General features: G+C 36.9%; 1 long non-coding RNA gene across 1 annotated transcript; it reads right to left on the reverse strand.

Moving 5' to 3' along the window:
- Positions 1 to 14,915: 14,915 nt before the first annotated feature.
- LOC129402234 (uncharacterized) lies at positions 14,916 to 35,542 on the reverse strand. Its single transcript, XR_008628599.1, has 4 exons — positions 35,466 to 35,542; positions 32,917 to 33,069; positions 29,642 to 29,690; positions 14,916 to 16,455 (listed from the first exon to the last, which is right to left on the reverse strand). It is a non-coding gene; the product is annotated as an uncharacterized LOC129402234 (long non-coding RNA).
- Positions 35,543 to 72,089: the final 36,547 nt, after the last annotated feature.

Genomic DNA, 72,089 nt, shown 5'->3' on the forward strand with positions numbered 1-72,089 from the left:
TGCTACTTAAACTGCAATTTGTAATTTAATATTTTCATTTTATTTTTTTCCCTATATTCACTAACAGAATCCCATGAAAATTGAAAGGGACTGAGCAGTTTCATTGTCTCTCTAACCCTCCTGCTATTATAGTTTTCAATTAGAAGTGCCTTTTAATTTAGATCAGGAAAGCTCTCCTAAAGTGACAGCTCGCCCTTCACACTGCATATCTATTTATTTCGGAAGTCAACACACCATTCAATAACCTGAGAACAGCCCTGATTGCTATGCTAATAGTATTCAGAAATATGTCTACACCGATCGAAACAAGTAAACTAAGGCTAATTCATAAAGTGAATAATAAAAGGCAGAGGGAAGCCTTTCATACCTTCTACTGCTTCAGCTGGAATCTTAAACTTACAAATTTAATTTTTCCCATCCCTTAGGGAAATGAACACTATATGATAACCACACTGAAATTAGATTTTACCTAATATTACAGCCTTGCCTATTTGACGCTGCTTGTTTTATTATATAAAGCTGCAATGGGAAGCAGCAGCAGAGACAATGACCGTGTATGTTAATGCTGTGTGATCTAGATGATTTGCTTCAGTCTCCGCTTTCCTCAGCTCAGAGCTAAATGCGTTTTGCTTTTTGAAATGGGGGGTGGGAGGAAGGCACAAGGAAAAGCCATAACAATTTGTAATGTATGCCCACATTAAAAATCAAGAGCACGTGTTAGGTAACCATTTCCTTCATGTTACAAGCCCAAACCACCAATGTCCATAGCAGCTCCCCAACAATTAAGAATAAATCAAATTTTATAAGCAACAAAATATATGGACGTTTGCATGTTGAAGTTCAGCTCAAAAAACAATAGATCAGAGCCTTTTGTTTTCAACTCTTACATTATCGCTAGCTTGTTTTAAAAGTAAATTTAGCATGACACAAAAATATAAAGTGGATTTGGAGTAGTAAATTAAGTAGGATAGTTTAGAAACTCCATTCAGCAGAGTATGCATATATTATAGCATATATGCACATAGTCTAAAATTGATTACATTTTATTCACACTGAAATTAGAACCTCCCTTTACCAGATAGGCATTGGTTACCCAGAATAATTGAACTATATTTGCATATTTACTTACCCATATAAACTAAACTAATATTTAATAATAAATATATAATTTTTCATCCTGCTTATTATTTCATTCCCATGATTACCAATTAGTTATCAAGTTGATACACCAGCCCCCTCCAAACATCTATAAATAATTTTTTTCATTTTACATATTATTTCTATCAAGGCAGTGTTCATTTTAAGAATTGTATGCCTATTAGGTACAATTCCACACCTTGTCAAAATATGTATTACCACACTACAACAAAAATTAAAGTACCATTATTCCTCCAATCCAAGCCTTTATTAAATTTACACTTAAGCACTTATCAAAGAGGTAAATAGATGGTAGATGAATAGACAAAAAACCTAGCAAAATATATATATGCCAAAATATATTAATATTCCAAGACTAGTTAGCTATATGAAAATAATATTTGTACTAAGGCCAAGGTATTGTTCACAAGATTAATAATACTTAGGGGTAACAATAAAAGCTTCTAAAAGCAAACAAATTAAGATATGTGCTTTTTAAGAATAATTAAAGGTAACTGTTACGTTAGAAAATCTTGAGGGGGGAGGGAATGAGATGAGGGTCATATAAAGAGGCGATAAGGTGATAAGGAAAAGAAAACAGAAAGTAAGTCATTTGAGCAGGAAGCTTACTGCCACCTGGAATGTCATTTATTTCCTAGATAGAGTTGCGTTAGATCCCTGCTTGGCAAAGACATGAATTAATTATATTCTGCCCCTCTCCTCCATGAGTACTCAAATTTTCATTTTTTGGGTGATTGGGGGAAAGATGACTTATTCATAGTTGGATGTTAAAACCCCAGAGGACAGAGCCATTAATAGCAGTTCCCCATGAAAAAAAAATCCAGAAACGATAGTACCATCACTATTGATCAAAGTGAAATATTTTAAAATTTAAATTTATTTATACCACTTTCACTGAGGAAAATGTCTATTCACCTAGAGGATGTATAAATTCTTATCTGTTTACAGGTGAGAGAAAGATAAAAGTCATTAATGAGTTGTGCTTTCTGTGGCAAAAATAAGCTCATTTGGGAAAGGTCAGTAGATGAGAGACATTCCCATAGACAGTGGTCCACAGTACCCATCCCAACCCTATCAGTCATTTATCCAGATCAGCATAAGGCAAGTCCTTGACAGAGAAACAGATCTGTTGGAAGAGGCAACAGTGATTGCAGATTGGTTGTTTTTCTTTCTTTTTTGGGGGATGGGATGGGGTGGAGGTCTTGGACAGTGATTATTTTTCAAGTTTAATTATGGGAAAGCATAAATGGAATAAATGGTATTCCCAGAATTTAGAAATTACAAGCATATGGCAAGGTGAGTCTTACAGAAAGAACATGGATTGAGATCCAACTGATGAGAGATAATCTAGGAAGAAAAGTATAGGAAGAAAAGTCTCACAGACAGGGAGAAACTCAGCAAAGCAGAGGTCATCAGCAAAAGGAACTCACCTACCCTAGTCCTTCTGATAACTGTACTGCTGATGTCTTCCGTGTGCATTTAACATAGACAATGTGTGCCTTTCGGCTGTCAATGTCTTTCCTATGTCATAAATAATGTTTTGGGTTGAACTGTACCACAAAAATCAAATAGTTACCTCTATTTGAATAGTTTCTAAATAGATACAAATAAAAACTAAATTTTGAGTGCTACATAAGAATAGATGAAACTTGTTATGTGCTTATATTTCTCAGAGTATGTTATTTGATTAATGTACTAAATTGCTTATGATTACTCAGGTAAGGGGTGGGTGTGATAAATCAGAATTCCTACTATGAATTATGGGCTTTGTTGTTTTGAATTTTTGTTTTGATTGTTCAATTATGGATAATTGAACAAAAATTCAATTATTTAATTACTTCTGTGTAAGCATATAGGTTATGTGTATAGTTTCTCTATTCTGTCAGACTTTCTATTCTACTGCTCTCTGTCTTTTACTTTATCAATGCATCAGTGCTCATAATTAATTACTGTTTAAAAAAACCATAGTTAAGAAGCTAATAATTGGGGCCAGAGTGATGGTACAGTGAGTAGGGCATTTGTCTTGCACCCAGAAGACCTGGATTCAATCCACAGCATCCCTTTTATTCCCTCCAAACACCACCAGAAGTAATTCCTGAGTACAGAATGAGCAGTAACCCTTCAACATTGTTAGGTGTGGGCCAATCCCCTCCAAAATAAGGTAATAATTAACGCCTACAATTTATGTTTAGATTTTACATTGCCTGAAGATTGAAATTAAAACTACCAATATCAAATATTCATTTGAGTTGTATCTAATATATATATGAATTATAGCATTTGTAAGTACATGTGTTTCCTACTGTCAAGGGTTATATTCTGTCCCATAGACAGTGAATATACACTAATCCATTGAATATATAAGATGCTTATTGAAAACCAGTGTCAACCAGCAAGTGACTGTGACTCAGGTAAGGGTTGGGTGTGGTAAATCAGGACTCCTACTATGAATTACAAGCTTTTGTTGTTTTGAACCAGATCACAAGCCAAGGGTAGGTTGAGCTTAAGGAGATGAAGAAATATATTTGAGAAATCTGGAAATTATGATTACCTAAAGAAAATAGATAATTAAATGATGGGAAACTGGAGGTTATTGACTAATTTCCTAAAGAGTTTGAGTATTATTATATTGTAATAGGAAATAATTAACAATGCTTTGAGGAGATGGAGATACAGTACAGCTGGTTGGTTTCTTGCCTTGCAAGTGGCCAATTTAGGTTTAATCCCTAGCACTCCAAATGGCCCTCCAAGCCTTGCCAGGAGTGATGCCTGACCGCCGAGCAAAGATAAGCACTGAGAACTACAGTGTGTAGCCTACAAACCAACAAAACAGACAAAAAAGAAAAAACATTTGAGTAGAAGATATATCTGGTATTTTGAGGAAGTATATCTTGTTTCAGGAGCCTAAAATGAGAATAGAGTTTGTCTAAGAAGACAGATAGTGGCACATTACTTCAGATAGTTTTATACTAGTATTAATAGGGAAATAAAAGAAATAATTGTGGGCCCAAGTTTATGACCAATGGGCTGGAGTACATGTTTTTTACATGGGAGTTCAAGTTTCTATATGTGGGTATTCATAATCCCCTGATCACTTCTAGACGTGACCCTCAAGTACTGTGCCAGGAATTGTCCCTGAAAACCAATGGGCATTGTTGAAAAAGCAAAAGAAATGGAGTATGATAAAGAATGACTGAAGACAAACACTATTTGTGAGGAGACTAAGAGATAAAGGGCAAAATAAACAATTAAGGAACAGTGACAAGTGAAATGATGATGCATTGGTAGAGGGTAAGAGAACCAGTTTGACTGCTGACATTTTCTTGGAGGCTGTGATGAAGTCCAACAGGCAGTAAGACTAAAGATCAGAAAACTATCTTGAGAGGTCATTAATTTTCATTCTCATAGTCATGCACATGGTTATTGCTCTGTGTTTCAAATGAGCAGGTAAGTAAATGAGAATGAATGAATTAAAATAATTGAACTGTACATGTTATATGATATTTGACATCATAAGAATGAATATAATAGACAATGTGTGGAGAGAAACATATACACAAATAAAACCCCAATAAATTTCACCACTTATGAAAATTTTCACTTCTTCCTTTAGGACAAAGTAAAACAAGGGAAGAAGGGACAGTAGCTGGGAGTCCTGAAAGTAAAAGAAGAATAAATAAAATTGGATAACAAAAAGAAAAGTATAGAGCCTTAAGGTGATTACAGAGGTAAAAGCAAAAATTTTTGGTGATGCTGAATTTACAAGTATTTGCATGTGGGGAAGGAGCATAAATAAATGACCAATCATGTCTGAAGGTACATGAGAAGAAACTGATGGAAAAGATGATTAAATGTTCCACTTTGAGAAGCTTAGGTGATACTCCCATAGATAGAAACAGAGGAGGGTAGGAAGCTAACAGAACTCCAAAAGGTGTTAGTCAATAAAATGGGATGGGAACTCATGAAAAGGAATGAAGAGATCTCAGTGATGTTCTCAGTGATGTTCCAGGAAGAACATCTCAGCGCCAGGATAAGTATTTCTGAGTGTCTTGTGGGTCTCCTTAATACTAAATAAAGCTAAATATAAAAGTAATATTAAATAATCAAGGGGTAGGGACTTCATATAGCTAATATGAACAACAATGTCCAGAATTTTACCTCTAAACAAGGTTTTTACCTAAAAATTGTTTTTGCTTTTTACCACCAGAGAAAAGAACATTATTAAAATTAATTCAATTAAAAATTCATGTATTGAGCATAGATCTCATGCTAGAAACTTTATTAGTAATAGCTAATGTCAGAAAGAACATTTTAATGGAATAACAGGACTTGGAAGCTGTAAGAAATGAAAAAAAAATTGTACTCATGTCTTGAAACTCTAATTAACCAGGATGACTCAGGATGTCATAAAGCTTTCTCAGACAACACCTACCTTCTTTTCATACTAACTTATTTGGAAAACTGCATTTTCAGAAGAAAAAATTAAATTGCTAAATATATGTTGTTTCAATAATAATATTACTGTCTCATGAAAGCCAGAAATAATATAGTATCTTTAATAATCAAATTCCCACTCTCATTTATCCCAATGGGTGTAGATTTCCTTTTGATCCAAAACAAAATATACAGAGTACACCAAAATGTTATTCTGTAATAGTTAACAGCAACTATAGAAACAATGGCATTTTGGTCAACTCATTTCATCTTTACATATCTATGAAGTAGATATCACCACACTTTCCAGGTGAGGAAACCAAAGGTAAAAGATAACAAACTAAAAAAAGAAAAAGCACAGATGAACCAAATCAGTAAATAAAAAATAACAGATTCAAAATCTAATTGCTTCCTTTTTAAGTCTGTTATTTCTCCTCTATAGTAGTGAGAATAATGTGGAGAAATATTTCAAATCTATCCATGCCTGAGTCTCCTTATAGCACATTTTTTTAATTGAATCACTGTGAGATACAGTTACAAAACTTTCATGATTGAGTTTCAGTCATACAATTATAGAGCACCCATCTCTCCACCAATGCACATTTTCCACCGCCAGTGTCCCCAGTATCCCTCCCATTACCCCCAACCCATCCCACTTCCTGCCTCTAGACATCATCTTTTAAATTTAAGTAATCACTATGAAAATATTCAGCAAGAAATTTATTGTTCATTCAAACACTGTTTTAGTGGTTTGGGATATGGTGTGGAAACAGTCATATTGGCTATGACTGTTGAATTCAAACCAGGATTTAAATTCACCCTTTTAACTGTAGGTTCATACTCTTCCTGCTCTATTCACACAAAGTATGTTTGCGAATCTAAATTTACTAAATTAAGAGCTACTATAACCCAAGGAATATCCACAGATGCATGAATTATACTACATTGTATTGGTTAAATGTGACTACATATATTGGTTATATGTGACTATATGACCCAAAACTTGTTTGTAGTATCAAATATATTCTAATCCTCCTTTGAATATAGTCTTGAGTTTCCCAACATTCGTTTCCAATAGGCAGCATAAATAGAATCAGGATGCTTCCTCGAGTATTATTATCACCTGCTGGTTACAGAACACAAGATAACGGGGAGTTTAGGAAAGTCAGTTCTAATGAAAATTTCTAAAGACAGGTGGTTATTAACATCAGTTCTTTGTAATTCTGTAATTCTCATGAGCGAAGTGATAAGATGGTGACAAAATAGATGCTGCTGTGCCATCAGTCACATCAATGTCCAAGAAAAGATAAAATAAAAAATGGTATGCTTATGCCAAATGCATTTGTCCCGTTAATCAGAAGATGACAGAAAGCATACTCTAAATCTTTGATTATTTCTGCTTATATTTCATGTAAAGTGTATTATATGATAACCTTTACATGAAACCAAAAATATGTTTAAGAGTTGTTTTTTGTTTGTTTGTTTTTAGAGAGGGAGGCCTGGAAAATAGTTTCTAGCCTCTCATTTCTCAGTTTTTGGAAGCTATATTGAAAATATAATGCATTTGCGACATAAGAAACTCTAATACTTTACTCATCTTCATTCTGATCAGCTTATGAAATAAGGTGACTGTTTCCTTAGAAAGCACAAGATCTTCAAACCAAGAAATTCAGATGTTTGCAGACAAGAAGTTGAATGACAAGATAGCTCTCATATAGAACATCAAATGGAACGAAGGATTCTGGCTCCTGTGGAAAGTAGTAGGGGAGGCAATGATTCACTGCGGAGCTACAAGGAAGTGGTCTGTGGAGAGGACATGGAAATATGAGGGCATAATTTACATGAGAATTGACCCTCTTCCCATGTAATTGCTTCTAATATTATAAAAGTTATCAATTTTTTTCTTTTTCTTTTCTTTTTTTTTTTTTTGTCTTTTTGGGTCACACTCAGTGATGCTCAGGGTTTACTCCTGGCTTTGCACTCAGGAATTACTTCTGGTGGTGCTTCGGGGACCGTATCGGATGCCTAGGATTGACCCCAGTCGGCCATGTGCAAGACAAACACTCTACCCACTGTACTATCGTTCTGATGCCAAAAGTCATCAAATTTTTAACAGTTCAATTGACATATTAACTTAAGCACCATAAATTTTTTACATTTAAAATATGTATCTTAATGATTTTTAGTGATTTTACATAGAGGTGCAAGTATCAGCACAATTTTCAAACATTTCTTATAATCTCAAAGAAAAATATCTTTCTACTCACTAGCCCTTCCAGTGTCATCACTGATATACTTTGTATTCCCACAGATTTACTTTTGATCCTAAGGGAAATCAGATAATAGGTAGCCTGTGATTAGTTACTTTTCCATAGTACATTGTTTTCAAGGTTTAAACATGTAAAATACATCAGTAAATATTAATCTTTATGGATTAATATTGTTTTATAGTATAGATATACTAAATTGAGCTTATCAATTCATTGCTTTGTGATTTTTTGTGGGTTTTGTCTTTAGGCTATTGTAAACAATGGTGCCATTTATATTAATGGATGAGTTTTCTTCTATCTCTTCTCTTCTTTTTACTTTCTCCCTTTTTTTGTCAGTGCCAAGAATTTAAACCCATGGCGCTACACATTTAAAGCAAGTGGTCTGTCACTGAACTACATCATTGACCAAGTGCACCGACTTTTTTGCAGACATGGTTTTTGCATTTCTCGTGGATATTTGCATCAATATAAACTCTTTTAGTTACATGGTAATTTTATGTTAACATTTAAGAATGTTTTTGAAAGTGTCTGCAGCAATCTACTTTATCATACTTTGTGTATAAAGGTTTTGATATCCAAGTATCCTCACTAACTCATCACTTAATTTTAGTCATGTTAGTTAGTATGAAATGAAATTTAGTTTTTTATTGTTGTTTTTGGTCACACTGAGAGATGCTCATGGGTAACTTTTGGGTCTTCACTTAGGAGTTACTCCTGGTGGTGCCCTGGGAAATAAATGGGATGTAGGGAATCATATCTAGGTCAGCTGTGTGCAAGGCAGAATGCTCTGAGCCACAGTACTATTGCTTGCCCCAGTTTATTGTAGTCATATATTGCATTTCCCTAATCTACTAATACTGTCAAACATCTTTTAATATGTTTATTGGTCATTTTAAATATCTCCTTTGGGGAAATATATTTATATTCTTTATCCATTAGTAATCTGATTCTTTTATTATTGAGTCATAATATTTCTTTATAGACTCTGATTATATTTGTTATTAGACATACAAATAGAAAATATTTCTTCCATTATTTGGTGATCCCCTTATTTTGCTGATAGTACCCTTTAAAACAAAAAAGTTTCCATTTGAAAGCCGTCCAAATTGATTATACTTTTTTCTTGTTACTCGTGCCTTCAGTGTTCTATCTAAATGTTCACAGCTAACCCCAAATTGTGATAATTTTCTTGTATGTTTTATTCTAAGAGTTTTATACTATTCTGAGAGTCTCAAATTTTTAGCTGTTACAATTGACTTTTGATTTACAAGTTTTATGAATTGGCATTTGTATATGGTGTGAGGTAAGGATTCATTTGTATTTGTTTAAGTGAATATTCATTTGTTGAAAAGATTCTTCCCCACCCCCATTCCATTGCTCTCATTACTGACAATCAGCTGATTATGGCCTCATGTGTTTATTTCTAGGTTCCTATTCCTATCCTATCAATCTACATGTCTATTTGTTACAGTGCCACACTGTCTTAGTTACCATTTCTTTGAAGCAAATTTTTTAAAACAGGAAGTACAAATACTCAGATTTGTTCTATTTTGGGATTGTTTGGGTTATTTTGAGTCTCTTTCAATTTCATATAAATCTTAGCGTCAGCTTGCCAATTTATTCAAATAATCTAGCAGTAATTCTGATAGGGACTGGATGTATCTGCAGATAAATTTGGATATCATTGCCATCTTAATTATATTTTCCTTTGTTCTACAAATTGCTTCTCATATTTTAAAAGGCATTTCTTATTGTCTCTTTGTTTTCTTTTGTTCAGTCTATTTTCACTTATTGTTCATGTGTAAAAGAGGAACATAATAAGGATATAAAGATTTCAACTACAGTGATAATGGACAAGGAGCCATAACTAAGTAATAGAATGTGGTTCCTATGAATAAATCCAGGTAGAAGAGTTCCCTGCAAGATCAGTCTTTTGTGTCTGAGGGGAAATCCTAGAGGCATTCCATTTCAGTGCCTCATTTGGGGTCATCTCTTTCTTCCACATGCTGCAGCCCCTGGGCTCCCTTCCTTTTTATTGCAGAGGCTGCCATGGCAACCGTTCATATGGGCTGCAAGAGAGAAGATGAGGCCTCTCTGGAGCCATCATTACTGTTACTCTGGCCAGCAGGGGGTGCCAAGAAGAGCAGCCACGCCTACCTTCTGTTTGTAACTCTTCACACACAGACACCTTCATGAAAGCCGAGGACCTGGATAACTCAGAGGTGGTATGTGCACGACTCCAAAAGGAGAGTATAAACACTCTGGAGAGGGTTTTAAGAATCAGTGAGAATTCTGCTCGAAATTCCTATCAGAGCACATTTTACGAGTAATTAATTAAGTAGGAAATTTGAGGCTTCTGAATTCTAAAGGCAAGGCATGCACTTTCCAGAAATCAGAGATCATCTTCTAATTTTTATTTTTTATTTTTGCCACACGAATTTAACTTTGCCATTTCTGCGCAAGAGATTTACACATATTAACTTCTCTCTGTATGCAGTCTAGCGAACATCCACGGGAATTAATAAATGTTTATTAAGTTGATTTTGGATGCCTCGTCTCTAGACACAGTTTCCATTTTTTATTCAGTATTCACTGGTGGATCACCCACCAATGCTTCCCTAGCACCACAGTGTGAGTTTCGAGAGGACATAGGATTGTTATTTTACAATTTCATTTCACGTATGCATCAGAATATTTTAGCTCACACACGTGGGCAGGCTATTAAATTAAAATATGAAGCCGAATGCACTTTAACAGAGCTGTGGAGAACAAGGTAATGGCCTCCATTTCTCTCACTCTCTCAGAACAGCATTGTGTAGAGAGTCATAGACTTTTATTTCTGGATTTATATGGTGTGGAGCAATTTACAAATCTCTGGCTTGTGAGCTTGAAATCTCCAGATATTTGATGTCTATGACTGGCAGTTTTCACTTTTGCAAGTTTTTGGTATGCAACCAATGCTTCTTGATACACATAGTTGACTAAATATTTATCAAATATTCATACAGTTACTCAGCGGATTAATTATTGAACAAGCTTCCCCTGAACTATCCTTCTTATTTGCTGCAGCTAATTCTCTGTTGCTCTGCTGACATATGTTCTGGGTAAGCAGAGAAAAAGCCAACTCAGCAAATTTTATTACTTTCAAGGTTATGCATCTAAGTGTGAGAAGGCAGGGCACACATGAAAGCCCACAGTACTGAAGTGGCATTTAAAGACACAGATGAACCTCTTAAAGGGTCTGGTCTTTTTGCTTTGTGAACAAATTTAATTTTTAAAGTAAATCTCTCATAATTTATTAACTGGAAAGAAATGAATTCTTTAACATCTGAAGTTAATGAATATTTTGTAGAAACTGTTACAACATAGTTTAACTATAGTATTGGGCTTCAGAAGCAGAATAAGCAAGAATTGAGTAGCCCAGTGATCATGTGGTCCCCAAAGTCAGTGATAAAAATAGTAACTTTTGAAAGAATCCTAATTCTTTCAACCAGATATAAATAGAATTAGGTCAGAGGTAAGGGTGGAGCAAAAAGAAAAATCAACTTCTGTCACTATACAACTATAGCAGAGTAGTAAACTATGGGAATCTCTTTTGGATCTTTTAACACAGAATTTGTGTTCCTCGGGAGAATAGCAGTGCCTTTTTGGACTTGATTCCTGCTTTCGGTTAGAGCAAAATAGTATATATTTCCTTGATAAGACTAGATATCAAGCTTCCATGTTTCATGCATTTCAGCTTTCCTGTATTCGAACACAATGCAGTATTCTCTTTTCCACTTTCTAATTGGGCCACCAAATTTTTCCCACTAAAAAATTCTAAGCAAAACATAATTTACTTACAAATGCTATACCTTTTGAATTGTGTCTAACAACATCTGTATCTTCTGATTTGTGAAGCTTTCTTAAAATGTTAGGACTGGACCAATATTCCTGGTATATGGTAAACAAGTATAGTGAAAATTTTCACTTTACCATGCTTCCAAATTACTTTTAGAGAGAAAACATTTAAAAGTAAATTATTTTAATATACAAAATGATAATTATTGTAAGTAGGTCTCAAAGTGAGGTTACTAACCAATTATTAGGTTCTAATGTATTATTTCAAATAAATATTAACAGTTGCAATATTATCAGCAGATGTTTCTATGTTGTAAAACATGGATGGTATATTTAATTAGTTCTAAGTAATACAAATGCTTGACATAAACTCTTGAGACTTCAGATGTGGAGATGTTTTGTGAAAAGCTTTGAAACCCACTAGCATAAGCCATTCTTTCATTCAAGACAAATATGTGGGCAAATCAGCAGGAGTCCATTCTAGCTTCCAGAGAGTGCCCTGGAGCTGTCCACAGGAAGGTGCTGGAAAAGGCAGCCACAGATGGTCCAGGTACACAATTATTTCAGCCTGAAATGCAGCAGAATAATCAGATTCATGTTATAGTATTGCTAAAGTGTACATGACCTGGAAACTGTTTTATGAAGGTTGCAGAGCCCCTCCACCTCCCTTGATAATTAAAAAGAATGTTTTTTTAAAAAAGAAATAAAAGATTCAAATGAGAAAAAAATTATTTAGTCATAAGTTTGTATATGACTTTCCAAATAAGTACTAGGCTGAATTGCTAAACAATTGGCATTATTTCCCAAAACATTTAAGTTCTTTGAAGAAGGTTCAGACTCTGTGGATTTTTCAAAATATTTCCAACTCCATATTGGAAAATCAAATGTCATTTTAAAATTCAGCTATTTGTCCCCAGTAGAATTGCCCTCCAAGTGAACTGAAAAGAAAAGGGACAAAAGGATTTGTAGTTTTAGCAATATACAAGGACTGACTTTCAGACTTGTGCTAAAGGTCAGGTGTAATATTCAAAAACAAATTAAAAGGCAGACATTCTATTGGACTCAGAAGATTCCAGCAAGCATTGGGCACCCATGGGCATTGGTTCAAAATGTGTTTATTGTGATCACACCCCAGATGATGCTGCAAGCACTATTAAGGACCCTATTCACCACCATCCTTCTTGCATTATGTATGCAGTTATTGTTTTGCATTATGCACTATCTAAAATGATACAAAAACATTTTGCTGAAAAATAAACCACTGGTTTTATGCTTAACACCAGGATTACAAAATGTGATGTGATGAATTATTCATATCATTCGATTTAATGTAATCATTTTCTCCCCAGCGCTAAGCCTCTGTGAATGGTGTCCTATGCAGTCACTGTTTTGAAGAACTTAATACCAGGGGGAGAAACACCTGGCATTAACTGACAGTGAATTAGGCTCATTGTCACTTTGGGGAAAAATTGTGATTTAATCTTTGATCTCCTGTACATCCTAATTCCAAGGAGTATTCATCAACACTACAAAATGAACCAAACTTAGGAAATTATAGAAATATTGACCTCAACATTTAGACATTGATTATATATAGAAAAGTACACAAGCCCATTTGAAATTTGAACTATAGAATGAAATTCATCTCTCTATTTCAAAGCAATAACGGAATATATTTTTAATGATCCCAGACAAGCATCAGATATTGATACACATTTATAATTCATTTAGATCAAATCTTCCCCAAAAGTCCTGACCTTGGGACAAAGCATGTTGAGAAAGTGAAACTTAGTCTACAGATTAAAGTAATTTATCTTCAAGGTAGTCAAAAAGAAACTCAAAAGCAAGAGAAATGGTTTAAACTCTAATAAAAATGGACAATCATTGGTATAAAACTGGTAGAAGCAGTTTGTAAAGTGTATCATTTCCTTCTGGTGTCCTATCTGTGACCTTTGCATCAAATGTGCACATGGTAAAACTATACCAAAATATTTGCACTACAGTTAAGTTAGAAGACACCTCATTCTGGGGTTGATTGTACAACTGTGTTGTAGGAAATAAAAAACAGAGATCCAGAACACTCAGAGCAAGCCCTAAGCTTCTAAGGATGTTATTGTGACCCAACTTATCACTCTCAGGATATCACTGGAAATACAAGTCTTTTAAAAAGAGGGAAATATGTACAAAACTCTGAAGTAATTTGAGGACTTATTATTTAAAGTCTTAAACAATCCACATTTAAAATAGACAGGAGGATTAGAATGCATACTTATCCATAGGAATAATAAAGTAGCAAAGATTTAATAAATAAATAAATAAATAAGAAAAAGAAACAGCTAGCAATTTAGAATGTAAACAGTACCCAAATATACTTTAAAAAAAACAACTATATAATTACAAAAGGAAGGAAGTGTTACACAGTCTCCAGAATGATGACAGTTATATTTCCAGAATAAGTTTTTATCTCTCACAGCACCCAGTAAAGTGTCATCCATACAATTGGAATGCAACCACTGTTTCCTGATTGATAATGGAGACAGTTTCCATAGTCAACTTGAAAGTAATTGAATGTTCAGATACTATAAGGTCAAGGCAAAAATCTGTCAACTGTCCTTCTGTGATAACAAATGTAGGAAAAACTTGAAACTCGGTCTTAACAAATAGTGGCAAATTGACAATGTTAGCAATTTTCCAAAACAACAATGAGTTATTTGCAAGGGAAGGAGGAGGTAGCAAGGCGAACTAGAATGGTAGAGAAAACATTCCTTAAGCTAACGGCTTATTTGATTTGCTTCAAAAATGTTCTTTTCTACTTACTAGCCTAAGTAAAAACAAATTTATCTTCTCCCTGAATAAAAACTAGTAGGCATTCTACTTATTGATACTTCTAAGCATGTTTCAACTAGTTTCATTAACATTGTGATCTGGGCCAGAGAAAACTGTGTCATATCATCAGAGTCTCTTTCCTTTTATTTCAGGAGCACCTTGACCTTCTCCAGCGGTCACAGTACGGTTCTCACTGCTTCCTGGGGCTGCTGCTACATCTCCCAAGAGGCTGTCAGCTCAGGATGGTCCCCAGTGAGTGTCTGCACAGGAAAACCTCAGGGGTGGCTTTTCATTGACTCACTCACACACTCACTCACAGTTTTAAAAACTTATCAAGTATTCAGCCCCCAACCTACCCCCCCAAAAAATGTGGTCTTACAATAATGTGGAAAAGTGAGAACCAGAGCCTGTGCTTTAAGCCTCTCGGTGAAGCTACAGCCTAATTACTGCCTGCTGTGTGGCGCAGTTAAACACAATCAGTCAGAAAGCCTTAAAGATACAATATCCCTTTTCACAAACTGTCTGCTTGTCAATTCCAAGTCACCCCCCTGCTTTAAATCAACCAACCACAGAGCTGTTATGAACAGCAACTGATTTTCCATGCAGTGCTGCAAAACAAAATCACACCGTATCCTATTTTTAATGGCCACAGTTTTTCAACTGCATAACAAGAGTTAGCTGGCACTGCTGAGCTGAACGGTATCAAAAAAATGGGTTCAAGTAGAAATAGCATGGAACCCTTGAAGTGAACAAGTACAGACCCAATTACAAGTATATTGTGATGCTCAGTACCAATTACATCCAAATAACAGTGGAGCAAATCTCCCTTTAATAGTTATATTGTAGACATCAACTCCTTTTATTTTTGTTCCTCCAGGATGCAGATTGATACTTAAAAGGGAATAAAAAGGCTGAATCATAAATATTATTTTATTAAAACTCGCTCTATTTATGCACAAAGGCTTTTCTATGATGTCAGCCTAGGGACATGGTACTTCCACCACCACAGAGAGAGATATTCCACTTCTTTCCAAAGAGTTCATGTTGTCAGCAATTTCATTTGGGAAAATCAGGTTTTGTTCCTTGTGTTTTGCTGATTAGAAACTACCTTTCCTCAAACAATAAGCTTTTTTAATTATTTGAGCCTTAGGGATATAAACAGGCAATATTGGGTTTTGTTGTTTGTTTTTTTAAGGAAACCTGGCCTCATCTCCAGAGTTGTGGGTAAAATTAGGCTTTTCATGAATCAAAGAAACTGCTACTTGGGCCCCTAAGGGTTGACATATGACAAGTTCCTTAATAATGAAGTAGAAAAAAGCAAGAAATTGAAAAACAAATGAGCCTAAATGGGAGTTGAAGAGATGAAAAAATTGCAAACAATGAATTTATCCTTAAAACTAAGAACAAAAAGTGGAAGAAAAAGCAGCAAAACAGAACAAATTAAACAAACCACCACTAAGGAAATGTAGCTATTGTATGTGAGTTTCACTTGTTGACTATCAAAAATCAGAGCAATAATGATTTTTCTACGTCATCCTGTGTAACTTTGAGCTGCTTACATTCATCCCACTAGTCACTCATGCTCTGCTGGAATATTTTGCCATGACAGTTGGCATTTATTTATTCTGTAGGTATTCATTTTACTTTCACCTTCTGGCCTGTATGAACCCTAAAGGAAGAGCAGAGTACAGTTCTTTTAAAATTTATCCATTTAAGCAAGATTACAAGAGAAATTAATGATGTCTCCAACTTGATCAGCATGCTGCAGATGATTGGAGCACAATGCAAAAAATGTAGATCTTCTTCATTTGCCTCTTTGTTCTGTCCATTTTACCTTTATTTCTATCCATGAGATGGTGCATACAGTGCTACATTTCTAACCAGTTTTGCACTCTTTTCTCTTTTGCAATTCAGTATGAGCCTCACTCTGAAACAGAATAAAACAAAATACAATTGAATTGTAGTATAAAATTTCAGTTCTTTAAATATTTTTATTTAAAAGAAAAGATAATCAAGAGCGATGCTGCCAATCAGTAACTGCTACAAATGACTGACTGATGCAACCCTCTTAGTTTAGTGGAGAAGAAACAGAGACTTCACAAGAATGGGGGCTCTATAATTCTATAATAGCACTGTAGCACTGTTGTCCCATTGTTCATCGATTTGCTCAAGCGAGCACCAGTAACCAATAAGTCTCTTCATTGTGAGATTTATTGTTACTGTTTTTTTTTTGGCATATCAAATACGCCACGGGGAGCTTACCAGGCTCTGCTATGCATGCAGGATACTCTCAGTAGCTTGCCAGGCTCTCTAAGAGAGACAGAGGAATCAAACCCAGGTCGGCCACATGCAAGGCAAATGCTCTAACTGCTGTGCTATCACCCCAGTCCAATTCTATAATACATTGATCATAATCAGGCAGTGGTGTCAACAGTAATGGCACCAGGCACCAATTGCAAAGCATGTGGTAGTAGTGGGAAAGCTATTCACTGAACAAAGTGACTCGCAAATCTAGGTTATTGAAACCTAGAAAAATCCTGAGTCAGAATTCCAGAGAGTAAGGAACTAATACTTCTTGAAATATAGGCCAGGGATTATGGTCTGAGGATAACTACAGGATAATTATGCTACAAAAGAGTTTTACTGAAAGCAGCACTGTATGTAGTTGTGCATCTATTAGTACATAGGTGTTGTAAATTCATAACATTCACCAAAAAGAATTTCTATAACAATCAGCATATGCATTTCTGGGCATTTTTGGTAAGAGGGAGAATCAGAGGCATGAGTATGTGTGTGTGTGTGTGTGTGTGTGTGTGTGAGAGAGAGAGAGAGAGAGAGAGAGAGAGAGAGAGAGAGAGAGAATGTGTATGTGTGTGTCTGTGTGTGTGTGTGTTTAGGGAGAAGGATGACTCAGACAGGAAAAAGAAATGGACTATAAAAAGGGATAGAGTCTGAAGGTGACCATTAGGGGCAGTGGAAGTCAAGGACCAAGACCCACCAACAATTTAGGGGCGAGTCCTGTCAACCTCTGCCAACAGTCTCTTTTTTTCCCAAAGGAAACTATAAGGTCAGGGAGAAAGGTTATAAACCTTTGCACTGTCTGACTCTAACGTCACCCAAAAATACTAAATCACATTTACCTTTAGGAAATTTGAGTGATTTCATTCCTTTCTTACCTTTCCTCAAATTTCTCAACCTTTGTCAATAGCTGTCATTTCTTCAGAAACTGAGAACTAAAATGACCTAAAATTCAAATGCTTGGATGAGGTAATGGTCAATCATAGCAGTGAAAATAAAGAGTGAACCCATCAAATGGAAAAAACTGAAAGACTGATGTGTGATCTTGTCCTGTTTTGACCTAGGAGAGGCTGAAAAACAGAAGGAAGATACTGGATACTTATGAAGAGGGAAGAACAGATTAAGTTTTAAAAAAGAGCTGGAAAAACAGAAAACTAACAGCATCACAGCTCAGCAAAGGCGTGGAAGGAGGCTTAGCATCAAGTGTATCTTAATCTGCAGCTTGGAACATGGAGTTTTATCCTTAAATGATTTAGGGACATTTTTGTGGGGGTGTATTTGTAGCTGTGAAGGGGAGTTTTATTGTTTGCTGCTCCTGTTGTTTTTAACATTGCTTGCTCCCTATAAAGAAATTTCCCCCCCAGGGAATTCTATCCCTGTAACTATATTGACTTAATTTTGAAGCACTAGTGCAATTAAAAGATGGTTCTAATTAATAGGCAATAGAATGGCTGTATGTAAAAGATTTAAGCAGTTTATGCTTGGTGCGCTAAACGAATTTGAACAAAATCACAAAAGGCATCAGAGCTCCATTTAGAATTTATCTCCATGAGATGCTTGGAATATTTTTTCACACTGGGTAGACAAATTGCTCCCTTCAGTTGAGAATAGACTGAGAGGAAAGGGGGAAAAAAGGTTCCCACATACACACACACACACACACACACACACATATATACATATATATATGCATTTATTTATTTATAATCTGTGTTAGGAAAATGGCTTCTCATTTTGGCAGAGTCAACCACCAATGCAAAGTTCAACTTTACTATAGAAATTTTGCCTGTGACCTGCCATAGAGAAACTCAATATAATGTTTATGTTTGATTTTTTAACAGATAGTGTTATTATATGGGTCACACTGCCTCGTTTCCAATCTGTCTCTGTCCACATATGAGATACAAATCATAGGGTGGGTAGCTTTCCTTCTAGTAATGCCCCCCCCAGTGTAGATGGAATTTCAGCAATCATTCTTTAACCTAAAGATTCCCTAAGTTAATTCCTATAAATACTATGCATGTTTTCTGAACACACAGTGAATACTCAATGGATTTTTATTATGATTTCTATTTAGGTCTTTCATTGCAAATTTGTAGTGGTATAGAATAAAATTGCATCAGACTAGGCATAGCCCATAACTTATACCCTTATATTTGTCCAGTGAATCTAATGATGGGCTGGAGCGATAGCATAGCGGGTAGTACATTTGCCTTGCACGCTGCCGACCAGGGTTTGATTTTTCCACTCCTCTCGGAGAGTCGGGCTGGCTACCAAGAGTATCTTGCCCACATGGCAGAGCCTGACAAGCTACCCGTGGAGAAACCGATATGTCAAAAACAGTAAGAACAAGTCTCACAATGGAGCCTTTGGACCCTGCTGCGGAGCGAGCATGATGGAAGAGCCCAAGGAAGCGCTCTTGGACTCCAAACAGCCCACTGAACTAATTCCGGCATGGGACCAGAGAACCCACGGTGCGCTGAAACAGTGGGAGCCGGGCATCCCCCAATTCTTTTAACCTCTCTCTCTCTCCACACCTCCCCCCTGAGCACAGCGCAGGATCCGCGGTTTTCCTGAGCGCAAAATGGAGACGCCGAGCCTCTCTCTAGGCTTCTCCATCTTATGAGCACCATAAAAGGGTAAAAGTTTGTAGTGATGTTATTTCTGGTTGTACTTTCCCTGGACTCTATACAGAAACCCAAAACCGCTCGGCCGCTGTCGCGGCCGCGCGACCTAATATCATCTTAGCATCAGCAATATGTAATATGTCCCTTTTTAATGGGTCGGACTTTTGTGGGAGATCCTAACAAGAATAGTAAGTCTGTTGCTGAAATATTGAAGGCAATCAAAGTGGTAGCCATCTCTCTAGACTGAACTAAGCTATATCCCCACGCCGGCTGAGAAGAAATATCCTTCTTTCTCGGGAAGAAACGCGGCGTGGTGTCAAACATAGTGTGATGTCCATTAAGCAAACAAACCTGGTGGCGTGGGAATGGGATATAAGGGGAAAAATTATGTACATGGAACAGTGGGACGCTGGTGGAATCTCGAGCCGGAGCCGATACCAGCGCAAGCCCTTCGGTTCCAGAAACTGCTTGCAGAAACTCTACTAGTCTATCAACTAAGCCAGAGCCCCACGCCTGCTGATGACGGGAAATAACCATCCTTTTCGGTTTTTTTTCCCCTTGTCAGGCAGCGTGGCGATTACCAAACAGGCGTGAACTCGGTGGCGCGGGGCAAGGGGGAAAAAGAAAAGTTATGTAACAAACAGCGGGACTTAATATCTCTATATTCTTAGCAGTGGAGAACTATCAAATGCCTCCTTGGCAATAGGACTGCTTTCCTTTTTGGGGGGAAACCCCAACAACGGTAGTGAGTTGTGTGTTGAAACATGGAATGTAATCGAGATAAGGCATAAACGAAGTGGAACTTATCATGTACAAGGGTGGGGACTGGGGAGGTGGGAGGGGGTGGCAGGTATACTGGGGGGGTTGGTGATGGGAGATGGGCACTGGTGAAGGGAAGGGTGTTTGAGAATTGTATAACCGACATAATCCTGAGAACTATGTAACCCTCCACATGGTGATTCAATAAAATTATTTAAAAAAAAAAAGTCTCACAATGGAGACATTACTGGTGCCCACTTGAGCATATCGATGAGCAACGGGATGACAGTGAAAGTGACAGTGAATCTAATGATGTATGATCAGAGAGGAAGGGGAGTAAGTTCAGAACTCTCATCTTCCAAGTAAATGTGCTGCAATGCAGTGTTATAGAAATCATTATAATCCCACATTCTCTTCTGGTTAAGCCAATAATTTCTGTGCACTTAATTTTTTTTTTTAGCTTTTTGGGTCACTCCCGGCAATTCCCAGGGTTACTTCTGGCTCTGCACTCAGAAATTCTCCTGGCGGTGCTTGGGGGACCATATGGGATGTTGGGAATTGAACCCGGATCAGCCGTGTGCAAGGCAAACACCCACTGTGCTATCGCTCCAGTCCCAAGTGCACTTAAAATTTTTTAATGATGACATCTAAATATTCACAAGAGAGAAGACAAGAATCATCTTAAATACTATATTTTTATCACTTCTTTTAAAACAGCACCATTGATGGTCTCCCATCCAAGTACTAACCAGGCCCGACCCTGCTTAGCTTGAGAGTTTCCGCCAGGTCCCCCGTGCGGAAATCTCTCTCTCTCTCCTTCAACTTTTTCCCTGGACTTTAGACAGAAACCCAAAACGACCGTGCGACCTAATGTCATCTTAGTATCAGCAATATGTAATGGTTCCTTCTTAATGGGTCGGACTTTTGTGGGTGATCCTAACAAGAATAGTAAGTATTTTGTTGAAATATTGAAGGCAATCAAAATGGTAGCCATCTCTCTAGACTGAACTAAGCTATATCCCCACGCCGGCTGAGAAGAAATATCCTTCTTTCTCGGGAAGAAATGTGGCGTGGTGTCAAACATAGTGTGATGTCCATTAAGCTAACAGACCTGGTGGTGTGGGAATGGGAAATAAGGGGAAAAATTAGGTACATGGACCAGCGGGACGCTGGTGGTATCTCGAGCCGGAGCCGATATCAGCGCAAGACCTTTGGTTCCAGAAACTGCTTGCAGACACTCTACTAGACTATCAACTAAGCCAGAGCCCCACGCCGGCTGATGATGGGAAATAACCATCCTCTTCGGTTTTTTTTCCCTTTGTCAGACAGCGTGGCGATTACTAAACAGGCGTGAACTCGGTGGCGCGGGGCAAGGGGGAAAAAGAAAAGTTCTGTAACAAACAGCAGGACTTAATATCTCTATATTCTTAGTAATGGAGAACTATCAAATGCCTCATTGGCAATAGGACTGTCTTTTTCTTTTTGGGGGGAAACCCCAGCAACGGTAGTGAGTTATGTGTTGAAACATGGAATGTAATCGAGATAAGCGTAAATGAAGTGAAACTTATCACGTTCAAGGGTGGGGACTAGGGAGGTGGGAGGGGGCGGCAGATATACTGGGGGGGTTGGTGATGGAAGATGGGCACTGGTGAAGGGAAGGGTGTTTGAATATTGTATAACTGACATAATCCTGAGAACTTTGTAACCCTCCACTTGGTGATTCAATAAAAAATAAATAAATAAATAAAACAGCACCATTGATATTCTTACTTCTGGTATACAATCTATCTGCATGTGAAACTTTGAAAAGGAATACTGTTTAGAATCTGAAATGTTAAATTTCTTTTCTATCACAAAATATATAGAAATTTAAGATTTTAAGACATTTTGGTATTTTGTGTGAGACTAAGATTGAGGGGGTTTAAAACTGAGAGGTAACTAGGTATTGATGGCTCTGTTAGCCTGGTTGATTGTCCAGAATCTGATCTCCCTACTTCCCTAACTCATTTGTTGATGCAGTGTGTCATTGTCGACACCATTCATGGATATGTGCGTCCTCTGTTTCCAGAACTTAAATGCAAATACTTGGACAGCCTTCCTCTGTCCTCTGTGTTCCCAGTCACAGAGATAGTGATCCTAGAGGGAACTCCAGATTATAAAATCTATGGTATAGGAAGTAAAATTCTGGGGTCCAATGTCCAGTAATAAGATCCCTTGAAATGCTGAATTCATTCCTGGTTGCAGTACCTCTGAACTGAGGTTAGGTTTTTGGCCCTGGCTCTGGTAGATAGTCTGTGAGGTACCCTGTCAAATTTCAATAAATGTTTTTTTTATGCATATCAATCATAATAAGTTTCTTTTCTTTCTTTTTTTTTGTTTTTGGTTAATTTGTTTGTTTTTGAGTCACATACCACTGTATGCTCAGGGGTGACTCCTGGCTCTGAACTGAGGAATCATTCCTAGTGATGCTCCAAGAACCATATGGGATACCAAGGATTAAATTTGGGTAAGCCACATACAAGGCAAGTCTCTTACCCGTTGTACTATTTCTCCAGTCTGAGTCAAATTAAGTTTCTTTTACTGCTAAGATAAAGAAACTTAATTTAATGGCTATTAAAGCCATCAAATTGCATCTTTTTAAAAAAAAAGACAGATATTTTCATAAGCCTTGAAAAGAAATTAATTAAAATAAAGTAACTTCAGCCGTGGTCCCTAGAATGATCCTCACCAGAAAACTAATTGAAAAGTGTTGTCATACTAAAACTTTAATTACAAACCAAGAGTATTGGAAACTCTACCATCAGTACAGCACTGGCATTCTTTTTTTAGACAGCTGCTTCAATGCTAAAGTATCTATTTTTTGATAATCCAATATGATATTCATAAGTATAATCTTCCTTAGAGTGAAAGTCCTCAGAATTTCAGTTTTAAAGTAGGTTAAAGTTGATTGAACCTAAGATCTCATCTTTCTGTACCATTCTATTCCTGCTTTAGAAAACTTATGCTGCAAAAGAGTCTAATGTCAACTAGCTCTGGCTTTTAATCTTCCATATCACTATCTAATATAAAGCGTAAAAAAATAGTTGACATCACAGGTGAGCTGCCATGTGTTCATCAACTTTTCTTTCTTTGTTTTTCAAGGTTATGGATGGTCTACATTCAATACCTAGTAGGAACTCAATCAATATCGTGCTGAATTGAACTGAATTATGTCTATGGTTCCATTCAGCCAAGGAAATCTTTTCCAATTTCTCAGCTTATCACCCTCACTGGTTCCCTGACTTTTTCTTCACCTTACTCCTGACCCGAAGTTCATTGGCAACACTTTAATCACTCAGTCTTCTTGGTCTGTCTCCTGAAGACAAGCTGATTTTAGCTTCATCCTGACCTTGGATCAAGTTTTCTTTGCCAACTGTTTCTTCCATTCCAATACATAGAATCCAAAACCCAGTGGTCTCCTAAAATTGGTCAAATCCTTTCTCGGGGTAAAGACTAAAGAAATAAATAAATTAGTGATTTAGTATATCTCAATAACTACTTAAACCATCCATTATTTTAAAAAGTTTGATATTTTTGCTGTTATTTTCTGTCTTAAGAACATATAGTTGGCACTGTTCTTGATAGGAAAACAAATTATTAAATTTAAGAACTTTTGAACATCACTTGCCTTTATATATAGTTTCATCTTGGGTCAAAGTGCTAGGAAGTCAGAATTAAAAGAATTGTGGTAGCAAACAGTCTATACACTTTAAAAACAATAGCTAATTTTAGTAGTATTGTTCATAGCCTAACATATTCTTAGAATTAGGTGATAAATTATGGTAATTAGCATATCTATAGGTAAAGTTCACAAATGTCTCTTGTAACATAAAAATGTGAAGAGTGCTATGCTCCTTGCTCCCCTCGATTTTTTTCTCACAAACCAGAGTCACTTGAATCTAATAGAAAAAGGTAGTGTTATTAAGTGATTAACTATAGGCCATTCCTATTTTGAACTTGGACACTGGAAATACAAGCTAAATGGTGTTTAGATATTTTATTTTAAAGATTCCATCACAACATTTGGGAAATTAATGCTACTTTACTTTCTTCACAACTGCCCAGCTCTTTGATAAGACGTAATAAGCTGGATTCATTAAAGAGATGTCAGCAGGTAGCCTTTAAAAATTTTAGACGCTAAAAAAGCATTTCTAATAATTTTATCTTCCTTCAAATATTAATGAATAGTTCCAGTGATAATTAGTAATTTTCCCTAATTACAGAAAATTGGCATGTAACAAATAACAAACTGATATTATCTAGTATTGTGCCAGTTTTCCTATTAATATGGGAATTCAGCAATTATCACTAGAGCTATATAGGTCAACATGTGTCAGATTCTGGATAAACAACTTAAAAATACCCAGCAATATAAGGTTCAGTGTCATGGAAAGTTCAATATCAGCATTTAAGGTAAGAACAATATTAGTGACCATCCTTGCTAGTGCAGCATTGAGGAAGTCTTTCCAAGTTTGATTTATTTCAGCCCGTCTCTTGTAGCTAACATCAGTCACAGAACCTAGTGGATTGTTTTATTTTCAATTCAAATAAAATAGCAACAACAAATATTTTAATTCTCAAACTAGGAAATAGCATATTTAAAAGTGCTGTACCAGGTCTTCAGCAGATATTGATATTTCCTTCTAAATTAAGCAAAATTATAGAAAGACATAAGATTCAAGAACATTTGAAGGGTGATAAATAACTGATACATTTATGTACCTATCAATGCATTATCCAAAAATATTTCTTGATTTTATATATGTATTTTCTTGAGGCTTCCCTTCATGTTAATAAAGGGAAAAAAGCATTCTAGTGAGATGTAATAGCCTATGAAAGAGTTTGCTTTATACTGATCAATCACAAACTCATAATTCACTCGGGTTAATACTAGAATCATAAGTTTGACTTTTTTACCACATTAATGTATGTCAGAATTACTTTCAGCACAAAGTAACATTTTTTTTTCCTTTGGAACAGATTCTTATAAGTCCAACTGCTGAAAGCAAATGCTTGACTAGACCTCTAGGCTTTCAGAACCTTTCCTGAAATCAGCAGTTCTCAGTAAAAAATCAGGATGCATTTGCATGTCTCCAAAACAACTGGGTTTCTGAAATATATAAAATTCAGTCAACCGCTCAGTACACAAGAAGTTAAATAAGCTTGACAGATTGTTTAAAATAAATTGATATGTGGCATGTATATTGGTATATTGCTCAACTCTCCTTCAAAAAAGAAAAGGTCAGGTGGCAATTTTGATCCAATTTCTATCATACTAATACAGCTATAGTTTCTAATAATATTATTCAGGAACTATGACAGATCAAAAGTCAGACTATGCCAAAAACCAATGCCATTGATTTTCTAACTTCATAGAGGGAAAAGAGGAAAGAGATTTAAGTTCAACCAAATGAACTTTCCTAGTTTGGGACAGCTAAACAACGATAGAATGCAATAGAGTGAGACACAAAATGTTTTTTTCTTATATTGCTTCCTGTCTACCAGAATCTAGAAATAAGGATCATTATATTGTGTATCATTCCTCTATATCCCGTCCCACTCTCACCCACCCCTCCTCCCGAAAAAGTCACAATGTTTCCTCACTTTGCATCAGGCCAAGGTCAAACTAGTGGGATTGACACTAGCTAACACAAACAAATATCTCTCCCTTCGCCCTTGCATCTATTTCACTTCTTTCCCTCGATAAACGAAGCACAACTCTGATCCATTGAATCTTCAACCTTTATATCACTTACTTCTTTCTCTACGTATGAAAATCCTGTCACATTTTCAGACCATCTCAGAAAACTGAAATATATAAACCAATTGTTTCTATAGTGGGAGAGCCCAGATGCATATATTATCTCTAGTTATCAAATCCTTATCAATATTTATTAAATCAACCCAAATAAATTAAAATCTTTATTCAAAATACAGAACCAGCAATTTCTTCTGGCCAGGGATGTTTATGCTTACATTATCTTCCCACAGAAGCCTCAGATAAGGACAAGTTGAATCCTTACACAAAAAATCTTCATTTAGATATTCAGAAAGAATAGAGTGTGTTTTAGACCAGGGGAAATTTATTGATCACACTGGTGCCTAGCTGTCTTCAAGCCATCTTTTTGAAAACTGTGCTTTCTTGTTCTTTTTTTACCCTATAAAAAAGTTTTTTTTATGACTGTGATGGTTACTTTGAGGTCATGAGTCCAGCATCTTCCAACCTGCCAGCAGGTTGCCAATAAGATTTCTTCTCAGTTCATCACTGTGTCTCTCATTTGATTGGCACTCAAGCTGTAGTGGAACCAGACTTTCATGGTTACATCTATAGTTGTTCCCTTTCAAAGTGCACCTTGCTTGAAACATTTTCCAATAATTGCAGGCAACATGGCTTTTCCTCTCTGAAAATCTCATAATATAATGAGTTGTACCACATACTTTGGCACATCAATTTCATGTGGGGATTTTATTATCTTCCTTATGAGAACCAATTCCTCATTGGTTTAGTACATGGGCATGAGCAGACTGAAACTCTTCATCTGGGATTGATCAGACAGGTAATCAAAGAAGAAATTACACACTGTGTATATTTTATTCTTACCTTGTAATTCAATGAAAAAAATGATATAAAGACAAAAATCCATATGACTTCAATCACTGATTTATCAGTTAACAAAGAAAAAGATGTATAGATACTTGACTTATATTTTCTCATTTCATCAAATTTTTGAAAGCATGCAGGTACTGAAATAAGCCATTTGAACAAAATTTATTTTACTTCCTGGTAATTATGAGTGAACATTTTTTAAGAAGGTCTCTTAAGAAACATGTGATGATGAATTGAATATCTTGATTATCTCCTGTCTTATTTAGCCTGTTCACATTTGGCAATGGATAATAGTTCAGAATTTTAGAGGGCATGAACAAATATCTGAACTCCCTTTTAGATTCACTTAAAATGTAAATTCTTTGAAAAAACAGAGATTAAACAAATTTTGTGGGAAAAACAAATTGGTAACTCATGATCTAAGATAATATACTGTAGGAAAATAACTGAAATAAGGAAAGAACAAAAGAAAGAAAGAGAGGAAAAAAGAAAGAAAAAGGAGAGAAAGAAAGAATGAGAAAAAGAAGGAAGAAAGAAAGAAAGAAAGAAAGAAAGAAAGAAAGAAAGAAAGAAAGAAGAAAGAAAGAAAGAAAGAAAGAAAGAAAGAAAGAAAGAAAGAAAGAAAGAAAGAAAGAAAGAAAGGAAGAAAGGAAGGAAGGAAGGAAGGAAGGAAGGAAAGGAAGGAAGGAAGGAAGGAAGGAAGGATGGAAGGAAGGGAGAGAGAAAGAAAGAAAGAAAGAAAGAAAGAAAGAAAGAAAGAAAGAAAGAAAGAAAGAAAGAAAAGAAAGAAAGAAAGAAAGAAAGAAAGAAAGAAAGAAAGGGAGGGAGGGAGGGAGGGAGGGAGGGAGGGAGGGAGGGAAGGAAGGAAGGAAGGAAGGAAGGAAGGAAGGAAGGAAGGAAGGAAGGAAGGAAGGAAGGAAGGAAGGAAGGAAGGAAGGAAGGAAGGAAGGGAGAGAGAGAGAGAAGAAAGAAAGAAAGAAAGAAAGAAAGAAAGAAAGAAAGAAAGAAAGAAAGAAAGAAAGAAAGAAAGAAAGAAAGAAAGAAAGAAAGAAAGAAAGAAAGAAAGAAAGAAAGAAAGAAAGAAAGAAAGAAAGAAAGAAAGAAAGAAAGAAAGGAAGGAAGGAAGGAAGGAAGGAAGGAAGGAAGGAAGGAAAGGAAGAAGAACTTAAGATGAAGAAGGAAACAAACGTAAGTCACACTATCTGGAAGTATTAGAATAATGTTTGGTTTTCTTCAGTGTTATGGCATAATTTATAATATGAGATATCTATGCTTATACAGAAATATTTTAATAAATTAGTTGAAATTCATATTGTGAACCTTACTAGTCTCTGCCTTATAGAATTTTTATATGTACACATCATATTTACAAAGATAAAGCACCCTCAAAGGAGCTTTACTTGTCGAGCAGTCAATACTGTCTGTTACTGAAGTCCCAAGTGGGTCTTGTGACAAAGCCTCTGAGGCTTCCTTTACAATTCCATACCTTCATGTCATGAAAACCGCATTCAGAAGTTCAATTACACTTGCATGGCACAGCACTTCAAGCTTGAGTTTCTAAAATTATGGTAGATGCACTACCAGGCACAAGCAAAGTTGTGTCAAGGGAATGAGAAACAACACAATAAAGATGACATCTTTTCCTAAAAATTAATTTTATTAGAAACTTTGAGACATAAAATTAGAACTTAAACATATATTATATAATATAAATATAGTGTAGTAGAATACTAAACACATGACTTATTTGACTAAGACCAAAAACTTCAAAGAACTTCAAGTATATAAAATGTGTATTAGTCCATCAAGAGGACTTTTATGTGTTAGTTTTAAATGTAAGTTAGCTAAAACATAAAAAGAGCGTATTTACCTATAAAAATTTAAAGTTTGTAGTGGGATTGACTTTGAGCAATCTTAAAAGTCTTAAAAGATATGTAACATTATTTTATCTATTCTATAATACAATTTTCTTTTCTCAAAATGCTTGATATATCTAGTCAGTATGATTTCATTCTTAAAACCAAAAGACAAATTTCGGAGCTTCATAATTTTAATGTCTTCTGTTAAAAATCAGAGCAAAATGCAAACAGCACTTTCCTAGAAGTCTTGCAGTGGATTGTGGATTTGCCTTGTGTCTCTGTCTCCAATTTTGTCCTGAATAAATCCTGTGGCCATCTATAGAAAATACTGACTGGCAAAGTTTCATGCACACCACGGGATTTCAACTGTCTATTTACTGATAATAGGAGGATGACCTCCTCTCCTGGTAAATTGTAGTATCTTTTTTCCAGAATGAAAGTGTGAATAATGCCAGGTGGCATGTTTTACACATACAAACATTGCTGGGAGAATCTAGCAAGGTCAGCAGTCTGACAGTGAACATAGACATGGCAAGATTAAAAGCTTCAGGGATGGACAATTACATGGACAGACATGAGTGAGATTTTTATCTGTTTTTCCTAGTTCTCGATTTAATTTTGTGTCAACATATTGCTGATTGGAGATAAATGCAGTAGGAGCAACATGGTTAAAGCTGGAGAAATATTTGTGAGATCAGCTTTTTCGAACCCATCTTTTGAGATTGGTCAAGAGTTACAAACCATACAAAAAACCCTAATAAGGATACTATAGATGTTCATAAATGCAGCATGATCTATTCTGAGCTTCAAAATCATGTGATCCTGTGAGCAAACCACACAAATAGGAAATTCCTTGCAAGTGGGATAAACTTTGTTTCTGTAAAAACTTCAACAGCAGTGGAGTTTTGTTCCACACATACTCACCATATGTTACTGTAATCCTTTTCCCAAAAGAACAGAAATCCTCTTCTGTCTGAAAAGATTATGGTGAGAATACATTTCTTATATCACTTTCTAATTTCAAAATGTTAAATATAAGTCAAGTACTAGGTTTGGTTAGTAACTTATTATTATCCACTCTCTTCTTCTTTAATATGAAAATTCTTATTTTATTGTAACCAGGAAAGTGACTTTTTAATTTTTGAACTCAATCATACTTATGACCAATGATACAGCTGGAAACTTTCTGTAAATTTTTAGAAATAGTTTTGATTTCCAATAATACCACCTCTTTATTTCTTCACTTCTTTTGTCTTCCTGATACAAGATAATGAAAACTGAGTTATAACAGCTATTCTGTGAACATGTTTTAATAAATAGCATGAGGGAAAAAAAATGCAAACCAAAAATAGTAAGAGGGAAGAAGGAAACTGGAACAATAACAATGTATTTTATCTTCCTGGGTCTAGGTATAATTTTTGAATGAAAACACCAATGTACAGTATGTTGTATAGCTCTAATTGAGTTTCTTGTCATAAATGCAGACAAACACACTTCTAACAAGGAAAAAATAGTTTTCAAAATTCTAAAGAATGTAATATTTTGTCATAACAAGAGGCTACTGTTCAATACTGGAAGGTGAGCCTATAAAACTTCTCATTTATCAAGGCTAGATTAACATTTGAAAAGTTAGTCAATCTTTCTAGAAATTCACTTTCTCCTGTAAAAAGGAATTAAAATATATCTTATTTCATAAGACTGTTATAAACACAATTTTAATAATATGCAGATGGGTCCTATAAAATTACAATCACACAAGAGTATATTCATTATAGTTAATTTGTATTGAATTGTGCAATGTTGACTGCAGAGTTATGTATCAAAAAAGCACATAGTCAGTTGAGAGATATAAAGAATGGGTAGGTAATACCATGTATGTCTCAGAAGTAAGACATTTGGTGGTTTTCTCTAATTGAATTTTTAAGTTTTTACTACTGTGTATCTTACGGTTGAACTAAAGCTAAGGCTTCTATGTAATAACTATCTGAACAAAAAGTAATGTTTCATATTGACTGTAAGAAAATTCATCATTAAAACTCAGTCCTCATAATGCACCTCTCCCCCTTAGGTTCTTCAGAGCTGACACTTTGGTGTAAGTACACTAAAGAGGGCCGGAGTGATAGCACAGTGGGTAGGACGTTTGCCTTGCAAGCGGCCAACCCGGGTTCAAGTTCTCCGCCCCTCTCAGAGAGCATGGCAAGCTACCAAGAGTATCTCGCCCACATGGCAGAGTCTGGCAAGCTATCCATGGCATATTCGATATACCAAAAACAGTAACAACAAGTAACAAAATAGTAACAGAATGGAGAGACTCATACTGGTGCCCGCTCAACCAAATCAATGAGCAACGGGATGACAGTGACAGTGACCAGTAAGGCAGTTTATATTCATTAAGTTCTCTAACCCACACAACACCCCTATGACATGGACATCATTAAAGCCTCTTTTTTATAGATAGGGATATGGATGTAATCCTTGTGAAGGATTGTGAGACTAAATGCCTGATAACAGTTATGAGACTGGCTTCCAACACAGCAAGTCTTTTCTGGACTCTATATGTGCTACTGACTCACATGATCTCAGCTCTTTGATAATAAGCAGCTAAATTTGTTTTGGTAAGTTCTCTGCAACAAATGTTGATATATTTCTTTTTTCAATTAATTCTACACAAACATCCCTATGTGCTGTTAGAAATCATAAGACAGAAGTATAATTTAATTGAGTTGCTGACAAATTACAACTCTTTTGTTCTGCTCTCAGGATCCCTCAACATTTTGTTTTCTTTTTGGGTCACACCTGGCATGCACCGGGGTTACTCCTGGCTCATGCACTCAGGAATCACTCCTGGCGGTGCTCAGGGGACCATATGGGATGCTGGGAATCGTACCCGGGTCAGCCGCATGCAAGGCAAATGCTCTACCTGCTGTGCTATCACTCCAGCTTCCCCCTCAACATTTTTATTACCCTATTTTCTCTTTATTTTTGCAAAGTTGGTGGCAGTTTTTGTTACATAATTGAAAATGTTTGCTAAGCAGTTTTCCTTTCCCTATCTCTTTCCACCCTGTTGCTCTTAGAGAAATTAACAGACAGGTACAAGCATTCATAACTTACTGTAACTGAGAACCATAAGCAGAAACTGTCATGAAAACCAGCATGAGGGCAAGAAAACTTGAACTTTAAAAATCGTTGGAGGTTCAGTGTGAACAAGACTGCTAGATTGAAACATCATTGGTACCCAGGTACAAAGATTCCCCAATATTTTTGTTCTACTTCTGTCCTCATTGTAATTATTGGAAAGAAATTATTTTTGGGTGGTAAGAGTAAAGAAATCAGTTGGAAATATGCCAAAGTACGTAGTTCTTAAAGACCTGCCCTGAGAGGAAACTACTTAAGCAGGATCTAACCTGTTGAGGTATTACCAGAAAAAATAGTCACTGTAGTTAGTGTTAGACTTTCATGTAGAAAGCATCTACCCATTAGTAGTTCATTCTAGCCATATAATTCCTCCTAAGACAAAAGAAAAAAAAACCCTGAGAAACACATATAAAACTCAGATGGGGGCATAATATTATCTTACTTACATGCTGTATTTACAGGAAAGTCCATAGAATAATTAAAATTCATTCACAAAAAAATCATCACAATACTACAGGGCCATTTATAAAGATCCATATTTTGGTTTACCTCGTACACATTTCTGCCTATGAAGAAAATATTATATGGCGTACCTGGAGGCCAAAGCAAAATCTGTAAGGAAAGAACAAGCACCAGAACCAGACATGGAAGGGCTGTTGAAATTTCTAGGCTAATAATTTTAAACTATGATTACCTTCTTAAGGATTTTGGAGGATTAAATAGATAGTATACAAAATCAGATAGGCAATGTGTCAGAATAAAGTAGAAGTTCTAAAAACGAACTAAAAAGAAATGCTAGTAATAAAAAAACATTGTAACAAGAATAAAGACAGTATCTGATGGGTTTATTTATTGGTTGGGTACAAAAAAATGAATCTCTAAGTTTGGAGAGACACCAATAGAAAACTCCAAAACTGCCAAACATAAAAAGAACCTTAAAAGAAAACAGAGCAAAATATTCAAGAACCTGAAAATTCAAATGTGTTATATATAAACAAAAGTATTAGAAACATAATAATTACAAAGTAAGACACTGAACCATAAGTCTGGGAAACAAGACTTACCAAGATAGGGGCGGGAGCAATAGCACTGCAGAGAGGGTGTTTGCCTTACATGCAGCCAACCTGGGTTCGGTCCTGGCATCCCATAGGTCCCCTGAGCACAACCTGGAGTCATTCCTGAGTGCAGAGCCAGGAGTAACCTCTGAGCATAGCTGACTGTGACCCAAAAAGCCAAATAAATAAATAAATAAATAAGAGCAGAATAAGTACCAGTTACACCGACACAATCCTATCACTTCCATATTATACCAATAAAAGACAAAGAAAAGATCCTAAAATAATACAAAAGGAAAGCAGTTTTATTACTTTTAAAAATGCATTTTGTATATCCTCAGAAAACTAAAAAGCAAGAGTAAAGTAAAAAACTTAAAGCTTTGGGGATGGAAATAGATTAACAACCTCTAATGCTGTACACTAAAAACTTCTATACTTTGTACTCTTCAAAGTGAAAGAAAAAAAGAAAGATTTCCTCAAAAAAACAAAAATTAAAGAAATTTGTTCTTTTTAGACTTATTGGTTTTTATAAATGTTAGAATAAATATTTTAGAAATAAAAAATAACATATTTTAGAAACATAGATCTCTCTATATAAGAACAAATGTTGAAGAATTTGTAGAAGTAGAATAAAACTTTTTCCATAATTATCTATCAAATAATGACTTATTAAAATATTAACAGTAACCACATATTTAATTATGCATATATATGATTATACAAAAAAGAATAATATTCATTTGTTTATACATGGATGAACATGGAAAGTATCATGCTGACTGAAATGAGTCAGAAGGAGAGGGACAGACATAGAATGACTACACACATGTGTGGAAAACTAAGAAAAAAATAGTAAAGATTAATATTCAAGGACAGAGAAAACAGGAACCAGTAGGACTGGTCAATGGTTGGAAGCTTTCCACAAGTGTATGTGTGGGACAGGGTGGGGGGTGTGAAGGGCTGTTAGGATATAGAAGGGACCAGATGACAATAATATTTGGAAATGATCAATTAGACACAAGAACTGAGTCTTGAAAGTAGATAATGGGATAAACCTGATAACCTTTCAGTATCTATATTGTGAACCTTAATGTCCAAAAGGAGAGAAAAAGAGAGAGAAATGATAGAGAAAGAGAGAGAAGGAGAGAAAGAGAGAAGTGCCTGCCTTTGCCTAATATACTCTATTAATACAATGGACATATTTAAAATGGAAAAAAAAAGCAGCAACATAGTATGTAAAAAATACCAGAATAAAAAGAATATCAATGATTATACAAGGGTTTAAGATTATTTTGTTATTATAATACTCACATTAAGAGTAGTATATGGTTTTATTTAAAAGTGAACACAGATTAAGTAATAATTTGACACTGAACACCCTAGGAAAAGAGTCATAATAGGAAAAAAGTATAATTTGTTTTCTAAGAGAAAGAATGAAATTAAAAATGCTCAAAAGTCAGTGGCACAAATCTAGTGTGAGATAAAAGAGAAACAAGGAAAGAAGGTAAAAATTGAAAAAAACAGTCACAGATATGGTACATAATAATCAAAACATGTCACTCTTTACTTCATACTATAATCTTCAATATGCCAATTAAAATACATTGTCAAAATGCATTTACAAAAAAGTTCCAATGATATAAAAATATCTAATCATAATCAAAATATCTATACTTAATAAGAAATCTACTTTATATAGATGCACAAAGATTTTTTTAAATGCATGGAAATATGTATTATATAAATTGAATTAGAAAGGTAGTACAGCAAGTAAGTCACTAGCCTTGCATGTGGTCAACCCAGGTTTGATCCTAGGTACTTCAGGTGGTTCCTTGATCACAGTACCAAGAGTAAGACCTGAGCACTGCTGAGTGTAGCCTAAAAACAAATATAACAACAACAATAAAATAAGTATATGTGTATACATGTATATATACATGTATATGCACCTATATATGTGTACACATGTATATATGTCACAATATGTATGTTTATATGTGTTATACACTATTATACACACATGATGTTTGCATTGTATTATACATACATATTATATAATATATACATATGTATATATACATTACATTTACATATGTATGCATATATAAAAATATATTAAATGGTCCCATTAGTACAAAGAGGCTGAATTAGCTATATTAGTTTCTGACAACACACTACGAAGCAAGTAAAGTTATAAGGGGTAAATAAAGAACATCGCATAAAGATAAAAAGGTAAGTTCTCTAAGAAGACAAAAGTCTTTCTCAGGGGTTTGTGTGATGATAACCAAAATATGTGGGCAATATTTGATATAACTGCAAGGAAAAACAGACGATTCCACTCTAGTATCTGGGGACACAGCCTTTATCACACATCTAACAATTCAGCAGGCAAAAAAAAAATCAATAAGGATGTAGTTGAATTCAATGGTACGATCAATCAAGAGTATATAATTGACATCAATTGACTACTTCATCCAACAGTAGCAGAATATACATTCTTCTCAAGTTCACACAGAACTATCACCAAGAGGGACCACATTCTCAATCATAATACTCACCTCTACAAATTAGAAGGAGTTGAAATTACAAGGTCTACTCTCACAATGTAATAGTCCGAAATAGAGAATGGAAGATAACTGGAAAACACACAAACATGTGGAGATTTTAAAATGGACTTCTGAACAGTACACATAACTTGAAAAAGTTAAGAACTTTTTTAATATTTTGAACTAAATAAAAATGAAAGTCTATCTTTTCCAACTTTGTAGGATCTAGTGAAAGTGGTGCTTTGAGAGAAATGCAGGTATGAGAAAAAGAAGAAAGATCTAAAGTCAGTCATTCAAGTTTCAAATTTAAGAAATCAGAAAAGGATCTCGTGAAAGTGCTCGAAGGCTAGAACACTTGGCTATTATGTGGAGCTTTCCGGTTTGATTCCTAGCACAGCACCCCAGCTCCCCCAAATACAACAAAGTGGTCCTGGTAGTGCCTAGTGATGTTTAACCCAAGTAGAACCATGCCAAGTATCTCTGAGTAACCCTTGGCCCCCTTGAACACTATTTGATAGAACATAAAATATAATCCAATTTAAATTAATAAGGAAATAAATAAGACTCAGATTTATAAAATTTTTAGGGACAGATCAACAGTTGCGCTCTTAAAGTTCTGGATTCAAACCTGAGGAAGTCAAAAGAAAAAGAGAGGCAAAGGGACTAGAAGAACAAATTAAATGTAAAGTAACCAGAAAAAAAGAAAAAGCAATAATTAGAACAGTTATCCATGAAACTGACAATAGAAAATTAACTGAAAAATCTCTGAGAGCTAGCTGTTTCATTGAAAAAAAATTATATGTATACCCTTCTAACCATGTTAATTGAAAAAGAAGAAAATAGACAATTATTAATACAGAAAATAAATAATGTATCTTCATATTCATAGCTACTAAAAACGTAAGTACTATTAATTACCCCAGACCCAAAATAGTATATCTTAGATTAAATACGTCAATTCTTTAAAAGATACATTCTACAGAGACACACTTAAGAAATAAGTTATATTTCAAAGGAACTGAGACAACAGATAATAAGCATTCCTTTTTTGGGGGGCGGGTCACACCTGGCGATGCACAGGGGTTACTCCTTGCTCTACACTCAGGAATTACTCCTGGCGGTGCTCAGGGGACCATATGGGATGCTGGGAATGGAACCCAGGTTGGCCACGTGCAAGGCAAACGCCCTACCTGTTGTGCTATTGCTCCAGCCCCCAGCTTTCCTAACAGAAAACCTCAGATCAGATAGGTTCACTGATGAGTACTCCAAGTATTTTTAAAAATAAAAAATATATGTAAATTCTTTACATTTTATTTATTTACCTTAAAATGTTACTCATTTGTAATAGTTTTCAATACAAGTTATAGGAGTATAACTTTTACAGTTATATAATACATAAGCTTCACAATACCCCCCACAAAAATTCTAATGCCAATAATGAAATTGACCCTCTCTTTCCTCCCCGTTAATCTTCCCTTCTGGTAACTATTATACATTTCACAGATTTTAAGAGTTATTTTTGTTGTGATTCATTTGTCAGTTTGATTGCTGTGGTTATTTATATTCCACATCTGAGAAAGCTTCTGGTATTTGTCCTTCATTTTTAGACTTATTATACTTATCATAAATGTCCCAAGTTTCATAAGCAAGATTTCATTTTTTAAATATTTGAGCAATATTCTAAGTATGCCATCATAATTTCTTTATTCAGCTCTCCATGGATGGGCATTTAGATTATCCCATGTCCAGACTATAATGACTAATGTTATTATGAATACAAAGTTGTATATATTTTTTTGAATTTGTGTTTTTATACTCTTTATATAAATGTAATATTATAACTAGGTTTTTAATAAAACAAGTAGCTGTTACATTATTGGATTTCATCATATTTCTACTTTTAGATTTTTAAACAATTCACAAATTATTTTCTATAAAGGCTGTATCAATTTATATCCCCACCAAAAATATTCCAGACTCCTTCTCTATAGTCACAGTGGCATATGTAACTTCCTAATTTGTTTTGTATGAATTACTCTCACAGGTGTAACATGACATGACATTACATGTGATTTTGATTTGCATTTTTCAAATAATAAGTGAGCATTTTCATGTACTTTTGACCATATGTACTTTTGACCATTAGAATAATTTTTGTTGGCTGTGGTTGAGTTGTATGTGTTCTTTATATATTTTGGATAATAACCTACTAATTGATATATGATTCACAGAAGATTTTTTTCTAGTCAGTGGGTTGTCTTTTCACTTTGTGGTGTTTTCTTTTAGGCAAAATCCTTTTAGATAAGCAAGACAAGATGGTGAGTTAGCACAAACACAGAGTCGTCTTGTCCTCACAAGCATAAGCAGAAACTGAATCTACATGGGAGCAACTCTGAGTGTGTGTGTGTGTGTGTGTGTGTGTGTGTGTGTGTGTGTGTGTGTGTGTGTGCGCGCGCATGCGTTTCTGTGTCTATATCTGTGTCTGTGTTTCTCAGGACAACTATTGGCTCTGAGCATGGAAATCAATCCTAAATATGCTCATGGTACCATGTGGGGTACCAGGGATTGAGCCCAAGCCGGATATGCAAGGTATATTTTCTACCTGCTGCACTTTTTCTCCAGCCCTGTAGCAATTGCTTTTGAAAAAAAAATTAATGAAATTAGAAGAATAGTCTTCGAAAGAAAAAGGAACAAAAAATGTCAGAAAGCTGTAGGAAAGCCTAAGATACAACCCTATCAGGAGTATTAAAGCAGTAGTACTCAGTCAAGAGTAGTGGGACTGCGGTATTCATTTGGCACTAGGGATGAATTTTAGGGGTGTGCTATACACGCACACACATGAATGTGTTCAAGACTTGTCCTCTGGTCCAAGTCACCTAGAATCTGTGAAAGGGACTGAGGGATGTGCATATGATCATAACCTCATTTACCATGTGGCGTCTACAATGACAGGTACCATACTTACTGAAGCCATATCAGAGGGAACACCGTCCTACCTTGCTGGTATTCATGACTCCAGAGGTTTCCAGTGGGTGGCATATCTGCTGGGCAAAATATGCCCATAATTGCCAGTGCCTGGAATTTCCCGGAGAAGGCATAAATTGCTGGTCACACAAGCTACAACAAAATCTGTTATGTAGCTTTTCCAGGGCCAGCACTGAGAGCCCCACCATATATACCCCTTTACCATCTGGCCTTCTAGGACTCTGATATTCTCCAGAGATCTCATGGAAGGAACTTCCTTAGAGTACTCAGAGGGTTCAGCCTTAAGAGAAGATGTAGAATCTGCTCCCACCTCTGCCTGTGCAACATAAGAGGCAGAGCCTCCAAAGAACATCCTGAAGGTTCAAGCTAACCAGGATGGGGTAAGATGACAGGAAGTGCTACCCATCTCCCAATGGTCGTGCCGGCCTCAAAGAAAATATTTGCATCCAGTGGATTCAACCATTCCCTAGTGAAATCTTATGAAATGACAGTGGGTGGTCTCGAGTAGCTATCACTCCACCTACCTAGGATCTTCAGTTGGCTCCAAAGACAGTGGGACTGGAACCTCCAAAAAGGGTTAGGGTTAAGTTCCAAGAGGAATCTGCATGGACTCAGCAGGTGCTTACATTTACCCCTATTCAGTCTCCGAGTACTTCTGTAAAACTAGAGGTTGCATGCAACTCTAGAGAGTGCCATACCAACCTCATAGAAAGAGAAGTGTTGAGCCTCCCAAGGCTTTCCCACTCAGCCAGGGCGCTCTCTGGACATCCACACAGCCCACTCATCTCTCCGTCCTTACCAATGAGCAGTGTCTTCCTGTAACCTGACCCCACAGGTTTCTTGCTGTTTTTATATTGCTTAAGTCTCAGGAGATAGTTGCTGCTTAACAAACTTTCCAGGATCAGGCTAAGTGTGAGAAGTTGCTGCCTGAGACATCTGGGAAAGCTCTGCAGGTAGACTCTATGGTAAGTTGGTTCTGAGTGTTGGTACCTTCATGAAACGTCAGCACACAAGGAACCCTGTACCTCTAAAACTACTCCATCAGTTTCTTGCTTTCCACTTCCTTGCCACACCTCACTATAGGCCGAGTTTATTTGGCCAAATGCATCTTAAGACCCAGACATTCAGTTTGGTGACAAGGTTTCAATCCATGCAACTTTGGATATCTGAGCATCTGAGGAAAACATCCTAGACCAATAATCTGAAACCTTCCATTTTAACATAGGGTTATAATATCAGAACTGGAGAAGGAAAGTGCTTATTATATATCATACAAATGAATGCAAAGCACCAAAAAATAAGAATACAGAGACATTCTTCCCAATACACATATGAGACAAAATTCTAGGGAAATGGTATGATACAACAAAATTAAATAACTCAAATGAGATGTGAAAGAAATAATCATAATGATGCTTTTATTAAAGAGATCATATGTCAACAAAACTGATATCTTTTAAAATATACAACATAGGGCTTCAAACGCAGAATGAAGAGGCAGATGATCAAAATAATAAACAGTAATATAGGAAAGCAAGTGGCAAACAAAAATATGAACAAGACAAAAGATGAGAAAAACATAACAAAAAGATGAAAACAACTAACAAAAAGAGTATGATACTTAGAGCATTATGAGGAACATAATAAATATAACCAAGACTATATATTCAGAAGGTGGGGCAGAAGAAACAATAACCAAAACATTCCCCCAGTTGAAGAAATAGCTTAAGTGTTAATGTGCATACCTTGCATGTGACCCAGTTCAATACCTGGCACCAAATAGTTTCCTAGAATACTTCTGAGTACATATTTGGAGGCCCTGAGTGGACCCAGAGTGACACAACTGGTCCCTCGGATCAGAAGATTTAAGCAGTACTACATCCTCAAACCCTCATACTGAATCACTCACTTTATTGACCAGAATTCTTGAGAGGGAATACCTGCAGTCACCGGAGCACTTCTTGAGAGGTCCACAAGATCACCAAAAGTCCCAAACTCTGGAGAAAAGCTATATTCAGAACCAGGGACTTCAAAGATAATCTCCCCACACATAATGGCTTGAACTCATATATCAAAAGGTAAAGAATAGCACGATGGGTCAGAAAACTAACTGCATCTTTATTCTGTATCCAGTAGACCCATTTGAACTTCAAGGATAAAATCAATTCATGTATAAAGGTGAAAAATTCCCAAAGGCTTATGTATTTCAGATATCATAAACTTTAGGCTGAAAAAGGTAAATGACAGAAATGGGCATCACATAGTGATTAAGGGATAAGTCAAGAGAATTTGACTAAAGGAAAAAGCACAAATACATCAAGCAATCATTAATCAGTCTGAAGAGATTTATTTATTGTGCCTTTAATTCACTGTGCTGGTGACCTGGGGTATACTCCAAGTGATAATTTCTCTTTAATGTACCTCTGAAGGTTTGGTGTCCTAGAAATGCAATGTTGGGGTGCCTAGGCACACTAGAGGTGCAGAGACCACCAGGGCTAAACTAAGGGTGTTCATGAGTGCATTGGGTTCCCGGGACTGACCTTGGCATTGTGAGTGTGTGACTGCACCCTTTTGAGCTATTTCCCCAGCACAATATTTGGGACCTTTAAAGCCCTGTTCTAATTATAGTGAGCAGTAAGTCATAAACAAAGAAATAATAGCATTAAATGAGGACTTGGATGAACCGAACTTAATAAGTATGGCAGAGCTCTCCACTACAACATAAGTGATGAATATAGGGGCTGGAGTGACAGTACAGTGGGCAGGGCCTTTACCTTGCATGCAGCCAACCCGGCTTTGATCCCAGGCATCACATATGGTCCCCTGAGCACTGTAAGGAGTAATTCCTGAGTGCAGAGACTGGAATAACCGCTAAGCCTTGCCAGGTGTGGCCTAAAATTAATTTTCCTTTTAGGAGATGAATACACATTCTCAAGTGCACAGAAAGTATTCCTAAGTATTAATTGCATATTGGGACACAAAATTAGTATCAATAATCTTCTGAAGATTGAAATTATAAGACTTTTTTTGAGCAAATGGAATTTAGAAGTCAAAAGATTTCTGAGAATTTATTCTTCTAAAGTAAAAAACAAAATTGACAACGTTCAAATTATAAAATCACAAATTCTACTTAAATCACTAACGCTCACCAGACTTTAGTGAAACTGGATGTTGAATGTGATGGTCAAATATAAAAGAAAATGTGCAAGAAAAATTAAGAACTTTTGGTAAAAAGTAAGATGAAAGAATTGTCTTAACAGACATTAATATAAATTATTTATTAAATGCATCAATATAAGATAAAAATATATCAATAAGTGAGTTATGATAGAAATGTCTCTAAATTTCATGTATATACATATTTGCATGCATATTACATTTTATATACTATAAAACACTAATAATGTATTTTTGGATACAGGAAGAACTTAAGCTAAGCTTACAATATTTTTTCTAATCAATAGATATATGGGGAAATTTTAATCTATTTGAAATAAAGTTAACCTATATTAATTTACCCAGTTTACATAAGTAAATTCCAAATATATTAGAGAAATGAGTACTGTAGCACTGTAGCACTGTCGTCCCATTGTTCATTGATTTGCTCGAGAGGGTACCAGTAACGTCTCCATTGTGAGACTTGTTGTTACTGTTTTTGGCATATTGAATAGGCCACGGGTAGCTTGCCAGGCTCTGCTGTAGGAGCGGGATACTCTTGGTAGCTTGCTGGGCTCTCCGAGAGGGACGGAGAAATGAGTAACAAAATAAAATCATCAAAAAATCATATTATTTTTAATTTTAGTGTGATGAAAGCAGGTACCTAACAAAATATTGTTAGAAGGGAACATATGTTCTAAAGTTTAACATAGTTGAATCTTGAAAAGCACAAACTCACCTTTTATAAATTTTATCACAATGAATAAATAAAAAGCACAAATTCAAAATATTGCCCTCAAGCAATATATACCTCCACTGTATTACTGCAAAAATAAAATAGACAAAGCTAAAAATGGAAGATGTTATTAAATTTGTTGAATATTTTCCAACTAAGTATTTCTCTCATATCAGAGTTTCTTCAGGTACTACAACCCAACGACGTATCTCCATTGATTAAATAGGAGCAATATATGAATTCAGTTATACTTTATTTATTTAAACATTAAAGAGAACTAAAATTAATGAAAGTAAAACATAATCAAGTTACTGATTCTACAAGTATCTTGATAAAAATAAAAATATATATGTATACATACACATAAACATGTAATTTTATTTAAAGATATAGTGATAAATAGGTTGTTCCATCAAGAAGACATAGCAATGCTTCATATGTTTGCACTATTGATAAACATCAAATATAAAAATCAAAACCTGGTAGATTAAAAGACAAAAAAAAGCAAATTGCAATGACATGTATAAACACCAATCTCTCTATAATGAATGAAAGTTAAATTTTCACCACATCACCACCAATGCACATCATTTTCAATATTTTTGTGCTTGCCACTATGAGTCCTCACTGGCACCAGATATTGTCTCATTGTCATCTTGATTCAGATATCCTTAATGGTAAGTGATGATGAACACTTTTACATGTGCCTATTGGCCATTCATCTGTTTTCTTAGGGGAAGTGTCTATTTATTTACTCTCCTCACTTTTATAAGGTCTTTGGATGGTTTTTGTTGATCTTTGTGATTACTTTACGTATCTTGAATATTAATCATTTATCCACTCATTAAATTTGTGTATGTTGGCCCATTCCTGACTCCTTTAGTTGAATTTCTCTTGGTCATGCCATATGTATGCTAGGTTGTTAGATTCAATGTGCTAAGATTTTGTTGAGGATTTGTGTTGGTGTTCATCAGAAAAAAGGTCTACCAGGATTCACTCATAAGCACAGAGCCAGAAATATCCTCTAAACACTTCCAGGTGTAACCCCAAAGCCTAAATGCCCATAAAGAAAGTGGTTTTGGTAGCATGCAAAGATATGAAGCACATAAGGGAAAATCTTACAGAACAATGTGTAAGATTTTGTCTGTAAACAAATTTCTACAGAAGAATTTTAAAAGATATAAATAATAATAAATGGCATATTGGTGAGTTGTAAGACACAATTGTCATAATTCACAAATTTAAAGCAATTCAACTATGCCTACATCAAAATTCCAGAAAACTTTTAAATTAAGAATCAATTTACTGAAAAAATTTATGGAAGTCTCAAGAACATAGATATTAAAAATTTTGGAGTCCAAAACTGGATGGCTTACTATATGATTTCAAGATTTCAAATAAAGCTATTATAGTTAAGATAGGGAGGTGTTAGTTAAGATAAGGAGGTGTTGGCAGAATGTTAGACATATTGATGAACAAAATAGAAATAGAGAATAAAAAATTGGGCCCAAATATTTAACTAAATTTTTACTATGTGCCAAAGTTCATAACAAATTAACAAGGTATAAAATTATTTTATTTATATATGAAATAAATTAATTAACCTTTAATTTCATATAAAGTTCATAAAGTCACTCAAATTATATTCAAATGCACAAAAGACATACAGGAAATAATTGTAATTTCAGATCACAAATCACAAAGCACTAAAAATTGGTTCACCTCATCAATTTTAAATACCTGCTCCTCAAAGTAAATGCTAAACACTTAAACAATATAAACAATAATAGCATTTTTTAACCATAAAGCTGATAAAGAGCTTCTAACTAGAATGTAAAAAGAAAAAATGAATTTTATGAGACAAATCAATTGTTAACAAAGTGAAAATAAATTAATAGATATTTTATTAAAGGAGGGGGTTGAATAGGTACTAAGGACATGGCAAAGTTGTTTAGGAGCATTATTAGTAACTAGGGAATTGCAAATTAAAACCATTATATCTTACCACTGCATACTTGCTACAGGACTAGAGCTTAAGAGATTGACAGGAGGAAAGCATTGGAAGGGATAAAGAATGTATTAGTCAGACTACTCTGAAGAAACAGAACAAATAGAAAACAGAGATTTACTGAAAAGAAATGATGAGTGATCAATTTATGTAATTATGGAGGCTGTGAAGTCCTATAGTCTGCCACAAATTTGGATTTAAATGAGGTAGGACCTTAACTCTAGACCAAACCTGAATACCTAGAAACCGAGAAACAATGGCATAGGTCACATACCATGTTTGAAAGCCCAAACAATTGGAGGTGTTGATATCAGAGGGCAGGAGAAGATGTCCCAGCCCAGTAGAGAGCAAATGCCTCCTTCCTTGATCTTTATGTTTTTTATTCCTCAGGCCTTTAGTAGATTGGCTGGTGCCCACCTATAGTAAGGGTGATCATTGCTCAGTTTGCCAAAGTTAAATACTAAACTTTTACTGAAACAACTCTTCAGACTTAACTTGAAATCATATTTTTCCAGTTACCTAAGTATTTTTTAATCCCACTTCTGGACTGGAGGGATAGCACAGCTGGTGGGGCATTTGCCTTGCACATGGCTGACCCAGGTTCGATACCTCCGCCCCTGTCGGAAAGCCCAGAAAGCTACCGAGAGTATCCTGCCCACACAGCAGAGCCTGGCAAGCTACCTGTGGTGCATTTGATATGCCAAAAACAGTGACAACAAGTCTCACAATAGAGATGTGATTGGTGCCCGCTCAAGCAAATTGATGAACAATGGGACCACAGTACAACAGTGCTATTTATGCTGAAACATATAATTAACTACCACAGAGAACAAATGAAACTCTCATACACTCTCATGGGATTGAAGATTCTATACTCATTTTAGAAATCTATTTGGAAAGATTTAAAATATATAAATATATATGTATGTATGTGGGCTGGAGCGATAGCACAGTGGTTGGGCGTTCGCCTTTCACGCGGCCGACCCATGTTCGATTCCTCCGCCCCTCTTGGAGAGTCAGGCAAGCTACCGAGAGTATCGAGCCCACACGGCATAGCCTGGCAAGCTACCCATGCGTATTGGATATGCCAAAAACAGTAACAATAAGTCTCTCAATGAGAGACGTTACTGGTGCCCGCTCAAACAAATTGATGAGCAACGCGATGACAGTGATACAGTGATATATGTATGTATGCATATATATTTATATATGTATATATAAATAAGTGTATAAATAAATATATATATTTATATATGTATACATACATAAAGTTATAGCTACCCTTATCATTTAAATTAGAAATTTAATGAAGAAGAATATAAGCAAATATTCTTTTATAAATGTTTATAAAAATATAAACAAAAGACCTGCCAAATGTCTATTAATTTGTGTTATGTATTCAAAATCAGAGGTGCAACAGACAACTGCATAGTTATCCTGCTGTGATTGCCCAGTTGAAAGGGAAAAGTGCCTGGGATCTCATTAGTAGATAGTATGTCTTCCAGGGCTGAATGGGGCATAGCAGGCAACAGTCTCTACTTTGTAACTGGCTTTGATGTCTCAAGGGTACTTTTTTACGTGAAGTATTCTTTCAGGATGTCTTCTAGCAGTTGATTGTATACTGGGAAGAGCTGAATCCCTTTGTTTCTTTGGTCAGTTGGTTGTTGTTCTGTGTTTATTTGTTAATGGGGCACACCTGACAGTACTCAGGAATTATTATTGACTAATTGACTAATAACTATTGATTTCAAAGATCACTCCTGGAAGGCTCTGGGAAACATGGGATTCTGGGGATTGAATATGGGTTGGCTATGTACAAGGCAAGTACCCTACCCATGTTACTATCTCCCCAGCACCAAAGCTGAATTTCTTTGGCTGAGGTTAAGCAAGACTGTTCAATTGAGACTCATATATAAATCTTGAAAGAGATCAACAAGCTGCAGACATGCTTCCAGACCTCGTGCCAGGTTGAGTCTCATCCAGGGCACCCTGGAGTAGGATGGGTGAGCCCATCACTCACCCAAACAGAGCCCTGGCAGCTGAAAACCTCCATAATCTAATCACCGCCATTCTCACCACTGGACTCCACAGGCTTGGGGCAGCCTCAGCCAGGAGCGAATTTGTTGAAAATCAGGTATGTAGGTTTTGTGACTGAAAACTCCAGACTCTCAAGGAACCAGGGATAGGCTGCCTCCCCACAACTCCCTGCTCTTCACAGAATCTGGTGGTCATGCCCATGAACTGTCTCTGTTGCCATATAAACTCATTAACTGACCATGATCCAGAGACTCATTAATAAATTTTGAAAGAGATGCTTTCGGACCCCAAGATCACCATCAGTTAAAAGGGCTGGAGTGATAGCACAGCGGGTAGGGTGTTTGCCTTGCACGCGGCCGACCCAGGTTCAATTCCCAGCATCCCATATGGTCCTCTGAGCACGACCAGGAGTAATTCCTGAGTGTATGAGCTAGGAGTAACCCCTGTGCATCGCCTGGTGAGACCCAAAAAAAGCAAATTTAAAAAATTTAACTTCTGCTGTATCACCTGATTCAAAATTTTAGAATTACTGGATAATATCTCAGACTCTACACCACTGATATACTAGGAATGCACACCACATTGGATGGGATGTATAATAGAAGGTAACCAATATCAATTAAGAAAATATTAACACACAAATCTTAACCTGTAACAACATGTTAGTAATCTCTTATACAAGGGCTTAATGGCTCCAGGGTGAGATACAACAATCTTTACACACTTTCTTCTAAGAAAAACTTTTCTGATAATTTTTAGCAAATTATTTATAATAATTAATATAAAATAAATTATTTAGGGCCTGTTATTGGGGCAGGCTTGGGTGCTGGTTGGGAAAATTGGAAATAATGGTGTTGGGAGGTACAATGGTGGATATTGGTGTTTGAATATTAAATATAATAAACCATCATGAAACTTTATAAAAATAAATTTTAAAAAATTAATACCCTGTTGTTATCTTAATTTGCGATGGGTAATTTGACTTCAGGATATTTATAAGAGTCAAGTATGCTATCTCCAACCAAGGTTGCTAAAAAGTACCAAAGTGAAGTCTAACCCTATTCTTTCACAGTCTCTTTCCTCCCATTGTGGTGTTGTAAAAATAAAATTGTATGGCTGGGAATCCAATTTTTACCTAAGCCCTTTTTCCCAAGACAAAGTTTCTTAGGAACCTTTGATATCTCTTCCAAATTGTTGGTTTTTGAGCCAACACATCCATTTCCCAAGAGAGGATTGTACCACTTAGCCTGAGATTTCAGGATATTTGGTATAGTTCGTTTCCTAGAGAATACATCCTCATTATATTTTTCTAGAGAATACAGCTCAGATTTTCTGTGTTCATTTTGTTCAGGTCTTAAACAAGATTCTGAATTTAACCCAACTCCATATTAGATTTCACCAGAATTATAGAATGCTGCACAGTATCTGCCTATTTGGCCAATTACCTCTCATTTTTATTTGTATTTATTGATTGTGTCTAATTACATAGAGTGAGCCAAAGATTAAGAGATTGTTTTTAAAATGAACATCAGCGCTTTATTTTAAAAAGTATTCTTCTGGGTGGGGGGCTGGAGAGATAGTATAGTAGGTAGGGTGCTTACTTTGTAAGCAACAGATCCATATTTGATTTCTGGCATCCCATTTGATGCCCCCAGCAACTCCAGGAGTAATTCTGGATGTGACTCTCCAAACAAAACAACAGCAAAAGAGTTCCTAAGAAAATACTGTTTTTATATAAAAATGCAGATTTTAGTTAATTTTTCATGGTTATTTGATAGTGGGAAAGAAAAATCTCTTTTCCCTCACCTAGTTCCTCTCATTTTAAAAAAATTTCTTCATTCCAGAGTATGGTGCTGCCAGCAGGTCAACCTCTACCTGCGGGGCGAGTGCATCAGCAGCCTGATGATGCCTTCAGACTTCCAGATACCCCAAAATTGCTGCTGTACCTTTGGCCAGAACCCAACAACTTGGGACCAAGTGTACCAAGAAATTAAATGGCCAAAAGTTAGGTATGTGGGAGACACACTGATAAACCACCTCCGACTCAGCTATATAGTCTCATTTATTGGTCTTATTTCAGAGACCCATAAATCACAAAAGAGATTAAAAGACGTAGTTAGTGCCAAGTCTCGCAGAGGTAGGAAGGAACCCATGACTGAGAATTCCAGGCCTGCTTGAATTGGGATTGGGCTTTTTCCCCCAGGTCCCTAGTTTTCCAATAGTTTGGTAGTCACACCCACAGACTGCCCCCTGGAGCCATGTAATCTCATCAACAGCCAAGACCCAGGGACTATGAACTAAAACTCCCAAAAGAGAGCACCGAAGAATGCCCTGACCCCCCGCCAGGCTGTCTTCACCAGGGCACCCCAGAGTGGACAGGAGAGAGCTCTCCCCACCCCAAGGGACCCAGCTCCAGCAGCCAAAAGCCTCCACAACCAAACCGCTGCCATGCTCAAGGCTGCTTCCCACACGATCAAGGCCGAGCCTCACGTATGAGGGAAGTCTTAGGAAACCCAGGTAATGCAGAACTTTGTGACCTTGAACTCTGGGCTCAACAGGACCAGGAGAGGAGATCCTCTACCCACTTTCCCCAGGCTCCAGCGACCCAGAGGTCATGCTCATCAGCTACCTCCTGCCGGCGCCATATAATCTCCACATCCTCCACCATCCAGATCACAAGGCTGCTTCTCCCAAAAGGGAGGATAACATGAAGCCACCATAACCATGTCACTTGACTCCACGCCAGGCTATTTCACACTGGGCTCTCTAGAGTGGGGCAGGTGAATGCCCTTCCTGCCCCAAGGTATTCAGGTCTGGCAGCCAAAAGCCTCCACAACGCAACCACCACCATGCTCAAAGCTGCTCCCCATGTGTTCAGACCAAGCCTCACATATGAGTCAAGATACTCCTGGACCACGCCACAACACAAGACACTCCTTACCCATTCTCCATAATTGCCACACCACATTTGATGGGGTTCAGATAGTAAGCAACAAATCATAGAGGGAAATATATATGTACATATATATTTTCAGATATAGATACCAAAGCTCACATCACCCAAACTTTAACAACATGTTAGTGATATCCTATAGAATGTCTTAATTGTTCCTGTCACAATAGGACAATCTTCACACTGTCTCCTTTATGCACACTTTTTTTGCAAGCATGTTCAGCAGCTCTTCATAACAGACAATACTAAACATATTATTTCTGTTGTGTTTTGGGTCAGGGATTGGTGTTTGGGATAGAAATATCCCTAATTTGGTGGTGGGAAGGTGTAATGGTGGTGGGATTGGTGTTTGAGTATTGAGTGTAATCAACATTGTGAACTAACTTATAAAAGTAAAAAAATTTTTAAAAAGTAATGTGGAGTTCATGCCCAATTCAACCAGCTGAATTCAATGGCAGAATAAATAGCAGAGCTCCTACATGATAAAAAAAATTCTTAATTTCTCTTCTCTTTTGTCCTTCCTTCCTTCCTTCCTTCCTTCCTTCCTTCCTTCCTTCCTTCCTTCCTTCCTTCCTTCCTTCCTTCCTTCCTTCCTTCCTTCCTTCCTTCCATCCTCCCTCCCTCCTTTTTTTCGCTTTTCCTCCTTCCCTCTTTCTTTTTTTTTCCTTTTATTCTGTTGTTTGTGTGTTTGTTTGGGGACCATATCAGTGGTGCTTAGGGCTTACTGTGGCTCGGCACTCAGGGCTCTCTCTCTCCCTAGCAATACTAAGAACCACTGGGATTGCCTTGCTGGGCCCCCCACTGCCTTCATATGAGCAGTACCTTATCACTGACCCACACATTCATACACTAGTATGGGGCTGAATATTACCAGAGGTGACTCCCAGGACACCCTGATCACTGCCTGAGAGCGCTACACCCCATAAAAGAATCTTCCATTCATATAGGACCATGCAGGTTGCTGGATATTGAAGCCAGGACAGCCATGGGCAGGACAAGCACCCTCTCTACTATCTTTCCAGACCCTATTTAATTTTTCTTATCAATATTTATAACAAAGGAAATACAGTGATGTCATATTTAAAGAGAGAGGGAATAATGAGTAAATATATTTAGTGGACAAATAATTCTGATAAGATTATTTATAATTTTAATTTCATAGATACATTATCCGCTGTACTATTGCTCTGGGCTGAGCTTTTTTTTTGTTTCCACTTTTTGGCCCAGCAATGCTCAGGGGTTACTCCTGGCTCTGCACTCAGGTATTATTCCTGGTGATGCTTGGGGGTCATATGGGATGCTGGGGTCAGCTGCATGCAAGGCAAATGCCCTACTCGCTGTACTATAGCTTCAGCCCCCTGGGCTGAGCTCTTAAAGACCACTCTATCACCTTTTCTCACCCCTGTCATTACTAGGAGTCAGTCAACTGGCCTGACTCAGGGAAGGTGCCATACAACTTCAGGGAGTGTGATTCACCATCCCCATACACCTGTCATTGATGTCGATCCATGATGAACCAGACACCAGGTTTGAGTCCCCTACTGTCTTCCCTAGGGCTAGTAGGTAGAATGCCATGATGGGGAAGGAGGGCAGCGTGTCTGGGGTCACATCAATGATGGCTGTCGTGTAGATGCTTCCAGGATTCCTTGGCTAGTGTCTGGCACACACGATCTGACCCTTACTCAGGATCCAGAGCGGGTAGAGTACCTGCCTTGCACACAGCCAACCTGAGTTCGTTCTCCAGCACCCCAGAGGGTTCCCGGAGCCCCAGCAGGAGGTATCTCTAAACCCAGAGCCAGGAGTAAACCCTGAGCACATCCAGGTGTGGCTTAAAATAAACAGAAGAAAAAGAGAAGGGAGGGACTCAACCAGGAGACTGGTGAAGGTTGCACACAAGTGTGCGTTGCTGGAACTGGGCTGGTGGAGTTCCCAGAGGCTCTGTCTAGAGGATGAATTTAAAGATGAGCTCGAGGTGGGGTGAGTGTCTTTATTCTTGATCAGCTGGAGATTGGATTGAAGGATGGAGTTTATGCTGAGTGTATCACCTCAAAACAAAGTGGAACTGAAGGTCACGGACAATACAGAGGCCACAGTTGGGCTCCTGGCGACTGACAAGGCTCTCTCTGTCCTGAACAGCAAACACAAGCTCACACAGAAGAAGGTGAGAGGACGTGGGCTTTGGGAACAAGAGGCAGCCTGGAGATTCTGTTCTGTTTTATTTTGTGTTGGAGTCTTGCCTGGTCATGCTCAGGGCTTACTCCTGGCTGCCCCTGGTGCTCAGGGGACTCTCTGGCATATCGGAGATCAAACCTGAATCATCTGTGTGCATGACAGGCACTCTCCCCGCTATCCTGTCTCTCCGACCCCAGTTGCCTGGAAACATCTAACTGGAGTCTCAATTTCTTCAGTTCTTCAGATGGACAACATGAGGGAGTGGCTCAAAGGGCTAACGCACATGCTTTATATGTGGGATGGCTGGGCTTGATCCCAGGCACTGCAAGGTGCCATGAGCACTTGCAGCAGCAGTCCCTGACACTAAGTAGCCCCAAACACTCTTGGGTGTGGTCCGTTTTTAAAAAGAGACAGTATCATTTTGTGTGGGCTGGATCGATAGCACAGTGGGTAGGGCGTTTGCCTTACACGTGGCCAACCCGGGTTCGTTTCCTCCATCCCTCTGGGAGAGCTCGGCAAGCTACCGAGGTTATCCTGCCCACATGGCAGAGCCTGGCAAGCTGCTCGTGGCGTATTTGATATGCCAAAAAACAGTAACAACAAGTCTCACAATGGAGACATTACTGATGCCCGCTTGAGCAAATCAATGAACAATGGGAGGACAGTGCTACAGTGACAGATACATTATCACTGATACTTGAACAAAACACACTGATAGTAAAAAGGTATATGAATGACTTTTCTATTTTCATGAAAATTACTAATTCTCAAAAACCCATCCAAAGATAGTCTCATTCATTTGTTAGGCTTGATAGCACTTGAGAAAATAGGTAAAGATTGCTAGGGGCCAAACCAAACCACAGCCAGCAATTCTCAAGGTTACTCCTGGCTCTGCACTCAAGGAATTACCCCTCGAAGGCCTCAGAGGCCATAGAAGATGTCAGGAATTGAACCCAGATCAGCTAGCACGTAAGGCAAACACCCCACTCTCACACCTGCTCGAGATTTGTTTTTTAAGATAAAGACTATGCTTACTTATATATACACACTTAAGTAAAGTAAGTGTGAATCAAATTAAAATGTCATTTACAGCTTAATAAAACATTGGTTTTGTTAATAAGCCTTAAGATAAAAGGTAGACATATCTCAATGTAGAGCTAATGTCAACATTTAAAGTTATAGCAACAAAAAGAAGAGAATTAGCACATACATATGAAACACACTTAAGGGGGAATAAATTTGAAAAGCGGTTTTAAATCTCTGCTAGGGAATATTAAAATCCCCTTTAAAAGTGATGGGACCATTGAAAAAAAAAAAGCTTCCTTTATTTCTTATTTTTTTTTCAGCTTTGTTTTATACCAATCAGTGTTTCGTGAAACCTCAGCTCACATTCCATGTGGGTGTTGTCAGGTGTTCCAGTCTGGCAGTCTCATTTTCAGTTCCAGCAGTGCTCAGGTGTACCAGGGCACTAGCCAGTGGTGCTCAGGGGCACGTGTGATCCTGGGGATCAGATTCAGGACATAGCATACACCAGGTATGTGCTCTACAACATAAGCCCAAACTTGCTTTTTTCTGTAAACTATGTACTGAAATTCAGTTTCTTGCCATAACTTATATCCAGCTTAATATCTTTTTCTAATGCATACAAAACATTTCATATATCTATAGCCTTATTTCTTCTCTCTTTATTGATGGATTTCTGACTCTCAACAACATTTCAGGGCACATCTTTACAGGCCTTTCTCCATGTATAAGAACCACTGCAATTATCACCAAATTTCTTGTGCTATCACACTACCCAAAAGACAACTATGGCATGGAAATAGGAGATAGTGCAAGAACTAGACCTCCTAGGTTTTCAGAGGACCAATGTGGTCACCGTGCTTGGTCCCACTAACGCCTTCTTTTGAGCAGAAATTTACCACTGGCCCAAACACTCATCCAACAGATCGGGGTTGAAGATAACTAGAAATGTCCCCCAGGACCCCTTGAGCACTGCTTGAGAGCTCTCCAGCTCTTTAAAAGAAAAACTTTATTCATCGCCCTACTCTTTTCCTCTGGTAACCTCCATAATTTTTTCTGAGCCTTAGTGTCAGTTTTATTTATTCATAAGCTTTTGTTCTTTATGTCCCACATGTGAGTTAACTTTTCTTTTGGAATTTGTGTTTCATTTGTTTCTTAATTCACTTAGTATTAACTACCCTAATTTCTCATTTTTTTGAACCCCAAATCAAAATTTCATTCAATTTTTCAGTCTGTATCAATTTACAGTGCCACTTAGAGTGCATCAAGGGTCCTTTTCCTCACCCTCTTATTGAAACATCTTGCTGAAAACAGCAATTGTTTTCCATATTTTAGACATAGGCCATTCTCACCAATCTGAGTTATCATTTTATTATTTTATTTGCATTTTCTAATAATAAGTGAATAATATTGTATTATATTATTATTTGCATTTTACATTAAAATTATGTTGAGCACTGTTTTATAAATCTGTGTGCAATCTGCATGTCTTTGACAAAATTTTTTTGTCAATTATTTGTTTGGGTTGCGTTTTTGTTGTTTAGTTGTATGAGTCCTTTAAATATTTTGACATTGGGGCTGGAGCGATAGTACAGCGGGTAGGGTATTTGCCTTGCATGCGTCCAACCCAGGTTCGATTCCCAGCACCCCATATGGTCCCCTGAGTACCGCCAGGGGTAATTCCTGAGTGCAGAGCCAGGAGTAACCCCTATGCATCGCCAGGTGTGACCCAAAAGGCAAAATATATATATATACATATATATGTATATATATATATTTTTTGACATTAACTTCTAATAAAATGCATAATGTATAAATATCATATCCAAATTACTCAAATGCCTCTTTTGCGTTTTGCTTTTGTGGTAACTTACTTTGCTATGAAAAGGTTTTAAAATTTGATTTTGCCTTTGCTTTTTTTCCTTTTGGTAATGGAGTTCAATCACCAAGTATATTTCTATTGTCAAGATTCTGTAGTATAATACATATATGTTTTCTTTTTTTACAGTTTATGATCACTTCATTACTTAACTATTTTTTTAAGAAATGTGAACTATATATAAGTATACATGTATTTTACATACTTGTTGAAACAAGTTTATAGGAAATATATAGGATACCCTGCTCAAAAGTGAAATTGCTTGCTAGTTGAATTTTTATCAAGCATTTTATTTAGTATTGTTATGTTTATGGAAAAGTCATATCTCTGCTCCAGTTTCTTATATCAATCCTTATCCCATTTTCTTAAGTTTCCAAGGGAAATTAATAAACTGTCTTTAATTGTTGATATTATATTACCATTCACCAGACTCCTTTTTTTTCACGTGCTATATTAAAGGTCCCCAGAGTTCTGTTCCCATCACAATCCAAAATCAGTTAGGTTCATCACTGTATCATTAGAGATAGTGACTTCCACTCTGTCTTTAACACTGTGGATATAAGATGTGGATCAGCTGCAGTTACATTTTAATAGAAATGGAGATTCAGAACACAGATTTAATGGCAAGTCAAAGAATGTCTTCCAGAGAAGCTCACTAATTACATGTACCAAACACTATAATAACATAGCATCTATCCATCCAGGAAATGTTCCTTTACTTGCTGTTTGAAAGCAATGATTTCCATAGTTGACTTGTGTACAATTATTCCTTCAGTGACTTAATTTCTGTTTAAAGGAGTTCAAGAGCTCAGAAAATTTCCTCTGATGTGACTATATGGCAGGCATAGTACTTAGAATATTATAAAAATTTGTCTCTAAAATTCAAGTTAGCAAACATTTAACAAATGTCATATTCAGTGTCAGGTAAAACTAGGTGGGAGGAAAAAAAAAGACAGGTCTGAGTTCATGTTGAAAGGGTTCAGAGTAACAAACATGCCAATAGCTTATCTACCATATAAAATCAAACATTGTGATAGAGAAGGGGAAACATATCTAGCAACCTTTGGAATGAAGCTGTAGAAATTACTGCTTGTTACAAATAATATACAAAAAGATTCTTAGACAGAAAGTAGTATATGGCTAAGCAAAACAGTTTTGAGTGAAGTATCTGGAGTTGCGGAAACAGGGAGTGGAAACCAGAGTGTCAGAAGAAGCAAAGAGTAGAAATTAAAGAACTTTGCTGTGATCTCACAGTTGGACTAAAAGGAGTTTCTGAGAAGCTAATTTGAAGGTTAAATGTTACGATTAAAGTTGCCCTTTTGCTAGATTACTCTGGTAATCCATAGAATATCTGTTTGCTATAATATGTACCACATTTAGGAATCTATTGCAGAGGCATAACACAGGATGATAAAAAACAAAGGTAGGTCAGTTTGGGAGTACAGGTGATAGGTTGAAAAGTCTTAGGATTTAAGAACATTTTTTTTTCCTGTTCAAACTTCGTCTTGGGAACTTGCATAGAGACTATGAATATGAGTTACTTCCCTATGAAATGCCACTTTCATATAATTAGAATACAATATATTAATTATTTTCAACTCTCCCTTAAACTCATATTTAATTTATAAACATGGCTTTTACCTCCAAATTCTGCCTCCAGATATGAGTAACACCAATATTTCATGTACTTTTATTGAGATGAATCCTAAGCAGTTAATTGTAGTTTGGCCTTTTGTAGGGTATATCATGTTCATTGGATATCAGTGTCATAAAAAAAAATCACCTTCTTCCTTAACCCAGAAGTATTCATGAAGCCGAGATTCCAACAGAGTTGAAATTCTTTCAATATGCCTTTGAAGTTCAAATATCTCAATAATGAAATATTCACAATATCTTTCCAAACTACTTTGAAATTTTTTCACATTTATAGATATTTTATTTTGAAGGAAGTTTCAATTTTAGTATAGAGATCAGGTTCCAGGATGTGTACACAGGTGTTATCAGTATTATGAGAGATCACCAATAATCTATTTATACCTATAATCACCTGCCTCCTGTTCCCAGTATGCTAAGTATAGAATCAGAGGATTGGGTATTAGCTCTTTGGTACAAACCCCACACCCTGATTCCCGAGGTTATAAATCTCTTCCCAATAATCATGTTATCTAAACTTGAGTTTTTTCTCTTAGTAAAGATATCTCCCCCTTTCTCTATTGCTACCTAGATGCTGTCTTCTTGTCCCTTGTTGTAGAAGCTTTGTTCATCTGAATTACAGGTTTCAAATGAGTTTATGTAGAGTATACACCAGTTTTTATTGTATTTATTAATTTATTTTTTTATTGAATCACCATGTGGAAAGTTACAAAGCTTTCAGGCTTAAGTCTCAGTTACACAATGCTCAAATACCCATCCCCTTCACCAGTACACATATTCCACCACCAAGAACCACAGTAAACCTCCCCTCCATCCCCCGCACCTCCACAGCCCCCAACCCACCTGTGTAGCTGATAAATTTCACTTTACTTTCTCTTTACTTTGATTATATTCAAATATAATGAAATTATATTTCAACAAAAAACTCACTATCATTGATTGGAGTTTTCCCCCCAAAGTCAGACCTGCTGGAAAGGAAGCATTTGATAATTTGTTTTCCATTGCTGAGAATGAAGAGATATGAGGTTGTGTGGCTACAATAGCAGCCACGAGGTTTTGGATTTCTGTATTTTAGTATTTTAGTAACTGAGTCCAGAGAAATTTCTGCCAGAAGTTGCATCATTGCAAGCTCGTACCTCTCTGATATTTTATATTCCACATATGAGTGCAATCTTTCTACGTCTGTCTCTTTCTTTCTGACTCATTTCACTCAACACAATACTTTCCATGTTAATCCATTTATATGCAAATTTCATGACTTCATGTTTTATAATAGCTGCATAGTATTCCATTGTGTAGCTGTACCAAAGTTTCTTTAACCAGTCATCTGTTTTTGGGCACTTCGTTTTTTTCCAAATTGTGGCTATTGTAAACAGTGCTGTAATGAACATAGAAATGCAAATGTCATTTCAACTATACCTTTTTGCCTCTCCGGGATATATTCCCAAGAATGGTATTGCTGGGTCAAATGGGAGTTCAATTTCTAATTTTTTGAGAATCGTCCATATTGTTTTCCAAAAGGGCTGAACAAGTCAGCATTCCCACCAGCAGTGAAGAAGAGTCCCTTTCTCCTCACAACCATGCAGACACCAGTTGCTTTTGTTTTTTTGGATGTGGGCCAGTCTCTGTGGTGTAAGATGGTATCTCATTGTTTTGATCTGCATCTCCCTGATGATTAGTGATGCTGAGCATTTTCTCATGTGCCTCTCAGCCATTCGGATTTCTTCTTTGGGAAAGTTTCTGTTCATTTACTCACCCCATTTTTTGATTGGGTCTGCAGTTTTCTTCTTGTGGGGTTCAACCAGTGCCTTGCACATCCTTGATATCAACCCCTTATCCGATGGGTATTGGGTAAATATCCTTTCCCATTCTATAGGCTGTCTTTGTACTTTGGTCACTGTATCTTTTGAGGTGCAGAAGCTTCTTAGTTTAAGGTAGTCCCATTTGTTTATCTCTGTTTTCACTTGTTTGGCCTTTGGCGTGTCAGCTTTGAAGATACTGTTGGCTACAATGTCATGGAAGGCTTTGCCAAATTTGTCTTCAATGTACCTTAGGTATTCTGGTCTGATGTTGAGGTCTTTAATCCATTTTGATCTGACTTTTGTACATGGTGATAGGTGGAGATCTGAGTCCACTTTTTTTGCATATAGCTGTCCAGTTTTGCCAGCACAATTTGTTAAACATGCTTTCCTTGCTCCACTTCACATTTCTTGCTCCCTTATCAAAGATTAGATGATCATATATTTGAGGTGCTGTGTCAGAATATTCAACCCTGTTCCATTGGTCTGCAGCTTTGCCTTTGTTCCAGTACCATGCTATTTTAATTACCACTGCTTTTTAGTAGAGTTTGAAGTTGGGAAGGTTGGTTGCTCCCATTTTTTTTTCCCAAGAATTGATTTAGCTATTCCTGGGTGCTTATTGTTCCATATGAATTTAAGGAGTGCTTGCTCCATTTATTTGAAGAATGTTAATGGTATATTTATAGGGATCGCATTGAATTTGTACAATGCTTTTGGGAGTATTGCCATTTTGATAATATTAATTCTTCCAATCCATGAGCAGGGGATATCTTTCCATTTCCTCGGGTCCTCTTTTATTTCCTGAAGTAGAGTTTTGTAGTTTTCATTATACTAGTCCTTTACCTCCTTAGTTAAGTTGATTCCAAGGTATTTGATCATTTGAGGTACAATTGTGAACGGGATTGCTTTTATCGTGTCACTTTCTTCTCTCTCATTATTTGTGTATAGAAAAGCGATGGACTTTTGGGTGCTGGTTTTATAGCCTGCAACTTTACTATACAAGTCTATTGTTTCTAAGAGTTTCTTGGTAGAGGTTTTAGGGTTCTCTAAGTATAGTATCATATCGTCTGCAAATAGTATACACCAGTTTTTGATGCAGCCTTGTTGTGACTGCAGAACAGGAAAACAAAGTTTTTTCCTAAACCAATAATAGGAGTCTAGCTCACTAGACAGAGGGAACAGATAGACAATATTTATTCTCTTTACTAACAAACTTAAAGACAAATTCATGAGGAAAGATCCACCACTGATAACAAATAGATGACTTAGTCTGGGGCAATGAAACAACAACCAAGTCCTTTTCTCTGCTAAACAGTCCTCCCACAAAACAATCCCCACTTGACTATGAGCAAACAAGCTGCATCTCTGCAGCCATCAAGAATCCTGTTAACTTCCTAAAGTAAAACCAACTTGCAAAGAAGTCCCACAATTTAGCATTTTCCTTTTTTGACCAGATTCTGCTCTCTGAAAGTTCCCGGAGTCTCATTTCATCATCAAGTGGGACTGAGGCTCCAGTGTCCACCCAGACCCAACCAATGAGCATGAGTTCCCACATAGTCTACAAGAATGCAGCACCTTAGTGACTGCCAGGACTTGATGATTAAAAACTCTTCTGTTCTGGCCAGTTCAAAATCTGGTGCAATATCTGATGCTAAGCATCTGAGACTATCCATTCAGGCATTCAGGCCAACTCCCAAGTCTGGACCACCTTGAAATCACAGATAAGACCAAGAGCTCTTGACTAAAGCATACAAGTTCTCAAATTAGCCCTAAGTGTTTTAGGCTTCATCAGTGAATTGCCTCTTTTATTCCCCCCAGAGAAGCTTACAGTGATTTTATGAGCACCCCAATCCCCCGAGTTTAATCTTTCTTTTGCTTTACCTCTCGTTGTGACAATTACCCAAATCAGGCTTGGTTACTTATAAGTCTAAACTTCAGGTGCTCGCTTTGGCAGCACATATTCTAAACTTCAAGTTACTATGGATTTTTGTATTTGTAGTGAATTACTTGCTTTTCTATTTCCCCTATAGAATTTTCATATTTTACTCTAGAGCAATGTTCTTTGCCTAAACACAGAAAGACAATTACACTATGCTCTTAATATTTGGGAGTTTATTGATACTGAAATAAATCTACTCCTGGGCATCTGTCATAATTACTTGATTCAGATTTCTGTTGCCATAGTTCCTAACACCTCAAAAAGAGAGGTCTACCATAAAACTTGAATGGACCTGGGATGAACAGCAAAGCTACCCCAGCTTCAAAACAGTAAGTCTAAAAAGCATAAAAAGCTTCATCTTGACGCAAGGCATTATGACTTAAGAGAGAGGACTCCATGAGGAAGAAAAAGCTAAACCAGCCGAGGACTTAGTTGAGGATTTATGGTAAAAGTCTTGTCCCTAGAGCACAGAGAACTACGTTTTAGAATCTGTTTCTCTTACTGTGTTTATCCAAATAACTGCAAGTATTAATCACTGTATCACTGTATCACTGTCATCCATTGTTCATTGATTTACTCAAGCAGGCACCAGTAAGGTCTCCATTCATCCTAGCTCTGAGATTTTAGCAGTTTTTCTTTACTCGTCCTTCCCAATGGTACCATATTGGAGGCTCTTTCAGGGTCAGGGGAATGAAACCCATCATTGTTACTGTATTTGGCATATCGAACACACCATGGGAATCTTGCCAGGCTCTGCCCTGCAAGCAGGATACTCTCAGTAGCTTGCTGGGTTCTCCAAGAGGGAGAACTAGACAATAAGAGGTCTTCTAGGAGTGTTGTTTTATAGTCTCTGGATCTTGGCTATTGATGGGATTACACAGTGCCAGTGGTAGTTTGAGGATATGACTGCCTAGCTACTGAAAAATGGGGGATCTGGGTGGAGGAGGTCCAGTTCCAATCCAAGTAGGCTTGGAGATCTCAGCCCTGGATCCCACACACCTTGATTCCTCTGCCGGTTCCTTCATTTGTGAGGCTCATCCGAGCATGTGAGAGTGGTCTTGAGCATGGCTGTAGCCAGGTTCCGGAGGTCTTCGGCTGCCAGGGCTTTGCTCAGGGTGGGGAGGTAAATTCAACCCACCCCCGTCCTGGGGGCCTGGTGAAGACAGCCAGGCGCAGGGGCAAGAGACTCGACAGATTCTCACAGAATCTCCTGTCCCTAAAAGTATTAATAATAAGTAAAATAAATTGTTTAATATGTACTAATAGCAAGAGAAAGACAGAAGCTATATAGATGCCCCTGGGAGACAAAGATTCTCCTTGAGTTGATCCCCCAAAAAGAATTGCTTCTGTCAAAATGCTTTGCCTCTGTAAATGATCAATCACACCTATGTGCAGTCCTATATCTCAGACCCCTCAGATGTTCTACAATTATACTAACAGCTCTGCAATAAATGAGCCGTTTTGCCCATTTATCCTTAGTCCCACATCACATTGTTCCCCGAGGCCTGGCGAGGTGGTTTTTGACCACCAAATGAGTCACACACCTGAACTCACTTTCTGCAACACACCCTATGTCAGAAATGTATGGTACCAAACCCTTCAGACACCTTTCTGGCCCACTTGACCTCGGCATCACCCAGATCCCATTGAAAATAATGGGCTTTAAACTGCCCATCCAATAATTGTACAATAACACATAAAATGATAAGACAAAGAAACTCATAGTGAAAAAAGAAGAAACTCATCTGTACTAAAGGATGAGATGGTGGTCTGATCCCTTTTGGAATTTTGGAACAAAAGCAACATCAATCAGGCAAACCTGTTGATGGAATATGGTGTGGTCAAACTTGTTGTGGAACCGTCTACCGGGAGATTCCCATGTCCAATGTTCAGATTCAGCTTTCTGGAACTGCGAGCTACCATGGATGGTCTAGGTCAACATGATGAATGCAGACAGTCTCTCACCCTGTTTGTTCCATTCTAGGCAGTGGGTCCCGATATGGAGTTCTTTGGGTGACCTTTTAGGGCCAATCTTGGCATTAAAATTACCGACAATGACCCTGTAGAAGGTGCAATCTTCTTTATAGAACTTCTCCAGCTCCATGTAGAACTTCTCAATTTCTCCTTTGTCGTAGTTGGATTTTGGTATGTAGACAAGGAAAATAGAAACTGCCGGCAAAGAGACACATCTATTCAAATGTAAGAGTCCTATTTGGGCTGTTAGGCATTCTAAGGAATTAATGTTCATGGCCAAGTTCGTGTTGACAAGGACACTGACACCATCGATGCTTCTACTTTGCATGTTCCAAGGAACAGTTCTTCTCCAGTGTCGTAAATGACGTGATGTGTTTGATGCCTTCTCGACTCGGTCAATCCAATGACTTAATCTTCCTTGCTTGCTCCATCAGGTCCTCAATGGACGCTTCTATGCCAGCATACATGTGTTAAAAAGTGCAGACAGTCATTTTAGTCCTTCATCGTTTTGACAGCCTAGTTCAGTCCTAAGATTTTAGCAGCTTCTCCTTGCTCTCCTTCTCAATGCTGCCATATTGGGGGCTCTTTGAGGGTCAGGGGAATGAGGCCCATTTCTGTTACTGTTTTTGGCATATAGAATACGCCACAGGTAGCTTGCCAGGCTCTTGCCATGTGGATGGCATGTAGGGAGGTGGCTCCCTTCCTACTCCTCACTTATCTTCTGTAGCTGGCCCCTCCTTACTCCTCACTTATCTACTGTAGCTGGTCTCTCTCTACTTCTAACTTATCTACTATAATTCCGATAACAATGAGACTCTGGCATGCTAACTAGTTACACGACCCCCAGCAGTTGGCGTCCCCCCAAACATGTCACTGTTTAAAAAATTGAAGAAGGGGGCTGGAGCAATAGTACAGTGGGTAGGGCATTTGCCTTGCACGCGGCCAACCCGGGTTCGATTCCCAGCATCCTATATGGTCCTCTGAGCACCATTAGGGCTGATTCCTGAGTGCAGAGCCAGGAGTAATCCCTATGCATTGCCAGATGTGACCCCAAAAAGGGCAAAAAGATATATATTTGAAGAAGACACTATAAAATGGAAAAATATTCAATGCTCAGGTTTGGAAGAATTAACATCTTTCAAATAAACATTCTGCCCATGGCATTGAACAGATATAGTGCAATCACTATCAAAATTTTAATGACACTCTCCTAGAACCTAGAAAAAACTTTACTAAAATGTCTATAAAACCACAAAAAAATACCCTGAAATAATTCAAGAAATCCAGAGTCAATACTCAACCAAATTCTCAATAACAAAAGGAGGAAGGGCATCAGGGTTCTCACCTTAAACTGTACTACAAAGCTATTATAATCAAACAGTATGATAGGAGAATAAAAGCAAAGACACATAGTAGAATAGAATTAAGAGCTCATGAATAAAATCTCACAGAAAAGAAGTTATTATTTAAAACCAAGGAGCCACTGTCATAAAATGGAAAAACGTAAATCTTTTAAGTAAATGTTGAGAAAAGTGCATAGCCACATGTAAAAATACTGAATCTGGATGGCCATCTTATACCATGCACAAAACATAGCTTAAGGCGCTTGGATGTTAGACTCAAAATAATGTAATACATTGAATAAAAATCAGGTTACTCTAGCTCAACAGGAGTAATCCTTGACAACAGAGCCAGGAGTGAGCCCTGAGCACAGCCAAGTGTAGACCAAAAATAGAAGAAGAAAGGAAGGAAAGAAAAAAGAAGAAAGTTAGAAAAGAAAGAAAGAAAAGAAAGGAGGAAGAGAAGAAAAGAAAGAAGCAGAAATCATTCATATCATTTTCTTTAGTAAACTCTATGGGGATTTGACTTCCTTGTCAAGGAAAATAAAAACAAATGGGTTTACATAAAACTAAAATGCTTCTTTATAGCAAAGTCCATTAACCATTAGAACAAAAGACATCATCCTGAATAGGATAAATTATTTGAGCACCATCTATCTAAAAAGGAACCAATATCCAAGATACATATTGAATTTATAAAACTAAACAACAATATAACCCCATCAACAAATAGTAAAAGTTGCTGAATGGACAACTACAACAACAAAGACATACTGATAGACCATACTATCATGGAAAAAAATCATTGTTTATTATTATCATACAAAAGCAAATAAAACTGACAGTGAGGTATCCATACAAACCAATGAAATTGGGTCTGTAAAAAATATAGCGCAGCCAACAAATAGTGAGCATATGGGAATAAAGGAATCTCATAACTGCTGCAGAGGAATATAAATTGGTTAAGCCTTTGAGGAAAATACAATGAAGATTTCTCCAAAAGTTAAGAATAAGATTACCGGTTCCATGCGCTCTCTGTCACTATTCAGGTAACAGACCGGGTCAGGGCTCCAGCCCCGGGCAGCGTTTTTACCCGGTTCCCAGGAAAGCCTGTTTTTACCCTTGGTCTTTGGGGGACGGGAATTGAGGGACACTGCCCTCAATCCAAAGCTGAATCATTCTGCACGCTCTCTGCCCCTATTCATGTACCAGCCTGGGTTGGGGCTCCTGCCTGGAGCCACGGCCGCTAATGCAGCTGCAAGTTAGTCTTTCCCCTCCATATCACACCCAAACCAGAAGTTACCCTCTTAGCTGGAATTTTCACCAGGTTAGCTTAACCAACAGAAACATACTAGCCAATATTCTCATTAAACCCACCTAAATTAATATTGCATCATAGACATAATAGTAACAGTGAGTGTGAAGGGCTGAGCCACATAGGTCACAACGGTAAAGCAACGCAAATCCCCACCAAGCTTACTTGTTGAAGAGGTTTGCCCAGAAGATCTTTACAGCATTGAAGTGCTATACAACCTCACTGACAAGGAATTTGAAAAGGAGCTACTGAGGATGTTTAGGGAGCTAAAAGAAGCAATGGAAAGCAATACCAATAAATTACAAGAAGATTTGAAGGTAGATATGCGGAAAATACAAACGGAAATGTCAGACATGAAAAACCTGGTAGGAGAATTAAAAAACTCACTGGACGGCCTCAGCAGCAGAGTAGCAGCTGCTGAGGACAGGATTAGTGAGCTTGAGGATGAAGTTCAGAGACTCTCTAGAAAACAACAGAAAATGGAAAAGAGACTGACAATCTGGGAACAGATGGCAAGAGATCGTGATGAAGCCAAGAGGAGTAATATAAGAGTTATTAGAGTCCCAAAGGGACAGGAAGAAAATCCTGATGAAGAAGAAACTGTCAAAGACATCATTGCTACGTTGTTCCCAGAGCTGAAGAAAACGTGTGACCACATTCAGGAGGCCTGAACGGTACCAGCTAGAAGAAATCCAAATAAAAATACCCCAAGACACATCTTAATCAAAATGACCAAACCTTAGATAGAGACAAAATCCTGAAAGCAGCAAGATCGAAGAAAGAAATTGCTTAAAAAGGAGCATCCTTAAGATTCACAGCCGACTTGTCTGATGAAACTCTCACCATCTGAAAACAGTGGTGGGATATAGTGAAAAAACTCAATGAAATAAATGTCTCACCAAAAATACTTTACCCAGCTAGACTCTCTTTCATAACAGAAGGAACAACACACAGTTTCACAGATAAAAAACAGCTCAGGAATATCATAGACTCAAAACCATGGTTACAAGAACAACTAAATGGGCTACTTTAAGATAAGACAGGACCCTCAAATACACCAATCCTCAGCATAAAAATGGGACAAAACCCCATAACAATAATATCTCTCAACATCAATGGGTTAAACACACCAATTAAAAGACACAGAGTGGCAGGATGGATTAGAAAATTGAACCCAACATTCTGCTGCTGCAAGAAACACATCTTAACAGTCAGAGCAAACACAGGCTCAAAGTCAAAGGCTGGGAAGCAGTCTTACAGGTGAACAAATTCCATAAAAAACCTGGGATAGCCAACTTAGTATCAGACCACATTAATTTCAGACTGAAGAAGGTGACAAGAGATAGTGAAGGTCATTTCTTATTGATAAAGATATCTGTACAATAGGAAGGACTAACAATACCAAGTATATATGCACCTAATGAAGGACCAGCAAAGTACTTAAAACAACTACTCATAGACTTGAAGAAAGACATTGATAGCAACACAATACTAGTGGGAGACTTCAACACCACTTTATCACCTCTTGATAGATCAACCAGACTCAAGCTTATCAAGGACATACAGCATCTGAAGGAAGAAATGGAAGAAAGGGATTTAGTAGATATATACAGGACACTTCATCCTCAAAATGCTGAATATACATTCTTCTCAAGTGTGCATGGAACATTCTCCAAGATAGACCACATGCAGAGCCACAAAACATACCTTCATAAAATTAAGAAGATAGAGATTGTATCAATAATCCTCTCAGATCATGATGTGCTGAAATTAGAAATCACACACACAGAAAACGAAATCAAACACCTGGAAATTAAACAGCTCACTATTGGACAATGAGTGGCTTAGAAAGGAAATCAAAGAGGAAATCAAAAGATTCCTGGAAACAAATGACAATAAGGACACGAGTTAGCAAAAATCTATGGGATATGGCAAAAGCTGTGTTAAGAGGAAAGTTCATAGCTCTACAAGCATTCCTCAGGAAGGAGGAGCGAGCCCACATAAGTAACCTAACCTCACAGTTTAAGAGCTTGGAGAATGACCAATAAAAGGAGCCCAATCCGAACAGGAGAAAGGAAATAATAAAAGTCAGAGCAGAAATTAATGAGATAGAAACCAAAAAAACAATCTGAAAGATCAATGAAACAAAGAGCTGGTTATTTGAGAAAATCAATAAGATTGATAAACCTCTAGCAAGACTCACAAAAAAAGGGAGAGAGAAAACCCTAATAAATTAGAAATGAAATTCGAAATGAATGGGTGGACATTACAACAGAAATGAAAAAGGGGGACATTACAACAGAAATTACAGAAATTCAAAGTATCCTCAGAGATTATTTTGAGAATCTTTATGCCACAAAACATGTAAACCTTGAGGAAATGTATAAATTCCTAGACTCCTATAGCCTCCCAAGGCTGAACCAAGAAGGCCTGGAATACCTGATCAGACCTATCAACATCAAGGAAATTGAAATGGTAATAAAAAGTCTCCCCAAGCACAAAAGTCCTGATCCAGATGGATTTACTAGTGAATTCTTCCAAAGCTTTAAAGAGGACTTACTCCCAATTCTCTTTAAGCTTTTCCAGGAAATTGAAGTATCAAAAACACTTCCAAACAGTTTCTATGAAGCAAATATTGCCCTGATATCAAAAACAGACAAAGATACCACAAAGAAAGAGAATTACAGACCGATATCCCTGATGAACACAGATGCAAAGATCCTCAACAAAATATTATCAAATAGAATCCAACGACTCATCAAAAAGATCATACACCATGACCAAGTGGGATTCATCCCAGGGATGCAAGGATGGTTTGACATTCACAAGTCAATCAACATAATTCATCATATTAATAAAAGAAATAATAAAAACCATATGATCATATCAATAGATGCAGAAAAAGCATTTGATAAGATTCAGCACCCGTTTATGATGAAACCTCTCAGCAGAGTGGGCATCAAAGGAACTTTCCTTAATATAGTCAAAGCCATCTACCAAAAGCCCACGGCAAGTATCATTCTCAATGGGGAAAAACTGAAAGCCTTCCCTCTAATATCGGGCACAAAGCAAGGTTGCCCGCTTTTGCCACTCCTATTATTCAATATAGTACTGGAATCCTGGCCATTGTAGTTAGACAAGAAAAAGATATCAAGGGCATACAGATAGGAAATGAAGAGATTAAGTTATCACCATCTGCAGACGATATGATACTATACTTGGAAGACTCTATAGAAAAGCTCCTAGAAACAATAAGTCGATATAGTAAAGTGGCAGGCTACAAAATCAACCCAAAAGTCCATGGCTTTTTTATATACAAATAATGAAAGAGAAGAAAGAGACATTAAAAAAACAATCCCATTCACAATGGTACCTCAGAAAATCAAGTACCTTGGAATCAGCTTAACCAAAGAGGTGAAGGACCTATACAAGGAAAATTACAAAACACTACTTCAAGAAATAAAGGAGGACACTAGGAAATGGAGATACATCCGCTGCTCATGGATAGAGAAAATTAACATTATCAAAATGGCAGTAATGCCCAAAACACTATACAAATTTAATGCAGTCCCTACCAGGATACCCATGACATTTTTCAAGGAAATCTACAAAACACTTCCGAAATTTATATGGAACAATAAACCTCCAAGAATAGCTAAAGTAATCCTTGAAAAAAAGAAGATGAGTGGCGTCACCTTCGCCAACTTCAAACTCTACTACAAAGCAGTAGTAATCAAAACAGCATGGTATTGGGATAAAAAAAAGATCTGTGAACCAATGGAACAGAGTTGAATATTCTGTCTCAGACCCCCAAATATATGGCCACTTAATCTTTGACAAAAGGGCAAGATATGCAAAGTGGAACAAGGAAAGCCTCTTCAATAAGTGGTGCTGGGAAAACTGGATATCTGCCTGCAAAAAAAATGAACTCTGACCTCTTTCCAATGCCAGGCACAAAAGTCAGATCAAAGTGGATTAAAGACCTCAATATAAGACATGAATCTATAAAGTTCACAGAAGAAAATGTAGGCAGAACTCTTCATGACATTGAAGCTAAAAGCATCTTTAAGGACGAAACAGCACTGACCATGCAAGTGGAAGCAAACATAAACAAATGGGATTACATCAAACTAAGAAGCTCCTGCACTTCAAAAGAAACAATGACCAAAATACAGAAAGAGCCCACAGAATGGGAAAGAATATTTACCCAATGCCCATCTGGTAAGGGATTAATATCCAGGATATACAAGACACTAGTAGAATTGTATAAGAAAAAAACCTCCAACCCCATCAAAAAATGGGGAGAAGAAATGAACAGAAGTTTCCTCAAAAAAGAAATACAAATGGCCAAAAGGCACATGAAAAAATGCTCCACATAGCTAGTCATGAGGGAGATGCAAATCAATACAACAATGAGATATCATCTCACACCACAGAGACTGGCACACATTCAAAAGAGCAAAAGCAACCAGTGCTGGAGTGGATGTGGGGAAAAAAGGACGCTCCTTCCTGTTGGTGGGAATGCCAACTGGTCCAGCCTTTCTGGAAAACAATATGGACAGTCCTTCAAAAACTAGAAATTGGGCTTCCATATAACCCCACTATACCACTTCTGGGAATATATCCCGAGGATGTAAAAAAGCACAGTAGAAATGACATGTGTACCTATATATTCATTGCAGCTCTGTTTACAGTAGCCAAAATCTCGAAACAACCCAAGTGCACTAAAACAGATGACTGATTAAAGAAACTTCAGTACATCTACACAATGATACGCTATACAACTCTTAGGAGAGATAAAGTCATGAAATTTGCTTATAAATGGAAAAAGCATGGAGAGTATCATGCTCAGTGAAATGAGCCATAAAGAGAGGGACATACATAGAGGGACTGCATTCATTTGTGGAGTATAAAATAACATCATATGAGGCTGACACCCAAGGACAATGGCCAGGGGGATTGCCCCATAGCTGGAAGCCTGCTTCATGAGCAGAGGGGAGAAGGCAGATGGAATAGAGAAGGGATCACTAAGAAAATGATGGCTGGAGGTACCAGTTGGGATGGGAGATGCATGCCGAAAGTAGATAATGGACCAAACATGTTAACCTCTCAGTGTCTATGTTGCAAGCTATAATGCCCAAAAGTAGAGAGAGATTATGGGGAATATTGTCTGCCATAGAGGCAGGAGGAGGGTGGAAAGGAGGGGTATACCTGGGATATTGGTGGTGGGGAATGTGCACTGGTGGAGGGATGGGTGTTTGATCATTGTGAGATTGTAACCCAAACATAAAAGCTTGTAACTATTTCACGGTGATTCAATAAATTTTTAATTTTTTTTAAAAAAGAATAAGATTACCATGCCACGTATTATTCCATTTATAGGTACCTGAAGGGATTAAAATCCTAATGCAAAAAGATATCCATACAGCTATTCTCATTGGGGATGATTTACAATAACAAAGATAAAGGAACAGTCCAAGTGTCTACTGACTGATGAGGTAAGGATGTGGTATTTTTCTGTATTGGAAAACTACTAAGGTGTAAGAAAAGATAAAACCTTGCCCTTTGTGAAAAAAGATGAATGGAGTCAGAGGAGCACATGCTAATAAAAATAAGTCAGAAGAAGAAATATAAATATTGAATGAACTCAGTCATATGGGATATAAGAGAACAAGCAAATAAATAGACAAATCCCAAGGAAAACAAATCATGTAATTCTGGGTACATAACTGACTTTACCGAAGTGGCTGATTATGGAAGCAAGTCTGACAGACTATGATGAAGGACTATTCAGACTTCAATAGTGGCTCTGGTTTAGACAATATCCATAAAACTTGTAAACATTTACCTTCCTTTGAACTAGTGTTATATCAACGAAAAATAAATTTTAAAAAGCAATGACATTTAAAAATGTGTATTTAAATGAAAGAGAATTATGACAAATGAAATTTTATTTTAATTTCAGGCCTTGGATTTGAACCTATGCATTAGGCTTAATTTACTTTGCCCTCAGTATGTTTTTGGATGAAGTTGAACTTGATCTCAACACTTATCTGAGACCCAATTTCTATCCTATTTTATGAAACACTTATACTTTCACTGACTGGTATCTGCAGCAATTTGTGTAGTTAGTTTTAGAGTGTTTCAGTTAAGACGTGTAACATTAATTACACATGAACTGAACACATCACTATATTAAGACATTTTGTTATATTAGTATGTTAGTTGTGTAAATTCTATGTACAATAATTATGTTTAGTTGACAGAAAGATGTAGTAAAAATTTGGAATCTTGTGTCCAATTGATAATATAGGCAGTAAGCTTGTTAGAAATACATTAGTTTACTTGAAATGTTCAACTTTTACAGCATGATTTTGACAAAATTACTTGATAACATCAGCCGGAACACCTGTATATATACTTTTAGAGGTTAATGGACACGTCAAAACCACCATGATTCAAACATTCTTTAAACTCTTTTATGTATCTTAATGAGTTGTTTCTTGAGCACACTCATTATTAGGGAGAACTCAAATGCAGTTTTTTCCATTTCTAACAATTATGTATTTTTCTAAAATCTATTCAGTTATTGTAGGCAATGTAGGTTTATCAATTACCTCTCCAAGCTGTCCATTATCTATTTTGAGAGTATAATTTGTTTCCCGCATAGAGTATGTGTTAACAGCATGATGTGTTTTACATTTGTAATTAATTTTGAACTGACAAAGAAGGTTGGGAAAATTCTCTCATAAGTAAAAGTAATGAATGCAAGTATTTAAACAAAAAGTCCTAGTCATTTTCACAAACTTAGAAAAGATTAATCAGCCCTATCTTTTAAATCCAAAATACCAACATACCTTTTGTTCTTTCCTCATGACATTCTAGAGGTTTTGAAATTCTAATACTAAAAAGGATAATAAATGACAGGTACGCAAATGCCATTGAATGCCTAAATGAGAAATTGTTTACCTCTCAATAAAACTAATAATATCTGTTCTATTACAATTGACTAATTGACTAGTTCACACAAAGTTTTATCAGAAAATCATTTTTGTAGACATAAATTCTTACTGATGATGAAACTAAATATTTTGCTACTCATAGCACTTTTAAAATGATAGAGAGCTTGAAATTAAATTACACTAAATGCCTTTATATTTATTCAGCATTAAATCTTATTTTCCTTACTGTCATTCTGCCAGCGTGATATCATCTGAGTTGAAGAGGGATGCTAATGCTATTTATATTACACTGCACTGTCCTCTAATTGACCTTGTTTGTGCAATGGAATGGCTGCTTTTCTCAAGCTGCCAGCCCTTTATTGCAGCATTTTGACCATGCACTAGTGGCTCTTTGTACTGCTGCTGAGTTCAAGAATCAATACTGCATTCCCCACAGCCAATAAAGGCAGCTGACAGCATGAATTAACTGAGTGTGGCCAGTTGCATGAAGAGCCATTGTCTTTAAGGGAAATCTGGAGGTGATTACCAGCCTCCATCTCTGAGTGAAGGTTTTAATGCAAAGTGTGAGGTTGCTGTAATTTAATTTTGGCCTGCTGCTCTGACATACTCCCCTTTGCCACTGCTTCATGGAATCCAAGCTTTTAATGGCTGCAAACCAAAACACATACGGAGACAAAGGCAAATAGACACAGTCATAGAATAGCA

This window comes from Sorex araneus, chromosome 2 (assembly GCF_027595985.1).
Source record: "Sorex araneus isolate mSorAra2 chromosome 2, mSorAra2.pri, whole genome shotgun sequence".
Classification (NCBI taxonomy): Eukaryota; Metazoa; Chordata; class Mammalia; order Eulipotyphla; family Soricidae; genus Sorex; species Sorex araneus.